Below are 60,948 nucleotides of genomic sequence, written 5' to 3' on the forward strand. Positions count from 1 at the left end.
CTCATGTGTAACCATACCCAATCACCGGGCTCAAAAACCTGCTTGTGACGACTCTTGTTAGCTTGCTTTATGTATTGCTCGGTCCTTCTTTCTATGTTGAGTCGTGCCCTCTCATGGATTTTCTTCACAAATTCTACTTTCTTTTTGCCATTTAAATTTAAATGCTCAGAAACAGGTAAAGGTGATAGATCTTGTTTATACCGAATGACATATGGAAATGTTTCAATGTACTCAACCCATCATGCATGTCTCCTATTGAGCTTGTGTTGCCCCTTTAAATGTTTAAGGGATTCATGATCTGTGTGAATCACAAATTCTTTGGGCCACCAATAGTGTTGCCATGTTTCTAAAGCTTGCACAAAGACATACAACTCTTTATCATAGGTGGGGTAATTAAGTGTAGCCCCACCTAGCTTTTCACTAAAGTATGCAAGGGATCTCCCTTCCTGCATAAGAACAGCGTCAATACCTATACCAGAAGCATCACATTCAATTTCAAATGTGTTAGAAAAATTAGGTAAAGCGAGTACTGGGGCGTGAGTAAGCTTGTGTTTAAGCACTTGAAATGCTTCCTCTTGTGCTTCACCTCATTGAAAAGCAACATTCTTTTTTATAACTTCTATTAGCGGTGCTGCGATGGTGCTGAAATCCTTCACAAACCTCCGGTAAAAACTAGCAAGGCCATGAAAACTTCGAACATGAGCTATATAGTTGAGGGGGTTGGCCACTCTTGGATGGGTTTGATCTTTTCTTTATCAACCTCAATACCTGTAGCACTCACAACAAATCCTAGGAAAACAATCTTATCGGTGCAAAAAGTGCATTTACTAAGGCTAGCATATAGTTTATGTTTTCGAAGAACATCCAAAACTGATTGCAAATGTGAAGCATGATCATTCAACTCTTACTATAAATTAGAATATCATCAAAATACATAATAACATATTTTTCCAATGAAAGCACACAAAACATGATCCATTAATCGCATGAAAGTGCTAGGTGCATTAGTTAGTCCAAAGGCATGACTAACCATTCATACAATCCATGTTTAGTTTTAAATACAGTTTTCCACTCATCTCCTTCTTTCATACGTATTTGATGATACCCACTCTTAAGATCAATCTTAGAAAACACACAAGAACCATGCAACTCATCTAACATATCATCTAAACGAGGAATGGGATGTCGAAATTTTACCGTTATGTTGTTGATGGCTCAACAGTCAACACACATCCTCCATGTTCCATCATTCTTAGGAACGAGAATTACTAAAATAGCACAAGGGCTCATGCTTTCTCTCACATGCCCTTTGGTCATCAATCCTTCAACTTAGCATTGTATTTCTTTGGTTTCATCAGGATTAGTTCTATATGCTTGGCAGTTTGGGATTGAAGCACCTAGAATAAAAATCAATTTGATGTTTTATTCCTCGAATAGGTGGCACACCATTTGGTACCTCCTCGGGAAACACATCCTCAAATTCCTGCAAAATAGAAACAACAACACTAGGGAGCGAAGAATCAACTTGGTTAGTGTTTAAGAGAGCCTCCTTGTAAACGAACAAAAGCATTGGTTGTTTTGTACACCAAGCTCGCGTAATCTCACTTTTTTTTTTGCATACAAATTATTTTGTTTTCTCTTTATTTTTTCCTCATTGATAGAACTCTTCTCTTTCTTTTCTCTCTCTCTTGCTTCGATTGTTTTCTCTTTTTGGCTCTCTCTTTTCTCATTCTTTTGCTCACTCAAGTTCTTTTTATCACTCAATTTCTTTTTATTACTCAAATTTTTTAATCTCACTTGGTCTTCCGAGACTTGTTTTGGTGCTAAAGGAGCATGAGTGACTATTAGCTGACGGAACATGAATGAGTACTTGTTGGTGAACCCGTCATGTTGGACTCGCTGATCAAATTGCCAAGGCCTTCCTAGAAGAAGGTGTGTTGCTATATTTTATAAACGTTACGCAAGTATACGCAATCAAGTAGTAAATCTCACACAGGTGAGGTCGATCCCACAGGGAATTGGATTAAATACCACTAAATTATACTTATGATTCTATTCGGCAAATCAAAAGCAATTATGATTTAAAAACAGTAAAATATGAAAGAAATTCAGAAAACTTAATAACACAATTGAAAGTTGAGCAAGATGAGATAATAGGGAGGAGAATCCTGTTGTTGTTTACCCAAATCGTTAATGCTTAATTACTATCCTATTCTTGGAGTGAATGACAGATTATGAAATAACCTAGCTCCTTTCAGATCTTCTAGATTCTAAATCACATGTTATCTAATTAATTCCTTAATTAAACTAACATGAAATCAGCATTAAGTAATAATCTACTCGTCACATAAGTCATGCAAATACTTTCGTTTCACATAGAACATCGATTATCTTAATTTTAGCATTCTCAATTCTCACTTTTCAGATTTCGAATTGAGATCATAAAGCATGCACAAGGTGATCAATCTTAAACATGAAATTAAGAACAAATTAAGATAATTTCACAAACAAGAATGAAGGAATGGCAATTAAACATTAACTAGGCAAAACATTAAACAACAATCATCATCCTCCCTAAATGGGAAATTTAGTTCAGAAACAAATCCATAACCATTCCTATAGCAATATTCAACATAAAGAAATTAAAGAGGAATAAAGAAAAGAACTGTTGGTGGATGGATTCTGGATCTTCACTTCAATCTCTGTGCTCTTCCTGCCGCTCTCTGCTGTGTTTTAGGGTTCCAAATCGCTCTCCCAGACTTCCAATCGCAGTTTTCTATTTATCACTAAAATTTAGGGTTCGATGGACGAAAATGCCCCTGGTCCGTACGGGATCTCGCCGCGGCTAAGCTTCCTCTCGCAGCGGCGAGATAATTGCAAAATAGGGGTCTCTCTGTAACTCTTAAATGGCCGCGGCGAGACTCTTCATCGCCGCGGCGACTGTGCCTTTGAAACCCTTCGAGATCTAGCCGCGGCCAAGTTGTGTTTAGCCGCGGCCAGATGTGCACAATTACTCAGAAATTGTGTTTTCTTCGGCTCAGCACGTCTTTTAACGAATTTCTGCACCCGAGACCTCTTTTATTCCAAAGAACCTGAAAACATAGAAAACAAGCGTAATTCCGTCCCAACACAGCTAAAAACGCACATAAATTAGATCCAAAACATAGGCTAAAATTAGCCTAACAAACTCCCCCAAACTGACTCTTTACTCGTCCCCGAGTAAACTAAGACTAAACTAAAAACAAACTGACAATGATAGCTAAACTTTCCGACAATTTAACTGTTACCACCACCTGCACAACTTCAATCCATCAATAACCAGAATTTCAACTTGCCAACTCTAAGAACTAAGTTGAATGTGCAATTTACAAGTAAGTAATTCATACAAACATAAAACATCGCAATTGCCATCAATATCACAACTGTTCTAAACTTTCCAACATCCCACTAACACATGATCAATAAGTTTGAATGACATACCTCTCTCCACTAATGTTGACAAATTTCTATTTGGAATCAATAGGTCTTTTTCGGTTAACATCGCATGGCTTAGGTACATGGGTAGGTGAGAAGTCATTTAGGCTATACTATACCATAAGCACTATTAACCAAGCAAGCCTAGACATTTATTTTGCTTTCTTTCCATATATCCCAAAAACAGAAATAAGAGATTGCAATTTTTCTTATGTGTGTACCTCATAATTTTCTTAACTTTTTTTTTCTTCAAGAAGACATTTTTTTGCATTTTTTTTTTCTTTCTTCTTTTTTTTTCATAGGCACAACACACAATATTATTCTTTTTTTTTTTCTCAACCTCTCACCCCTACACTTTATTTTTCCACTTACAGCACTTATCCCCCCCCAAACTTGCTTCAAAGCTCATGGCATAATAAGGTATGTTCAGGGTGAAAAGAGTTTAAGATAACGAATTTAGCTCAGTTAAGTGGTGAAAAATTTTTAAAACAGACTAAGGCTCAACTTTGGGTATACTATGGTAAAAATTTCTAGGTAGGCTTGGAAGGCTCAATCGATCCAAAGAAAATTTGCCTAAATCATTTTCCAAACAAAAATCATCAAGGATTTCGCTTCAAGAGAGTATGTCAAACAAATTCTATTTCATGTCAAGTCAATCATTCCACAATCCAAATAGAACACAAGTGATATGCGTCAAAAACAAATGTTTTACATCTACATGAACAACCTTCTAATACACATCCACCTTAATTCAAACAGTTACAAGTCAAGCACACAGTTAAGATTCCAATCCATTGTACAAGTAAACAACAGTAGTTCAATCAATCTTCCAGCTCAGATATCAACACATGACACTAACAATAACAAAGACTAACTAAAAAAACGAAAAAAAACTGAACAAAAAACTAAAAATTTTAAATTTCTCCCCCAAACTAAAGATGCACATTGTCCCCAATGTGTTAAAATAAAATTGTGGTTGAGAGAAACTTACCTGAGCCCCATCAGAAGGGATCAAGTCCACCCTTTGCATCCAAAAGAGCCCTCGTACTAAATGAAGAAAATTTACCACCAATAGTGTTGATTTCAGAGTTTTGCACAAGAGTAGGCTCACCTTCAGAACTACCACACATCAATCTTTTCCAACGACGCTGAATCGTTCGAAGTCGCTCTTTAGGATTTGCTTTCTTCTTATCAGTTTTAACAAAAGAACCATTCACCACCTCAATCTTGCAACAGGTAGAAATGTCAGTTGGGGCAAAAACATTAAAATTGACCTCTTCATCTTGCACTCGCAACTTTAACTCCCCCTTTTGAACATCTATTAATGCTCGCCCCGTGGCTAAGAATGGTCTTCCCAAAATAATGGGAATAGTTGAATCTTCCTCCATATCAAGAATTAGGAAATCAGCAGGGAAGATAAACTTACCAACCTTCACCAGTACATCTTCAATTATTCCACGAGGATGAGTCAGAGAACGATCCGCTAGTTGTAAAGTCACTGTTGTGGGCTTTGCTTTTCCCAATCCTAGCCTTTTGAAGACAGACAAAGGCATTAGATTAATGCTTGCTCCCAGATCACATAGAGCTTTAGTTTCCACCGAACCCCCTATAGAGCATGGAATATTGAAACTACCTGGATCTTTAAGCTTGGGCGGTAGTTTCTTTTGCAAAATTGCACTGCACTCCTCAGTGAGTGCCACTGTCTCGAATTCTTCCAACTTCCTTTTCTTAGCCAAAATTTCTCTCATGAACTTCAGGTAAGTTGGCATTTGCTCCAAGGCCTCCGCAAAAGGAATGTTGATATGTAGTCTTTTAAAGACCTTTAGAAATTTTGAGAACTGCTTGTCTAGATTGGTCTTTCGGAGTCTCTGAGGATAAGGTATCTTCACATGATGATCGATGCGGCGGTGGAGACTGTTGTTGTGGTGCAGGACTATCAGTAGCCTTCTTTTCTATTGATGTTGGAGTTGGTGCTGATTGATCTTTAACTTCTTCATTCAATGGTTGTACCACATCAGGCCCATCATAATTCTTTCCACTCCTCAAGGAAATTGATTTACATTGCTCTTTTCCTTTTGCCTCACTAGTGCTAGGTGAATTTCCTTGAGCTTGTTTTGCCACTTGAGTAGCTAATTGTTCCATTTGAGTTTCTAGAGTTTTAATAGAGGCTCTAGTTTCCATCACGAATTAGAGCAATAAATCAGCTTGGATATTGGAGCCTCCACTAGGACTTTGTTGTTGGTTTTGTTGGGGCTGATTTCTCTGCTGGTAGAACCCCTGTTGGTTGTGCCCATAATTATTATTTTGGGAGTAGTTCCCAATGGCTTTTGCTTGATCCATTGGCAAATTATCCACATCTGCCTGACACTCTGAAAAGTGATGGTTGCCTCCACATATCTCACAAATAACTTGGGCTTGTTTAGCTTGCCCTGCAATCAGCTTTGTCAAGGCCTCAACTTGAGCTGTCAACTTTGTGATGGCATCAACCTCTTGCACACCAGCTACTTTTTAGTTTGACTTCTTTCAGTTGGCCACTGCTGATTATTTAGAGCCATCTCCTCCAATAGATCGTAAGCCTCATTAGCACTCTTTCTCATAAAAGCTCCACCAGCTGCTGCATCTATCAGAGTTCTAGTGTTACCAACCAACCCGTTGTAGAAATTGTGAACCAGCATCCACTTCTCTATGCCATGATGAGGGCATTTTCTGATTAGATCTTTAAACCTCTCCCAAGCCTCATGGAGAGATTCATTATCTTGCTGACAGAAGTTGTTAATTTCACCTCGCAACTTGGCTGACTTTGCTGGAGGAAAGAACTTTGACAAAAATTTCGTGGCTAAGTCATTCCAAGTGGCAATAGAGTTGGGTGGCAGGGAATTCAACCAGCTCTTGGCTCGTTCTCTGAGTGAGAATGGAAACAGTCTCAGACGAATGGCATCATCACTAACTCCATTGACTTTAAAAGTCTCACACAGTTCCATGAAGTTCGAGAGATGCAGATTAGGATCTTCTGAAGGGAGTCCACCAAACTGGACTGAAGACTGCACCATCTGGAGTATGGCAGGTTTGATCTCAAAGTTATTCGCATCCACTGCCGGTGGCCTGATACATGACTGCACTCCAGTAAGAGTAGGGAGAATGTAATCTCTCAAGCTACGGCCATTAGCTTGATCTTCCACGGCGCCTCCATTATTACCGTTATTACCCCCATTGTTTCCAGCATTATTGTTCACATTGGCAGCCATGATCTCTGATGTTTCAGCAGTTGCTGAAACTCTTTCTTGCCTCTTGTTCTTTCGGTTCCTCCTGCAAGTTTTCTCGATTTCAGGATCAACTGGTAATATGACTGCTTGTCCTTGACGGCGCATGCACTTAGGATTCCTGAAATAAATCAAGAAAATATTGCAAGAAAAAGGTTAGAAAAATCAGCAAGAGAAAATATACCAAAGTAGAAGTTAGTATAATTTTATGTAATATTAATCTTTAACAATTCCCCGGCAACGGCGCCAAAAAACTTGTTGCTATATTTTATAAACGCTACGCAAGTATACGCAATCAAGTAGTAAATCTCACACAGGTGAGGTCGATCCCACAGGGAATTGGATTAAATACCACTAAATTATACTTATGATTCTATTCGGCAAATCAAAAGCAATTATGATTTAAAAACAGTAAAATATGAAAGAAATTCAGAAAACTTAATAACACAATTGAAAGTTGAGCAAGATGAGATAATAGGGAGGAGAATCCTGTTGTTGTTTACCCAAATCGTTAATGCTTAATTACTATCCTATTCTTGGAGTGAATGACAGATTATGAAATAACCTAGCTCCTTTCAGATCTTCTAGATTCTAAATCACATGTTATCTAATTAATTCCTTAATTAAACTAACATGAAATCAGCATTAAGTAATAATCTACTCGTCACATAAGTCATGCAAATACTTTCGTTTCACATAGAACATCGATTATCTTAATTTTAGCATTCTCAATTCTCACTTTTCAGATTTCGAATTGAGATCATAGAGCATGCACAAGGTGATCAATCTTAAACATGAAATTAAGAACAAATTAAGATAATTTCACAAACAAGAATGAAGGAATGGCAATTAAACATTAACTAGGCAAAACATTAAACAACAATCATCATCCTCCCTAAATGGGAAATTTAGTTCAGAAACAAATCCATAACCATTCCTATAGCAATATTCAACATAAAGAAATTAAAGAGGAATAAAGAAAAGAACTGTTGGTGGATGGATTCTGGATCTTCACTTCAATCTCTGTGCTCTTCCTGACGCTCTCTGCTGTGTTTTAGGGTTCCAAATCGCTCTCCCAGACTTCCAATCGCAGTTTTCTATTTATCACTAAAATTTAGGGTTCGATGGACGAAAATGCCCCTGGTCCGTACGGGATCTCGCCGCGGCTAAGCTTCCTCTCGCAGCGGCGAGATAATTGCAAAATAGGGGTCTCTCTGTAACTCTTAAATGGCCGCGGCGAGACTCTTCATCGTCGCGGCGACTGTGCCTTTGAAACCCTTCGAGATCTAGCCGCGGCCAAGTTGTGTTTAGCCGCGGCCAGATGTGCACAATTACTCAGAAATTGTGTTTTCTTCGGCTCAGCACGTCTTTTAACGAATTTCTGCACCCGAGACCTCTTTTATTCCAAAGAACCTGAAAACATAGAAAACAAGCGTAATTCCGTCCCAACACAGCTAAAAACGCATATAAATTAGATCCAAAACATAGGCTAAAATTAGCCTAACAAGGTGTCCAGCTTGAATTGGGACCACATAACACAATACCTCATCCTCATATTTGCCAATTCAGAAAGATACCAAAACTTGTTTGGTAACTCTCACTTCACCACTATCATTCAACCACTGCAACTTGTAAGAACATGGATGTTTAAGCGTTGGAAGTCCAAGCTTCTCAACCATGGATGAACTAGCAACATTAGTACAGCTACCCCCATCAATGATCACACTACATACCTTGTTTTTCACATGACAACGAGTATGAAAAATGTTCTCACGCTGTACCTCTTCTTCCTCTTCTTTTGCTTGCGAGTTTAATGCTCGTCTGGTGACTAGTGCAAGCATGTCACCGTATTCTGGCCCATACTCTTCATCTTCTATAGAAGCATCTTCCAATGGTGGCATATCATCAAGCTCTTCTTCATCTTCAGAATCTACTTCACTATTTTCCCGAATCACCATAATTCTCTTATTTGGACATTGGCTAGCTATGTGTCCTCGCCCTTGACATTTGAAAAACTTTATCTCACTAGAACGAGATGAAAGAGAGGTTGCTTTTCCTTGAGGGGTTGTAGTTGCGGTGGCTAGTTTGGGTGCAGAGGATGAACTAGGTTGATCCTCTTTCTTTGGGAAGTTTGACCTCCAAGGTGTTGTATTTGGATTGTGTGGACTCGGCCTTGGCTTTGAGCTCGAACTATCCTTCTTGAGTTGTCTTTCAACTTTGATTACCATGTGCACCAAATCTTCCAATTCCACATAATGGTGTAGTTCCACGATATTAGCAATCTCTCGATTCAATTCATTCAAAAACCTTGCCATTGTTGCCTCCCGATCGTCTTTCACATTGGCTCTAATCATAGCCATCTCCATCTTCTTGTAATACTCATCAACACTCTTGTAGCCTTGACGAAGACCTTGCAACTTGAGGTACAAGTCTCGATAATAGTGAGATGGTACAAAATGCCGCCTCATTACCCTCTTCATAGCCTCCCAAGAGTCAATATCTCGTTCTCCATTCCTCCACCTGTTAATGAACATCTGATCCCACCAAACAATAGCATAGTCAGTAAATTCAATGGCAGCAAGTTTTACATTTTTCATTTCAGAATAGTTGTGACAATCAAACACCAATTCTATGTTCTTCTCCCACTCCAAGTATGCTTCAGGATCACTCTTCCCTTGAAAAGAGGGAATTTTTATCTTTATATTTCCCAAATAATTATCTACCTGGTTCCTAGCTTCTCTATCCCGACCATACCTCCTATGGTTACCTGCTGGTATCCCATCAAACTCTTCATCAGAAATTATCCCATCCCCATCTAATTCATTATCATCCCTTTGGTGAACCCTATTCCTCTGTTGCCTCCGCTGGGTTCCCTCTTCTACTCTATTTAACCTTGCATGTATTTGTTCACACTCCTCTCGCATCATCCTCCTCATCTCCCCCATCAAAGCTTGAAGTTGTAAATTTGGAACCGTAGGTGGTGTAGTCTCATTACCAGTATTTTCTTCTAGAGCTTTTGACATGATTGAATTCTACAAGAATAAGTTAGAACAGATAAAGAGAGACCTCACCACACTCCCTCACGTGTTTCACTCAAAAAAAAAAAAACAATTTCACTCAATTCACTCGTGTTTTCACTCAATTCTTTAAGTTCTTTAAAAACTAATCAAACAGTTCAAGAGAGGATTCAAGCAGCAATTCCAACCAAACAAACCAAACAAACACCGATAAAAACTGAAAAAATGAATGATAATTTTTGGAATACTTGTGTGGGGTTTTGGCAAACAAGCCCCTAGACTATGGAGACTAAGAAAATACCAAAAAAAAAATGAGGAGAGGTTTCCAGATTCTATTTTTTTTTTTTGCTCAGTTTCCTTTTCTTTTCTTTTTTTTTTTTAAAAAAAGAAAAATTTGAAGTTTTTTTACTTGCTAATGACACAAAAAAAAAGGAAACCAAGTACATAAGCTTTATGAAACAATTTTGGGAAACCAATGAGAAACAAAAAATAAAGAAACAGATTTATGACACAAATAGGAAAACTAGAATTCAGCAATAACAAATTGGAGTTTATTTTTTAAAATTTCGAATTTCAATAACAAAAAGGGAAACTAATTGACAGAAAATTTTAGAGACAAGAAATCAGCCAAAAAATTTAGAGTTTTGAATTTTTTTATTTTTTTTAAGAAGAAAAGAAAAGCAAAGACACGATGTTTGACACAAGAAAATTATCAGAATGTGGTTCTAACAGTTTTTGAATTTCACAAAGAAAAATAGAAGAGATGAGACACGAATTGACACGAAAATACAACACAAGTTAAACAAAATTATAGCACATGAATTGAAAAGAAAAACACAAAAGGTAGATAGGCCAAACCCGATGATCCTAAGCTCTGATACCAAATGATACGAACCACACTAACAGTTGTGATGAAACCCGATACCAATTATGGCAGCCTCTAAGAATTCTCGAAATTTGGATGTGGAACCGCGACCCAATGCTTAGTTAAGCATGAACCTTGCCATGAAGGAAGACGCCACAAACGGTGGTGGAAATCCATTTGATAAGTCAGGTTGAACGCCACAAGGAATACTCCTTGATAAGTTCGAATAGTTCTCTCAAGAACTCAAGAAGAAAACCTTTCAAAATTTTATTCCAAAATATTCTGATTTTTCAAAGTGTTTACAAGGCTTTATATAGCCAACTTACAACCAAGAAAAAAGGAAACTAAAAGAAAGACAATTTTCCAAATAAAATAAAGACAAAATAAAGGATACAAATTAAAAAGGAAAGCTGCCAAATGTCTTGAAAAACGTGATAAGCTCAATTTGGGTCTAAATTGAGTCTACTTTGATGAGAAGCACAAATCTTTGTTCTCCTTCAGTGTTGACTGCGGTCTCCTCTTGTTTTAAAACTCTGTTGACTAAGTTGTTGAGTTCTTCTTTGAATCTCTTGGCTCGCACCCTCGTCACCGGGCCAATTGGAACTTTACTTGTATCTTTAGCCTTAGTGTTCTCATCAGATACCAACTATCAAACCTATGGGTAATTAAATCAACGCTATTCTAAATGAAGAAATTATATTGGCTATCTTTAAATTGAACTAAGGTTGTACGCTCGGTCCTAAGGACGGTAGGAGACCATCCATAAACACAAGAATTATTACCTCGGGGAGCCCCATCTTTAACCTCGGTGGCTTCCCGAGTGGTTATATTTTTAAAGTAATGGATAAGAGCAACATAGTTGCGGTCTTCTTCATCCTCGTGCACTGGAACTTTTTGCCAAGTAGGGTACTTGGGGGACTTATAGTCATTTGTACATTAGTCCTTGTTAAGAAGAGCGCATGACTTTTAATTATCTGCGTGTAATAAAAAGTCAGCAACTCGCAAACCATATGAAAGGTTAGTCAGAATCTCGTGTCTATTTTGGATTTCAAGTGTTGGAATATGTCTCCTTGCAACAGCTAAAAATATAAAAGAAAAACCAGATTTAGTAAAGTATTAAAATCATAAAAAAGACAACTCTAAATCAAGATTCTGGGAATGATTAATACTTACGTAAATTCTAAATATGGTCGGTGTTAATTGGGTGGAATCTAGTTGTCTAAAAAGAAGTCTTCCTTAAATTAATTTTTGTTGAGAAGCCTCTCTCTGATCGTACGATAATTGATTTGAGTCCCCATGTAGTAAAAGCCTTATGCTCCTTGCTTTCTCGCAAGACAGGCTTTGACGGAGTAAAAGTATAAAATTTCAAGGGGTGTTGGACACTCCAACTTCAAGATATGGTAGAGCGACTTCAAGCAGGCAAGAATCCTATAAGAGTTTGGGGCGAGTTGAAAGGGTGAAATCCCAAGGTAGTTGCAGAATTTTTTGAAATAATCCCTAAAGGGGAGTACAGCTCCTGAAGCCCCTATCTTTGAGGACTCGCTTGTGCTATAACCTTCATCTTTTAAGACACGTTCAAGGGGGAAACAATTAAATTTTCCAGGTGCAACTGAGTAGATGCAACATCCTTTCTCGTTCCTAATGCTACAAGATCTTAGAACATCCCCAACATAAGGGACAATTGATCTGACCCTAGACTTGATCAGTTCTGCTTCAAATGTAGCAGTGACAGTAGGATTCAAGGGCATCTTGGATTTGCGAGCTTTAGGAGCCATAATTTCAAATTCCAAGGCACCTGGTGAAAAAACAACAGTGACTTTGGTAAAAATAATGGCCTTGCTAAGAAAATATCTACTAAGTTAGGTGACTCAGGCCGAGTTACTTCTCGTAGATAACGATGTCTAGCCTCAATGACTTCTTGTAAGAATCGCCTATAGTGGTTAGAAACCTCTTCCTGATTGGTCCTAATAAGATTTTTTCTAATTGTTTTGTCATTAATTTTGACTATGGACTAAGGTTTATGAGTTTAAGGTTTAAAAACTATGCTTGGAATTGAGGATAGTCTGTAACTAAAGGCTTTGGGACTGTAATTTTGAGTTGAATTGAGACATAATAATCACAAAATATAATGCCCAAATTCTTAGAAAAACAGAGCACAGATAAAATCTAGGACCTGCGAATCACGTAACCTTAAAATTTCTAGACCTAGATTACTTGAAAATATATATAAAACTCACTCAAACAACAAATGATACAAAATGAAAAGAAGCATATATAAAGAAATCAAAATGGATAAAATAAAAAGGTTAATAAAAAGAGAAATCACTTATTAGTTTGACGAAAGAATCTGGATCTCGAAGAGCTTCTTAGTGCAAGGGCTTGGATCTTGGCAATTTTGGGATTGAGATATGAAATCGATCGAAGTTTGAAGAAAATAAGTGAGGGACAGTGAGGGCATGCAATTTCAGAAAGAAGATGACTGAGGTTTTTTGGAGCTCTAAAAGCTTCGTGGGTGATACTGACAAAATTGAAGGAATCTTGAATTTCATACCCAAAAGGTGACTACTGTTCGATCACAATGTTGACAGATCGAACGGATGGGAACTATTGGAAAGAGAAAAATCAGAATAATTAATGTTTAAATGGTATATCTCAAAGTTTTGAACTGCCAAAAGAAAACATGCAATTTTTAAATAAGAAAAGTACGATCGTACCCACAAGGCAATTAAAAAGTCCTTTATATTTTAAAAACCACTTTTTAGGGGACAATTGTTATACCCATATTTCGAGCAGTAATATAGTGCTAACACATGTAATATAGCTGGAATACGAACCAGCTTAAATTATGTAAAAAACCGTGTTTTTGCAAATGTCAGTTGTATATAAGAAAATATAAAAACTGTAAGCGTTTGCGACGGCGAAAGTAATTACGCATACACAAAACCGAACGGGCGAGAATATAAAATATAAGCAGAAAAATAAATAACTTGACACAAGAGATTTATACGTGGTATCAGTGTTCTCACGAACACTCCTAGTCCACGGGGCCACGCCCAGAGAATGAAATCAATTAATAAAGTATCAAAATTACAAAGACAATTGACTTAAACAAGTTTAGACTCCCTCTAAAGTATTGCCGCAATCCTTTGTAATCCACTTTATGAATCTGACTTCTTGAAACACCTTCAAGCCCGAACTCCCTTCGTCTTTGAAGTGTGAGTGCTTACTTCCTCCCGAAGTAAGGCTTTAGCAAGTCTTCTCCCGAAGACCAAGTGCTTACTTCCTCCCGAAGTAAGGCTTTATCAAGTCTTCTCCCGAAGACCAATCTCTTGTTCAGTCAAGTAGTTCTTCACAACCTCTAGGATAGAGTAAGAACATAAATAGAACAACTAGAACCTAGATGAACAACTAGGCTCTCACAAAACAAAGAAAGACTCTCTTCTCTCAAAAGATAAATGTAGAAAATGAATAATGGAAGAGGTAATCCGAATGGTTGCTCTCTAGGCTCTATTTATAGATCATAGAAACCAAAGAGGCAACCACAAGATCGAATTAGCAGCTGTACAAAGACTTTCCAAAAACAAACACGATCTGCTACATCAGATTCGGTTGCTGACGAAGCAGATACGCCTGAAACGGAAACTTACTAAAATCGGGTCCGATCTTCTTTCAAAGCTTGATTCCTGCCAAAAACAGATTAGATATTCTGATTGTATCAAGATACAATCGAAATTAATAAGGAAAAGGCAATAATCAAAGTTTCCCTTAAAAGGACAACTTTCCAAAAGAGAATTCCTTCTCTTTTGAGAAGTTTTCAACAAAGGAAAGTTCAGCTGAAAGTGCAACTTTCCAAACAAGGAAAATGGCAACTAAAAACCGAATAAAATAGGTAAGATTTCGAAAATGAATGCATAGCAATCTTACCATAAAAAGGAAAAATTATTTTGTCACCTAACTTGCCAAAAAAGGACTTTACAATCTCCCCCTTTGGCACTTTAGATGAACAAAATAATTTTTACCATAAAGTACCTGCAATGCAAAGTTAGCAAGAGCAAACAATACTACTCCCCCTGAGTAACACAATCGAATATCACAATAAAAACAAAGAACATGCTAACTTTAAACATTAAGTTCACAAGTACTAACAAACCACAACTCCCCCTGAAAAAAAGGGTCCAGAGTTGGGCAACAAAAACCAAAAAATAAATATCTCTCCCCCTTTTTGTTTATCGGAGTGCCAAAGTAAACAAAGAAAAAAATAGACCAAAGTTTAAGTAAACAGAGACAAACTATAACACTTTAATTTTTGTAGAGTTTAATCAAGGTGGACAGTTTCCTGGACATGTCATGCTGGACATCAGCCATTGCTTCAAGACGAGTGTACACTTTCTGAAGTTCAGACTTGACTTCCAGGAGCTCTGCAGCAGCAGAGCCTGAACTTGCACCAGCAGAAGCGAAGAAGAAGCACCAGCCTTTGGCCGTTTTTGGAACACACCATCAAAATATTCAGAAGGTTGGAATGTAGGGCCAGTGATGGGAGGCTCAAGAGTTTCATGTGCTTGGGCCACATTCTTCTGAGAGGATAAAACCTTAAAGATGAGATTTGGAAATACAAGTTTGAAGGTTGGCTTTTTACCTCTTCGAAAGGAGACAATCTGGTTGAGAATATGAGAGGCTAGATTAATGGAAGTTCCAGAGGTGATGCGGTATAGGAGTGTAGCCACTTCTTGAGACACCACGGTCTTGTTCGAATTTGGAACCCAATTGCTTAGTGCAAACCGCATAAGGGAAGCATGAGCAAAAGTGAGGTGAGTAATTCGAAGACTCTCCCCTGGTTTCAATTCTGAACGAGCACCAGTGAGTTCAGAGTGCATCAAGTCACGATCCATGGACATCACAGCATTGGATACATTCTCAGGCAATTGCAGAGCCTGAGCAATGTCCTTTTCAGAAAATGAGAACCAGTGACCCCTAACATACACTCTTCTATACAGTCTAGAGTTCTCATCAAGGAAATCATCAGTAAGATTAGCATAAAACTCTTTAATAATGTTAGCAATGAATCCAATAAAACCAGTAAGAGTGTGTTCCCATTGATGAAATTGAATGAACTTTACAATACCATAAACACGATGGGCATGCAAATCATAATTCCTCTCACTTTCAAACTTACGAGTTGCATAAAGATTCCAGTCACGCTCATTGTCTCGATAGTAAAAAGTTGGTGCCAGAGATAGAGGAAGGGATATTACCGGATGGAGGATCTTCCATGGGCCGCTTGCCTTTGGCAGCAGCAGAGGCCTTTGCTGCAGAAGCAGTTTTTGAACGAGGAGGCTCTGGCTCGAGTTCTCGTGTCTTCATCGTCCTTCTCGCATGCAGAGATACTGATTTGTCTGAAGAGACTTCCATTGGATCCTCTTCTTCTGAACTGGAACTCGAGGAAGTCGAGGGAGAATTAGTCTTGAGTTTCTTCTTGGCTGGAGGAGGAGCGCCTCTTCTCTCGAGATTGAGAGGCTTGAAGTTCTTTCTCGCCCGAGGCTTGCCGGGCTCGAGTTCGAGAGGAAGGGCTCGTTGGAGTGGTGCCGGCCATTGATGCGAGCGGGGAGGAGGAACAGCCAAAGGAGGAGGAGATTCCTTCGAGGATTCAGAAGAGGAAGTCCAGGTGCGATAGGGCCTTACCGATTTGCGAGCTACTTGCTTGGGTGGACGTTTTGGCTTCACGGCTTGAGATTCACGCTGGGGAAGCGATGAATCTCCAGGCTTTGCAACAGCAGGAGGAGGAACTGAGGCAGCAGGGGGAGCACTAGAAGGAGTTGGAACGGTTTCTTCTAATTTTTTAGAGTGCCCTAGATTCTTGGTTCTCACCATTTTGAAACTGAAAGAGAAGATGAATAGTGTCTGACAGAGAAACAAGAAAGGGGGTTTGGGTAGGTGGTGAGATAAGTGACAAAATTTGGTTTATATAACCTTGGAATCAAAACAAGAAAGAGGAAACCAATTTTGAAAATTCAAATGGTAACCGCCAGCCCATGAACCAAAAGAGGAAACCGCCCACTTCTCAACTCCTTTCCCCTTTTTAAAAAAATAAAAGGAAACTAGAAAAACCAATAAATTTTTCCAAAAATAAATCAATCTTTCAAGAATAAAGGCACATTACCATATAAAGATTAATCTTTACTTGGAAAAATATCATAATAAATCAAAGAGAGAATGAATGTTGATACTTACCATTTATGCACAAGATTTTCTTAACCCATGAAGCAAGTCACACGCCTCCCTCCTTTTTTTTTTTTTTATTTAAAATAAAACCGAAAAATAAAGTATAATGTGTACAATAAATATATGTGATTCGAACCAAGCAAAGGAAATCAAATATTATTGACAATTGACAAAATGAATTACATGTTATGCTTTTAAGGAAAATAACTAATTAGTATCTCATGAAATAATCATACTTAATTGATGTTGTGGAAAATGATATGCATGTTACTGAAAATTGTGAACCAGGATTATCAATATAATTTTAATAGAGGAGACTTACAGATTTGAACACACTTGTCAGACATAGGTGTGTGCAGTGAAAATAGGATCATTGTCCTTGGCAAGATTTTTCATTTTCGCCTTTTTCAATTTGATCCCGCAACTGGATGCTTTCACACCATACTGAAGGTAGCCCTTTTCTATGGTAGTGCATCCTCATCATAGTTGCTAATTACAATGTTCCAGCTTACTCATCAGATGGCTTTCACACTTCAGTATGGGTAGCTCTATTCCAGCAAGGGGCCTGACAAGCATGAAACAAAAATTGCTCAACTCTGTATAAGAACATTATTTAATCCCAGACACAAATAAAGAGTAACATGAATCTTTTAACACAACATCACAAAGTATGATCAGACTGAGATCCTAACTAATTATATTCCAAAAGCATAAACATGATTTGTCAAAAACAATGATAGAAGATTAAGAGCTAGAGAAGAATCACACAACATTATTGTACACGAATGATGCACAGATAAAATTAAACAATGCAAACTCCCAAAGACTTTCTGAGGGAGTCAAAGCGACTTGCATCTAGGGCCTTTGTGAAAATATCAGCTAATTGTTTTTCAGTATCAACATATTCTAATTGCAATGATTTATTTTCAACAAGTTCCCTAATAAAGTGGTGTCTTATATCAATGTGCTTTGTTCTAGAGTGTTGAACAGGATTTTTGGAAATATTTATGGCACTAGTATTGTCACAAAAAATAGTCAAAACACCCAAATCAAATCCATAATCAATCAACATTTGTTTCAACCACAATAGTTGAGTGCAACAACTGCCAGCAGCTATGTACTCAGCTTCGGCAGTGGATAAGGAGATGGAATTCTGTTTCTTGCTATGCCAAGATACTAGATTATTCCCAAGAAAGAAGCACCCTCCACTTGTGCTCTTTCGATCATCGGCATTTCTGCCCAATACGCATCACTGAAACAAGCAAGATTTGAATTGGTATCTTTCGAGTACCAAATTCCATAATCAGGAGTGCTATTAACATATCTAATAATCCTTTTTACAGCTGATACATGAGATTCCATAGGATTACTTTGATATCTAGCACACACTCCCACACTGTAACATATATCAGGACGACTAGCAGTTAAATACAAGAGACTTCCAATCATGCTACGATAGAGTGTAGTGTCTACCTTTACTCCATTCTCATCTTTTGTTAATTTTAGAGTGGTGCTCATAGGAGTACTTACCTGCTTAGCCGATTCAAGGCCAAATTTCTTGACAAGGTTCTTAGCATACTTGCTTTGAGATACAAATGTACCTCCTTCCATTTGTCTCACTTGAAGACCCAGAAAGAAATTAAGCTCACCAACCATGCTCATTTCAAATTCACTTTTTATTTGATCAACAAATACCTGCACTTCATGGTTAGATGTAGAACCAAAAACTATATCATCAACATAAATTTGAGCAATGATAAAATCAGATTTTATATGTTTGATGAAAAGAGTTTTATCCACACTACCTCTGTGATAGCCATGAGAAGGTAAAAATTGAGTCAACCTTTCATACCAAGCTCGAGGAGCTTGTTTCACACCATACAAAGCTTTTTCAAGTTTGTATACATGGTCTGGAAATTGAGGATCTTCGAATCCTTTTGGTTGCTCAACATAAACTTCCTCATTCAAAATACCATTTAGGAAGGCAGATTTCACATCCATTTGAAACAATTTAATATTGAGAATACAAGCAATACATAAAAGTAAACGTATTGATTCTAATCGTGCAACAGGAGCAAAAGTTTCATCAAAATCAATACCTTCTACCTGAGTGTACCCTTGTGCCACCAAACGAGCCTTGTTTCTTACAATTGTACCGAACTCATCACTTTTATTTTTAAACAACCACTTTGTTCCAATAACATTTATACCTTTTGGTCTTCGGACCAAAATCCATACCTTGTTGCGAACAAATTGGTTGAGTTCCTCTTGCATTGCATTGAGCCATTCCTCAAAGGTCATGGCTTCCTTCACATTTTTCGGTTCATATTGAGAAACAAAGCAAAGAAAGCTGATTAAATTAATATACCTTCTGCGAGTTACCATGCTTTCTTCAGGATTTCCAAGGATGAGATCTTTTGGATGATTCAGTTTGACTCTCGGTGCTTGGTTCTTTCGAATAGAGTCCGTGATGATGTTTGGATGAGTCAAGATAGACGGTTCGGTTCTCCGGTTTCGGTTGCGGCGACGAGATTCGTCATTTGCGGCATCGGCAATGGGTTCTCGCCGCATCGGGATCCGTCGTTACGGCTTTTGGAGGAGTATCCATGAGACTATCTATCTTGGCTTCGTGGAAAATTACGAAAAATCTCTAAAATCATCAACAACCACATTAGCCGATTCCAAAACAAGCTTTGAGTCCTCATGTTATAAATACGATAAGCTCTACTGTTTAAGGAATATCCAATAAATACACCAACATCACTTTTAGCATCAAATTTACCAATATGCTCACGATCTCTATAGACATAACACACACATCCAAAAACATGAAAATGACTTACATTGGGGCGCTTACCTTTCCAGATTTCATAAGATGTTTTTGAGGTACCTGGACGAATAAACACTCTGTTAATTATGTAGCAAAAATTTGTGTTAATAGCTTCAGCCCATAATCGCTTTGTCAACTTCTTGCTATTTAACATCACTCTTGCCATTTCCTGCAAAGTTCGATTCTTCCTCTCAACAACTCCATTTTGTTGAGGAGTCTTGGGAGCTGAAAATTCATGAGTTATACCTGTAGACTTGCAAAAATCATCATACACAGAATTTTCAAACTCCTTACCATGATCACTACGAATTCGAACAATTTTCCCAATATTACAACCTTTCTCAACTCTTAATCTCAGACAAAGAGTTTTAAAGGCATCAAAAGTGTCAGATTTTTCTCTTAAGAAATCTACCCAAGTAAAACGAGAGAAATCATCAACACACACAAAGATATATCGTTTACCATTCAAACTTTCAACTTGGATTGGACCCATAAGATCCATGTGAAGCAATTCCAATACCTTTGAGGTATTGATATCGTACACGTGCTTGTGAGTGATTTTTAATTGCTTCCCAAGTTGACACGGTTCACACTTACCTTCACTTTCCTTACCAAGCTTTGGAAGACCTCGAACAATACCCGCATTTGACGCTTTTTTCGGGTTTTTAAAATTAATATGCCCAAGCTTGGCATGCCACAGATCCGTGGTGTTGTTGATAGCCGAGTGACAAGTAAACACGGGGGTTAGAGTGTAACAGCTTATCATTGGATCGAAATCCTTGCAAGATACATTCATTGTCATCATTCATAACATAACAATGATCACTATCAAAAGAAACAAGAAAACCCTTGATCACGGATTTGGTGATGCTAAGTAAATTAGCCCTCGATCCTTCAACTAACATCACATTTTTCGATCTAGGTAACCCTTCAAAATTTAGAGTTCCCATACCAACAACTTTTCCCGATAAGCCATTACCAAATGTGACTTCTCCACATTGCATAGGCCGTATGTTAGTCAAAAAATCCTTGTCACTCCGTCATATGTCTAGAGCAACCACCGTCAAAATACCACATTTGAGATGCAAATAGCTTTATCGGAAAAACCACTAGACACTTCTTTTTCACCCATATTTGTTTCAAACCTTTATGTTTCTTTTGAGATTTTTTCAAATTATCAAAATAATTTGTTTTAAACGAGTTGTTCAATGTGAAACATTTAGGTACGATATGTCCTTTTCTACCACAAAAATGACAAATGGGAACAAATCTTTTTACCCGAGATCTTACCCTTTTCGAAAATCCCGGAGATTTTGCGGCATCGAAGTCGTTCTTGCCGCCACAGGCCGTGAAACCGATACGGCGAGTTTGTAGCCTCGTGGTGATTCGTTGGAACACTAGATTTTACAAACTTCGTGACTGGAACTTTCCATTCCATTAGAACCAAGGCCTCGCAAAACCTCTCGACTCGCATTCGAGCTTTTTCAAAAATAGAAGATCCAGGATTAAGCATTTGAACATTTTTCTTAAAGTTTTCAAGTTCCTTCTTCAATAGAGAGATTTTTTCATCTTTATCACAAACACTTGTCTCATATTCTTTTATTTTCAACTCACACATTTCAATCGATGAGACAATTTTTTATTCAATTTATTCAACTCTCTATTTTCGAAGCAACTCGAATCCATTTTTCATACATGACTTTGTATGATTCAAAGAGATTCTTCACGATTTCGGACTCATCCGAATCGATTCCTCTTGTTTGGTGGTATTATTCGGACATACCAATCTATCTTTCACCGTGAATCACACAACACATTAGTCATAACAGAGGTTAGGGCAACATTTTCAGTAATATCTTCATCACTTTCGGTTTCATCATCACTCCAAGAGACATTGAAACTTTTCTTATTCTTTTTCAAAGTGTTTGCACACTCAGATTGAATATGCCCAAAACCTTCACATTCCCTGCACTGAATTCCCTTTTTGTTAGAGACAGATGGTTTAATGAAAGTATTACCTTTTGAACCTTTCGAAATATTCTTTTTATTTCCCATCTTTTTCATATATTTCTGAAAATTCTTAGTTAAAAAAGCAATCTCATCATCACATTCACTATCAGAATTTTCATTATCAGCAACTTTCAAAGCAATACTTTTACCTTTATCAGCAATGGATTTGGGTTTGTCCTTTTGTTTAATCTGTTGATTTAATTCAAAAGTACGTAAGGAACCCATCAATTCTTCCACTTTCATAGTGCTAAAATCTTTAGCTTCCTCCATTGCCAAAAGTTTCGTATCAAACCTTTCTGAAAGAACTCTAACAATTTTTCTCACAAGAACAGAGTCATCAAGCTTTTCTCCAAGAGCAAAATATTCATTAGCAATGTCAGATAATTTTTCATAGAATTCAGTTAAAGTTTCATTATCAGACATTCTAAGCTCATCAAATTTAGTTTGAAGCATGATAAATCTAGATCTTTTCACATCGAAGTTCCTTCAAACCGAGTTTGAAGAATCTCCCAAGCTTCCTTAGCGAAACACAAGATGATATAAGTTTAATGTAACCCTCACCTACACCATTAAAGATCGCATGCAAGGCTTTGCTATTGTAGGCAGATAGTTTATCATCTCCAATAGACCATTCCAGTTCAGATTTTATAATAGTATTACCTGAAGAATCTGTCTCAACTGGAGGAGACCAACCTGATAGAACCATTCTCCACGCCTTCTCATCTTGAGATTTTATGAAGGCTCTCATTCTAACTTTCCAGTAAGGATAGTTAGAGTCATTAAGCAATGGTGGTCTAGAAATAGAACTTCCTTCTGCAAAAAATGACATTCTAACAAAAACGTTATAGGACCACACTAAGAGTTTAGTGTCCCGCTCTGATACCAATTAAAAAACCGTGTTTTTGCAAATGTCAGTTGTATATAAGAAAATATAAAAACTGTAAGCGTTTGCAGCAACAGAAAGTAATTCGCTACAAAGAACCGAACAGCGAATATAAAATATTTGCAGAAAAATAAATAACTTGACACAAGAGATTTATACGTGGTATCAGTGTTCTCACGAACACTCCTAGTCCACAGGGCCACGCCCAGAGAATGAAATCAATTAATAAAGTATCAAAATTACAAAGACAATTGACTTAAACAAGTTTAGACTCCCTCTAAAGTATTGCCGCAATCCTTTGTAATCCACTTTATGAATCTGACTTCTTGAAACACCTTCAAGCCCGAACTCCCTTCGTCTTTGAAGTGTGAGTGCTTACTTCCTCCCGAAGTAAGGCTTTAGCAAGTCTTCTCCCGAAGACCAAGTGCTTACTTCCTCCCGAAGTAAGGCTTTATCAAGTCTTCTCCCGAAGACCAATCTCTTGTTCAGTCAAGTAGTTCTTCACAACCTCTAGGATAGAGTAAGAACAAAAATAGAACAACTAGAACCTAGATGAACAACTAGGCTCTCACAAAACAAAGAAAGACTCTCTTCTCTCAAAAGATAAATGTAGAAAATGAATAATGGAAGAGGTAATCCGAATGGTTGCTCTCTAGGCTCTATTTATAGATCATAGAAATCAAAGAGGCAACCACAAGATCGAATTAGCAGCTGTACAAAGACTTTCCAAAAACAAACACGATCTGCTACATCAGATTCGGTTGCTGACGAAGCAGATCTGCCCAGAAACGGGAAACTTACTAAAATCGGGTCCGATCTTCTTTCAAAGCTTGATTCCTGCCAAAAACAGATTAGATATTCTGATTGTATCAAGATACAATCGAAATTAATAAGGAAAAGGCAATAATCAAAGTTTCCCTTAAAAGGACAACTTTCCAAAAGAGAATTCCTTCTCTTTTGAGAAGTTTTCAACAAAGGAAAGTTCAGCTGAAAGTGCAACTTTCCAAACAAGGAAAATGGCAACTAAAAACCGAATAAAATAGGTAAGATTTCGAAAATGAATGCATAGCAATCTTACCATAAAAAGGAAAAATTATTTTGTCACCTAACTTGCCAAAAAAGGACTTTACATTATGCATCAATAAATACATTCAGATGACTCATCTCGAGAAATACAACTATTATAAATACGCAAACTCATCATCCTATAGATAATAACAAGACACGAGTAATAAATACCTATTGATGAGCCAGCGAGACGAATAAAGAAAGTCCATCTCAGGATAAATATAATACATTACAGAATTGTTTGGAAAGCGTAGATAATGAGTTTGCAACTCATTGACGTCCCACATACACGTGAATATATTGAAAGATCAAAGACAACAACTTCAGCATGATTCATCTCGCTTCTGTCACGCTGTAATAAGTGTCTCATGTATACCTTACTCAACATTAATAGAAGAACGCAAGAAATATTACAACATATACTTAGACGTTGGCTCACAATGAAGTGTCTAGAAAAGTATTGTTGAATTGCAAGAAGTATGAAGCGTAGTGATCAGCATAACAGTCTATAAATAATGGCAAAGAACAATTATTTATAATTATTCCATGTGATGTAAATATGAAACATGATGAGGAATGTCTACGTTTCACAAACGGATACAAGTGATAAGATCCCAATGAAATAACTGTCATCCTAGACTTTTATAAATATGAATAGAACTTAAAAAACAAATAACATCCATTTTGGGAAAAGAAAGAGAACTATATCTATTATGCATTATGTAAAATAATTTATTGTATTTTACATATAATTTATCAACTCAGATAAGAAAGACTCCTGAATTATAAAAATTTAACTTTTGAAATCATATTAAAACTTTCTTGTTATTTATTATTATTATAATTATTAATTTACTTAATTAATTTTAGAAATTATTTATTGTTAAAAGATTTATTTATTAGTTAACGAAAATCTATCTTAATACTCCTAAATAAGATTATATTTTTCTATAAAACAATAGAGTTATATGTTTGAACCAAGTACCAACAATTTATTAAGTAGCCAGTAACCACAAGGTCCACAACACATGTTTTGTGTTGTTTTTTGAAATAATTGTTTTTTCCTGGTCAATGAAAACCGAAGTGTCAGATTACATATATGTGAATGTGATAATTTTTGGACTGTTTAGGGGTATAAGTCTATTATATATATAATATAGGCTAATTAAAATAATTTTTCTCCAAGTTTGACATGTACTAAGTCATGTCCTTAAAAAATTTTAGCTGTTAAAAATTTTCCCTGAACTATTGAGATTGTTAGATTTAAGGACTTTTGTTTAATTTCATTTAATTTTACTGTTTCAGTGATTGTTTATATACTAAATCATGCTCCCCAAACTTTAATATCTACCAAATTATGGCCGAAAAAATTTTGATATGTACTAAATCATGCCCCCTGACTTTCATCCATGTGAGAATTTTTTTACTAAAATTAGATAAAAGTCCTTAAATTTAACAATCTTAATAGTTCAAGGAGAATTTTTAACGGCAAAAAATGTTTAGAGGACATGATTTGGTACATGTCAAAATTCGGAAAGAAAAAATCCTAATTAGCCTATGATATATATGTGGGGAGATTGTGAAACTATCAAAATTTACTTAAAATAATCACCCATATATATTAAAGAGTATTATTATTGGACAGTAGTGTCCAACATCTTCTATAAGAAGCGTTCTACAATTATTTCGCAATATTTTTAAAAAATTATTTTTTTAAGTTATATAGAATCTAGTATTTAATTACACTAATAACAGTATAACACCGAGAATAGTACGAAACACTAATAATATCTTATAGCAATACTCTATATTAAATGAAGTTTTATAATATGGTAAGAAAGAGGAAAAACAAAAATGTTCAACTGTACTTGTAATCATTAAATTAATTCAAATAAAATTTCATGCCGAGACTAATTAATATTCAAACATATATTAATTATTGTTTGATTTCATTAATTGATATTTATAATGAATATTTATACATCAAAATTTAAATTTAAAAAACATCACAATTTTTTTCCAACCCTAGTGGTTGAGCTGGCCCCATTGGATCAGATTGGGTACACAATATAATATGAATGGTATGTACATGGGCCATGCCATAGGCATGTTAAGATATCGAATACCATACATACAAGTGTGGTATAATATAAACCTTATTTGTAGTGTTTTGGTAAGGGTTTTTAAATTTTATTTTTTGGTAAATTAATCCTTAAATTATATAAATTTTAGCAAGTTGGCTCCCAATTTTTTTTTTTTTGATAAATTAGTCTCAAAACTTTATTTTTTAGTATGCATTGACTCATGTATTGACTCGATTGTAAAATTCTCCAAATCACAATAGGTGTTAGTATTTTTGAGGGGCACCTTATAAAATGATAAATAGGTGTTTGTATTTTCTTAAAGTACCTTAAAATATCAAATAATTTATCGTTATGCATAATTTACACTACTACAATTTAGACTTTTAGTGACATTATTTAGTGACACGCACAAAAGTGCGCGTCACTAAAGAGTTAGGAGTAATTTTTAGTGACATGCACAATTAGACTCTAAATATTTGGGGTTAGTCTCATGTATTGTGCGTCACTAAAAGTATGGAGTGTCACTAAAAAGTAAAATCCAAAATTATTTGATTTTTGTTAATTTAAAAAATATTGGTCTATAGTGACACGCCAGGCGTGACTGGGTATATATGTCCCGACTCACTTAGCGTGTCACTATATCATAATCTTAATTTTTTATAATAAAAAGTACAATTATTTTTTTTTGAAAAAAAAATACAACTATTATCAATAAATAAATAAAAAATAATTTATAAATAATAAAAAGAAAGTTTATTTCTTAAAAAAAAACAGTAAAATAAAAAATAAAATAGGAATACTGCCTCTCTCTCTCTTGAATAAAAGAAAACCCTACTATTGTGCCGCCTCACTCTCTCTCTCAGTCGAAGTCTCTCTCTCTTTCTCTAAATCGAAGCCTCTGCCTCTCCCTTCTTTCTCTCAATCGGAGCTACTGCTCCTCTTCTCCGACGACCAACAACACCCTTTCCCTCTTTCTCTCAATCGAAGCTAGCCCCAATCTCTCCTCTCAGTTCGACGTCTTTCTGCCGTAACAAAGCCGCAATCTTTCCTCTTCTCGGCGCGCAAAGCACCACATTGTTTCCTTCCCGTGGAGCTTCGCTCGTGCTAGATGGCCATGCTCGGTGATTTGGGGCGGGTGGACCGAGGCGATTTGGCTTCTCGGCGTCGAACTTTGGTTTGATTCATCTACTCATCTACCACCATCTTGGTTCACTGAAGAAGACCTCTCAGTCTATGCCTCCCTGTATGAAAAATCAAGATTTTGTTATGCTTTGCAGATTCCATATAGGTAAGAAAATTCTTCATTACATATTATTTTTCATAACAAAATATGTATTGTATTGTTTATTTTTGCCTTGTTTATTTTCTCGGTCTCCTATTTTTTGTCTTTAGTTCAATCTAGACAATGTATTGTATTGTTTGGTAAGTGGGAAAATAAATTGTCTATAAATATTAAACCTTTCTATTTTGCAGATTCCCTGTATGATTATTTGATTTTTTTTGTTTGTCTCTCTGTTTCTCTCCCTCTCTTTGCTGTGTAGGTGGACTGAGGCAATTTGGGGTTTTTCGCCAAGGATGGTGGTTTGGGTTAATGGCCGACGGTGGTGGTGATTTATGGCTGATTTGGTTTTAGTTTTTTTTAGGTTTTTTTTGTTCTAAACATGTTTTGATTTATTTTGGATTTGTATTGCCTCTGATTTTTTTTTTTGGATTAAAATTAATGTTAACTTCCTCTTATCTGAGGTTAAGGGGAAAGATCTCGCCGAGCTATTTGCATCCGGAAGGGAGAAGCTAGCATCAGTCCCATCCGGCGGTAATGGTGCAGTTGCTTACTCTGCACCCACAGGTGGAGTCGCTGCTGCTGCAGAGTCAAAGAAGGAAGAAAAGGTTGGAGAGAAAGAAGAATCAGATGATGATATGGGTTTCAATCTTTTCGACTAAAAGCTTTGATACGGAGATTTTGAGGTTTTTGCTATTTGAATGTTGTTTTTATGTTCTATTTTTATTTAGATATTTAGAGAAGGAAGCAAAATTTGAGACTGTATTTTATATTTATTTAGATATTTAGAGAAGGAAGAAAAATTTGAGACACTTTTACTGTATAAACTTTTACTCTACCTTGTTTAGTACATTGCAATTGTGCCACAAAAAATTAATGTCATATACTTAATGTACATTGTATTTTATAATATGGTTTAATAGTTTAAATATTCTGCTAATTACTATTTAAAAACTAACGTATTATTAATTTATTATATAAAACTAATATATTATTAATTTATATAAAAATTAGAATTATATAAAAAAAGTTAATATATTATCAATTTACTAATACAAAATTAAAATAAAATTAAATAGTATATATATGTATATTGGTTTATTAATAACTTTATAGCTAAAATTAAAATATATTAATTTATAGTTGATAAATATATAATTAATTAAATTGTATCATTAATATAATTATTTTTATAAATTTATAATGTATAATCTGAATTTTAAAAAAATCATATCATTTTTTTTATATAAAAAAAGCATATTAACATTAATAAAAAATTAAAAAAAAAAAGAAAAAAAAAGATATAGTGACACTTCATGTGTGTGACTATTACCTTTTTAGTCTGACAAAACCTGACTCTATACGCCTATAGTGACGCGCAGAAAGTGAATGTAAAAAGGTTCAGTGACACGTATGAAGTGTCACTAAAAACTATCTTTCCAGTCACCCTCATTAGTGACGCGCGTTGAAGTGTCACTAAACATTTTTAGAGTTACTCAATGTGTGTCACTAAAACCCATTTTTCTAGTAGTGTTAATATAAGATTATTTATATTTATATTTTGATTTGATAAATAATATTAAAATGCTTAATAATAACATAGGATGAATCTACAGTATACTCTTTGAAAAGATATTTCGTTAAATTTCTTATCTATTTTGATATCTAATATCGTTTACATTGAGGTTTTCTTTTCTGATATTATAGTTTTATTGTCTAGTTCTCCTAGGGTATCTCTGCATGCTCTTAGGATAGACAATGAACTATTATAGATGGAAGAAAATCTTCTTCTAATTGCGTAACTTTGTTATCTTTGTTATTTTAACCTGTATCGGTTTCCCTTCAAAAAAAAAAAAAAAACTATAAATTTTAAAAAGTTTCGAATAATTTATAATACTGAATAATCAGGGAAATTCTATAATACACCCCTTTAAAAGGGATACACCGATATATCTCTATCTGTTTTAATATCCGAAATAATTTTTTAGTCAAATTTTTTCTCATAGTCATGTAAATTATAATTATTTAAGACATCCTGCAAAATTTTAAAGAATTTGAAAAAATTTAACAAGTCGAAAATTACGTTCAAACAGTGTGTTGCATACGTGACTATTTTATTTTATACTCGTGCAAAATAGACTGTTTGAACATTAATTTTTATACTGTAAATTATTCTGAATTTCTCAAATAGGATATCTTAAATAACTTTAACGTACATAAATAATGAACTAAATTTTTTTTCTAAATGCCAAAAAAAATTAAAAGTGCATCAATATATCTCTTTTAAGATAGTGCATTATACAATTACTCAATATTTTATTGAAAGCGACTTTTTTTTATACTCGTAATAAATTATTACAAATCGTTCATATAACTATAACATATGCCATGTTGAAAAAAACATTAAAGTAAAAAAACTTTTCAAGGTGTTGAAACAAATAAAAAATCTAGTGCACTACAATAATTTGGAATAACATATATACACTAATAAATTACAAACTAATCACATACTACACTTAATTAATAAAGTACGAGCCTTATAAATACAAACACACATATATCTTCATATATTAAAAGTGCCTATCTAACGGTATTTCTTGGTTTAACAGAATATACTTAAAAATAAAAGAATATTCTGTTAAATTTAACGATTAGGTTTGATCTCCCGTTAAACCCAAAAAATTAAACAATCTTTTAAATAAACAATCTTTTAAATATTAATAATCTCTTTTTAAATTAAAAAAATCATCTTAGCCACATATCTCTCTAACAAACCTATCTTGGGAGAATATTAATAATTTTTTTATTTATTTTTTAAAAAAGAAAAATATAGATAAAATATCTAGAAAAGATAATATAAAAGAAGATTGATTGTGTTGGCTTAGAGATTTTTGGGCTTGGGCTTAAAAAAATAATAAAAAGAAAAGATGAAATGGGCTGTAATTAGTATTTACCTTATATGTTTGTGCTTATTTTTAGTTTTATTTTTAATTTTACCACCAAGAGGAGAAGGTTGAAAAATATTAGAATATGAAAATATTATTGGTGCTTATTAGTAATTTGCAAAGAATGTGAAAGTCTATAAATATATAGTTGTGTAGCTATTATTAGATATGAAATGAGATAATAAAACTTTTTTCAATTAGAAGATTAATGTACATTTTTTAATTAATAACATACATTATTATAACACAACTATGTTTTACTTACTAAATATACTGACACATATTTTATTTTTATAAAACAAATCGTTCAAATAATTATACTATTTTAATTATTAAAATAAAAAACTAAAATATTAAATAAAACTAACACTACGGCCAAGACGTAACAATTACCTAAAGATATATATATATATTTATATATTTATATTTATATATAGTCTCATTTCGCATGCATTGAAGTTGAAGTTGATTGATTTACAGAGCCAAAGCAATTTGGCCGCCATTAATGGAGGAGAACAACAATAATCAGCCATTACTCTCCTCCAGAGAAGATAACCAAAACAACCACTTAGAGACTCTTCTCTCCACAACCTCAAATCACTCCTTCACCGCCGATGCCGACGACATCCAGCCCATTAATACCGTCAGAGACTTTTATAAAGAATTCAAAGTCGAATCCAAGAAGCTCTGGTTCTTAGCCGGTCCAGCAATCTTCACCTCCATATGCCAATACTCCCTCGGCGCCATCACACAAGTCTTCGCCGGCCATGTCAGCACTATTGCTCTCGCCGCCGTCTCCGTCGAGAACTCCGTCATCGCCGGATTCTCCTTCGGAATTATGGTATAATACATCCAAAATTACTACATATTTATATATATATGGAAAATGATGATTTTAATTTTGGGTTTTGAATTTGAATGAAGCTTGGAATGGGGAGTGCTTTGGAAACTCTATGTGGACAAGCATTTGGGGCTGGTCAGCATGATATGTTGGGTATATATATGCAAAGATCTTGGGTAATCCTGAACTCAACAGGGGTAATCCTCTGTTTTCTGTACATATTCGCTTCGAAGCTCTTGAAACTGATTGGTCAGACGACGGAGATTTCAGAGGCTGCGGGGTTGTTTGCCGTTTGGATGATTCCTCAGTTATTTGCTTATGCAATGAATTTTCCAATAGCTAAGTTCTTACAGGCTCAGAGTAAGATGATGGTGATGGCTATTATATCAGCTGTTGCTCTGGTTTTTCACACTTTTTTTAGCTGGCTATTGATTTTGAAGCTTGATTGGGGCATGGCCGGCGCCGCCGTGGTACTCAACGTGTCGTGGTGGTTCATAGTGGTGGCTCAGCTTGCTTATATTTTTAGTGGGACTTGTGGTCGAGCTTGGTCTGGGTTTTCTTCCAAGGCTTTTCAGAATCTTTGGGGCTTTGTTAGGCTATCTCTTGCCTCTGCTGTTATGCTCTGGTAAGTTTTTTTTTAAGGATAAGTTGGATTTTTGCTCTATAAATTTTAACACTAAATCATGTTTTTTTTTAAAAAAAGTTTTTAATCAGTTAGATTTAACAACTTCTATCAAATTTCATTATCATACTTTTTAATTTTTAATATCTACTAAATCATGTTTTTTAATTTTAATATGTGCTAAATTATGCCATTAAATTTTTATTCACATTAAACTTTTTTTAATAAAATTATACTAAATGTTTTAAATTTAACAATTTGAATAATTCAAAAAAAAATTTAAAGTACTTTTCAGTTAAGAGGCATTTTTTGTTATATGTCAAATTTTAAGATTAAAAATTCAAATTAGCCCTTTTTTATAATAATAATAATAATAATAATGATAATAATAATTATTATTATTATTATTTTAAAAAAATTGACCTCTAAATGTGTAGCAATCACTAAAATTGACCGAGATAAGGTGAGACTAATGCAAAATTATTTCGTCTGTTTGTGTAAGAAAGAAACTCAACTATTTTCATAAGAAAATTCAACTATTTTCTTAGAAAAAACTGCTTGCACAAACAAACTAACATAACTCGGTAGAAGAAGGGAAACAAAAATAATAATAATTAAGCCCAATAAATTTGAGATCCTACCTTTGTGCCTCAAATAATGACCATATGGAGTATTTTTCTTATTTTTTTTTTTTTTTGTATGGTTGTTAAAAAATCAAATACCAAAATATATATTTACAAATCTGTAAGCATCATCCATATATTATTTGTCTTTTTTAAAGGAGAGACATACGACTTAGTATTAATTTTCTTTAAGGAAATCAACTACACATGATTTAAAATGTGCTTTCGACCTCGAGATGATGATAAGATTTGTTAAGATATAAATAAAAAAGAATAGGTAAAAAAATTATTAGTGTCTAATAGCTTCTTCAATATCATATTATTAAAGTATGTAATTTTATGTAACTTAATAAAATAATTTTTAAATAATATTTCTAATTAAAATAATTTCATATAACTTATAAAAAATGTTAAGCACTATAAATAACAATGCTCAAATAAAAACACAAGAGTATTAAAAGTCATTTTCTAATATATTAATTATTAATTTTTACTTTTTGCTGAATTCTTTTGTTCTCCTACCCTTTATGGTTTATTGGGGTGGAGTAAAATAATTAGAAATTTGTTGAATAAAGGGAGGAACCAAAAAACATGGTAGGTTAGGTCGGTATCCAACTATACCATCTAATTGAGTTTTTTTTTTTTTTTAAAAAAAAAAAATTATAAAAGTAACCATCAAATTGAGTTAGTCAAATATGTATTATTATGATTATTTGGTACAAATTTTATTGCTCCAAAATATATAATTATACAAACTTCATGCAAAACTAAATGATTCGTTAATACTTATTTAATATTTATATAAAGAACAATCATTATTTAAGAGTCTGCCAAAACATTCATAAATAGTGTATACTACAAATTTGTTAAATATTATATAAATATATAATAGGAAATTTACCTTCTAAATGTTCCTTTTGTATAAGTCTTTATCTGTTTCAGTATTTTTTTTTTTAAAAAAAAAAATTAGTTCAATTTTGTTATGATATCTGTTATTCTTATTTAAGATTATTTGTATATTTTTAAAAAAATTTAAATAAAAAAAAAATAAAAAATAATCTCACATACAATAAAATAGATAAATTATTATTTTCAATGTAAATTACTCGAATTTTTTTAAAAATTACAAGTAATTATAAATAATTATAAATCTTAAAAAAAATTGAAAAAAAAAAATGATTCTTCCGTTGACTTGCTCTTATAGAAAATTGTTAAATAAAGCATATCAGCATAAATACAAAATAATGTGATACAGTATATCTGAATTAATATAATACCTAGATATATTAAATATATATATAATACCTAGATGTTGGACTGATTATTCATCTAGGTGTTATGAAAGAGAATATTTATGGAAATATCTAATCAAACCCCGTTAAAATTAATAATATTATATTTTTAGCTAAATTCATATGAGAACCTTATATATTATTTTAAAAAAAATTTAAAACTAAATAATTACCATTGTTTTAAAATATAATAATTATTTGTAATAAATTATTTATGTAAATATATTAATTAAAATGCATTTGTTTACATATATTATATCAAAATAATATTATAAAATTTAATAAGTTATTTAAATTTAACTATATAATCTCTTGGTTAATTAAATGCTAGTCCATAATATTATATATAATGAAAGAGAATATTTCCATCCACTAACATTATTCTCACTGAAAAATTCCTACTCTAATAAGATTTCAAGGCATCAAAATATAAACCTCGATCGTAAGAATGGAAATTAGAACAATAAAGATATAAAAAATATTGATTTATTATATTTGGTACAAATAATTATTTTGTGATATTTTTGTATTAACTTTTATTATTATGTTCTAATACATAATTATAAATCTTGATGCAAATATAAAATTTAATAATAAAATAATAATAATTATGAAATTTATTTAATAATAAAATATTAAAAATAGTATAATAGTAAATATAAAATTATAGCTTTTATTGTGATTCAAATGTAGATTACTTTTTTTTATGTGAGATATTTGTATAATAATTTGGCACACTATTAGAGTAGATATATTTTTAACAAATTGAACTATATTTTATATTTATATCACTTATTTACATTTGCATTAAAGATGTTGTTAAGATGATAATTTGTACTTCTTACTGAATTTTGCATCACTTTTTTTTCTTTTTATTTTTATGATTCATCATTTTTTGGATTTACTAACACTACAAGAAATGTAACTTTTGCCAGCACATTTTTGTGTTGGCAAAAGTTGGTATTGCGCTGGTAAAATAGAATTTACCTATGATGTGTTGGCAAAAGGGATTGGCAAATCAATGTTGGTATAAAAATTTTTGCTAGCATAAAATGAAAAGCGCTGGCAAAAAAGATTTTTCCCAGCGCGTAAATGTGCTGGTAAAAGTTAGATTTTAGCCACTGCAAATGTATGTTGGTAAAACTTTGATCTCTTTACCAGCGCAGTTTGCGAAATGTGCTGGTCTGTGCTGGTAAAAGTGACATTTCTTGTAGTGTAATATTAAAAAAAAAATATTTTTACCATACTCAATTTCAAGTCTTAATAAGTTACTTTTTTAACAAAAATACAAATATGAAAAACTCATTTGTTATAAAATAGAGTGTGCAATTATATAATTATAACATGTCAAAAAACAGGATCAAACATTAATTATTAATTACTTATTTCATTTAATACTTTCGTATATACAATATTGGTCGAATCTCTAAACAGTACACTATCTCAAAATAAATAAATAAATAAATAAATCTCTAAACAGTCACTTATTTCATCTTTGATCGAGTATTAAATTATACAAGACAGAGATCGATCTGTAGACTTATTAAATTTTCTTTGGTCCATATATGGTGACCGATTGTCTTTCTGTCCATACGTCTATATATTCATATCTACTAATAATTAAATTTCTCTTGCATGTAGACCATGTAGTATAATTAATTATTAACACATATTAATTGATTGACATTTATTTATTATATTATTATATATAATTTTTATTAAATCTTGGGCAGTTTGGAAGTTTGGTACTTCATGGCACTTATTCTCTTCGCTGGATATCTTAAGAATGCAAAAATTTCCGTCGATGCCCTTTCCATTTGGTAAGTAAATAAATAAAAATATTAGTTATATGAATATCGCTATTGGTGTAATTAAATATCGGATTATATATAATTTAATATAATAATTTTTATAGATTATATCGCTAATCACTCGTAAGACGACACGTTTAGAAGAATATTAGGCACTATTGATGCCCAATAACGATGCTTATTAAAAAAAATGCTAAAAGACACCACTAGTGCCTAAAATCTTCCCCACTTAATTAAGATTATTTAAGAGTATACGCCATCATAAAAAGTGTTAAGAGTATATATATTAAATTTATAAATCTATCTATAATTGATAAAGGAACTAACTATACTAAAATAATTTGCAGCATGAACATATTGGGGTGGACAGTGATGGTAGCTTTGGGCATAAATGCAGCAATAAGGTATTATGATCATTGATCATGAGTAGTACTAGTACTGTAGTAGTACTACACAAATGACAAAATTGCAATGATGTATGCAATTAATTGATGATGTTAAATATTTATCTTATTGAAAAGTGCTCTCGTTAACTTTCTATTATAATTTTTTAGTCAATTTCTATGCTCGAAAATATATATTGAAATATTTATTTTGAATTTTTTTTTACGGGGATGTTCGTTATGCTCTCAACACCATCCTTATAAATTTTTTAAAAATTTCGAATAGTTTACAGTGCCGAAAATACATTAAGTTTACTGAACGCGCGTTGTAAACTGGAATATCAAGAACTCTGTTTTCGACACTGTAAACTATTCGGATTTTTTTAAAAATTTACGGGGATGATACTGTAACTATAACTATTGCCGCTATGAAAAAAAATCTTTCGGCATGTGGTTTCGGACGTAAAAGTTGACTAAAAGATTGTAATAGGAGGTTGTAATTAGCGCTCCTCTCATCTTATTTTATGGCTTTCCTTCTTTCCTACTTATAATTTCTCATTTTGTGTTTCTTATTTTGACCATATTAATTTATCCAGTGTGAGAGTATCAAACGAGTTAGGGGCAGCCCACCCAAGAACAGCAAAATTCTCACTAGTGGTGGCAGTGATAAGCTCCTTCATCATTGGTTTGGTTTTGTCAATTATATTGATCGCCTCACGCAATGAATATCCAACCTTATTTTCAGACGACTCAGATGTTGAAACTCTTGTCAAAAAGCTTACTCCTGTCCTTGCCACTTGCATCCTCATCAATAATATTCAACCTGTTTTATCTGGTAATTAAATTATGTACATATTACTTTTCGCATTATTTTTTAATTTTTTTTTTTAAAATATACTATTTGGGTTTTCTAAAATAATTTCTCCAGTTATTTTTATGTGAAATTCCGTAAAAATACAAAAAAAAAAAAATACTATTTTAAGGTGTAAAAATAAAAAGACCCATTACTTTTCTCTATTTTCCCTTTTTATATAATTATACTAAATATTTAATTAATTTAGGAAAATTAACCTTATATATAATTTTTTAATTTTTATTTTAAAATTATAGTTTAGATTGCTCTAATGGCTTCTATTTTTGAGTTGCTATGTAGATTTTAATTACGATTTAAGTTGTTTGGTTAATAGCTTTGAAAGTTTTTATGGGTAAAAATAAAAAAATTCATTAATTTATTATTGTGTCAAAATCAATATTCAAAACACCAATTATACAATTTTTTTTTGAAAAAAAAAAAACATTTAATGAGATCATTCCTTTAATTATATCATATAATAAAATTTAGATTATTATGTTTTCACCTGCTCACAGCATAAAAGTCATACCAGTAAAGGAGAAAACAAAGTGACACTACTCAAGCTCTCTCTATATAAAATACAATAATATTAGACTAATAAATATAGAGAGTTTATTTATTTAATTAGTTGTATCTATTTATTGGTTAAATTATTTATTAATATTAGTAGGTGCTAATTAATAATAAATATTAATAATTAAATTGGATCAGGGGTTGCAATTGGAGCTGGATGGCAAGCTGCAGTGGCATATGTGAACATTGTTTGTTATTATGTATTTGGAGTCCCACTTGGTCTTCTAATGGGCTATAAGCTCGACATGGGTGTTACGGTTAGTAATAATTGATAAATTCATTTAACCACTAATTATATTTAGGGATTTTTACACTAAATACTGAAATTTTGTACTTTTTTCAATTTTATTGTGGGTCAGATTTTTTTTTTTTTTTTCAAAAATACTGTGTACTGTATTAAGTTTTCAGTTGTTCCACTGTTATTTTTTAATTATTCCATTGATATTTTAATTGTTCTGTTTTGTTGTTTTACAGTTGTTTTATAAAAAGATAGTATTTTTGTAAAAAAATTTGTGTGACAATAAAATTATAAATTTTTATCCAAAATTTAATACTTTTGTGAAAATCCCTTATATTTATGCCAGTTTTTTCTAACAATAATATTTCTGAAATTTTTTAGGGGATTTGGTGTGGGATGCTCTCAGGGACAGTGGTACAGACGTGCGTTCTTTTCTTCATGGTGTACAAAACCAATTGGAACAAAGAGGTATTATTATTAATATTAGTTATATATATACATATTAGTAGTTTAATAGTTTTGGTAAATTAACCTAATTATTTATAATTGTTATGAGAGTTTAATTGTAAGTAAAATGCAGGCATCAGTAGCTGAAGACAGAATAAGAAAATGGGGAGGGCCAGATTCCAAAGAAGACAATGATGTGTAAATGCAATTATGAAAGAAACCATTTTTTTTTTTGTCATAGTTCTTTGATATTGGGCACCCTACAACATTACACTCGCGTTGTTTGTGGGTGATTACTAGTTTTTTATATTATTTATTAAATTAAAATTTGTAGGACCCAATATTAATTGTACCAATAAGTATGACATCTCTTATAGTACTTGTCACTCTAAATATCTTTTAGCATTTTTCTTAATATTTTTTTCTTCTAGGATTACATTTTCTCAATATTTTTTGACATTAATTATTACCCTATAACTAAAAGGGGTGTTTTCTAGCTATTTGAGATGAGACTTTTCTCCAAGAAAATTTCAATTAATGCCAAAAGTAATATTTATCATGTCTTTTGTCTTTTTTTTTGTTTATGAAATTGAAATTTCCATTGTTAATCTTGATATATAGGGTAAATACCATTTTGGACCCTGTGTTTTGCAAAAGTTACAGATTGGACCCTGTGTTTTGTTAAATGACAAAATAGACCCTGTATTTTCTAAAATAGTAAAAATAGGACCCTGATCTTAATTTTTGACAACTTTTTTTTTTAATATAACCAACTTGAAGACAATACTTAATACGAACAGATACAAAAAATGTAAACAGTTTTGTCATAGCAGTTTTAGATCGGATTATAATTAAACTTTATTTTGACAAAAAATCAATTCAGAGTCCTATTTGTATTATTTTAGAAAATACAAGGTCCATTTTGTCATTTAACAAAACACAGGGTCCAATTGGTAACTTTTGTAAAACAGAGGGTCCAAAATAGTATTTACCCATAAATATATGGGTCCATAACTTTCATTGTTAATCTACAACAAAATATTATCTCAATTAGTGTAAGGATCATAGATTTATATAATAAAGCTTTCAATAAGTAGTTCTAAAATTTATCGAATAAATTCTCTATTTTATTAATTCCTCTAGACTCTACTATAGATTTAAAATTGTACTCTTGAATATATAAAACGCTCTACACCAAGTATAAATACACTATAAATTATTCATTGTTTCAATCCAAATAATCATCAACGATCTTCTATTAATAATTTACATCGAGTAGGAGAAAATTTACCGTTCTACCCTTCACTGTATTTTATCTTTAAAATACTTAACTAATTAATTGTAAATGATATTTCAATACACTAATATAATTACTGAAATGAGTATTTCACCATTTAAACTAATTTAGCCAAGCTCTAAGAAAACTATCGTTTCACTTCTATGTTTATAGAAGCTATAAGTTTCATATCTATGATTAGTGCTCCCACTCAATTGCACTACCATACTCTCCAGATGTAAGTGTTAGTTCAATCCAATTGGTTGCCTTTAATGAACAAGTCAAAGAACACATGTAATACAGTACTTAAACCAAAACCTAACCATCTCAAGATTGAGATCATTGATCTAAGATCAACTAAGTGATATTTACTTAGAAAGATATTATGACAAGTTTATGATATTTTTTCCACTGTGTATATCTACATCTAATACAAGCTAACTTTGCTAATGTCTTGGAAAAGACATTTCACTATACAAGTGTAAGCAAACCAAATTGTTGATTATCATATCAGTGTAAATCCAGTACACTGTAAAATCATGGGACTAATTAGTTTAATCACATAATCTTGATTATTTTCTACTATGTAGACAACACAAGAATCATGAATAGCAATCTGAAATAAAACATATAATCATGAAGGATTTAATAGAATTTATATATCAAACATATAATCATGAATTAAAAATGTGAAACAAACATTATACTAAATAAGTAATAAAATAATCCTCACTTTTTAATTGTTAATGAAATTCAAGATTACATTGAAATAAGATTTTAATTAGGGCACAAAATCCATCATATGTTTATATGGGGATAAGTGTATAGATTAATATTATATATTTGAAATAAATAAAATATATTAAAATTTGAAAAAAGTGAGATATTTGCAATATATTTTGAAGAAATTGATGTATGGTGTAATATAAAAAAATTGAGTTAAAATATATAAAAAAAAAAAAAGATTTTAGTAATGTATTTTAAAGTTAGAGTAAAGAAGATGTGAGTGCTATACTTTTACTTCTTTCTTTAATTTATTTATTTTTAAATATTATTTAATACACCCAACATAAATTTTTTTTTTTTAAAAAAAAAAAACCTTCAAGGAACAAGAGATTTCGCACCAGGCTTTGACGTCCTCTTTATCTCGCTGCTCACCAAATCGCACCGAATTTCTCTACAAATTGTTCGTCACTCACTTTTGCTTTTTGCTCCGCCAACTCTTTGAAGAACCATCACCTCAATCGAGTTTCAGTTGTTATATTAAAGTATGCTTTTAACGGGTAACCCGTGAATTGAATTTATATATATATTAGTAAATTTTATGCTAGTTTTTTTTCTATGTTATTTGAAAGTGATACAATTAAAAATAAAAGAAAAAATATTATTAGTTATTAGGTGAGATTATTATTATGTGTATCTAAATATTATAGTTTATAATATTGTCAATTAAAAGTGAATATCGAATGCAATATATTAGTGTTTAAGAAAGCTTGATGATTTAAATATGCTATTAAGTTAATCCAAAACTAAATTAAAAATTGAGGTTCCAATACTTAGAAACATTACTTGGGTGTAAGATAAAAAAAAAATTAAAAATCAATCTCTAAGTTGTTGATAATTGAAGATAGCATTAGTCTAAAAATTGTAGATAAGAAAACTAATGAATATAGTAGTGTCCGCATATATACAATAGTGTAATTTTTGTATTTTGCACTTTTCATTCTAGCCGGGTTTGCATATATCTGGATTGTCTATTTTTTTGTTGATAAATTGAATATAGTAATGTCGACAAAAAAGTGAAAATCATGTTAAACAAAAAGTGATAGTATTCTATAACAAAATACTATTAAATTATTTGAATTTAAATTATTTTAAAATACTATATTTTATTAAAATAAAGCTCTATACGATTAAAATTTCATATTTATCTTTATTCAAAAAGAAAAAAAAAATGAAAAGTTTCTTATTATCTCTACTGCCTTTCTAGATGAGAATAATGGTCTCTTCTTCCTTCCATATTCTTCTTTATTTTTTGTATATTGTGTTTGCAGCATATATGTAAATTATTACGTAACTTTAATTTAAAAGACTTTGCTCTTGGAAACTAATACATATGCCGAGTACTTACAATCATTTGTTAGCTGTAAACTTTGTTGGATTTTTTTCGCCATTGATGTTTGGTTTTGTGAACTTTGGTTTTGTGAACTTTGATAAAAGTCACGCTTCTTTTTTTTATTATTATTATTACTTATATATTTTGTTATTAAGTTGTGAAGAAGAAAAAAGAGAAGTACGAATTGGAATATTATGTGTGATCCCATAGGAATGTCCAAATTGTAATAGGAAAAGGAATACAATAAATAATTAAAGAAAATCCAATCGTAGATGTACAACCGCAAAAACCCAATCGTTTTTTTTTTTTTGGATTTAATGGGATTTATTTTATTATATATAAATAAAAAGTGATCCATGAATTTCTCATAAACTATTTTATTTTTAATAATAAACTATTTTATTTTTAATATAAATAAAAAGTCACCCATGAATTTCTCATAAACTAAGAATTCTATTATATAGATAGACTTTATATAGAATAGATATGTATATTGTTAATTTATATTTTCGTTAACAATATATATGAAATCTTGTAAAAATAAAAGTTAAATATTTATACTTAATTAATATATAGAAAAAAAAATTATTATTTTAATTTTCAATACAAATATAGTTAACTCACTTTAAAATTATATATGACATAAAAAAATATCATAAAATAATTTAAAAACATATGCTATAAAAATAGTCAAACCTAAAAGTACCATATTTTTATATCAAAGTTTTAAAAACCCATATTAAGTTTAATTTCTTCAAAATAATAATAACATTGAAATTATTTCTTAGTTCATCTAAATCATTAATCTTATTCTCTTCTATATACCAAAATAGGGTCCAAGATGATTTTCTACCTACCATTTTGATTTTCCTATTAGTGGGAAACAATTTAAACTATGGTCATTATTTTTTTTTTTATATAAGATACATGTATCCTCATAATAACTATCTATTCTCTCTTCTAGTCCTTCTTATCCTCCTCTCAAATATAATCAATAATTAATAATTACATTTCCATATATTTATTTTTATCTATTATTTTTATTCAAAAAAAAAAAAAAACATGGTCCAATATAATAATAATAATAATTGATATATCCCAACTCTATATATATAGTGTGAACAATGTACTACCAGATTCATTAGCATTTCTCTCAAAAATCTAATCTTTGAAACAACACCGACCATATCGAGTTGAAACAGAGCAGCCATTAATGGAGAAAGAGAACAAGCAGCCATTACTCTCACCATACGGAGAAGATGAACTAACCCACCAAAACAAACACCTCCTCAGCCGCCCTTTCACCGCCGGCGCCAGACTCCTCTTCACCGAGTTCAAAACTGAGTTTAATAAGCTATGGTACCTCGCTGCACCAGCCATCTTCACAGCCATATGCCAATACTCGCTCGGCGCCATCACCCAAGTCTTCGCAGGCCACGTCAGCACTCTCGCCCTCGCCGCCGTCTCTGTCGAAAACTCCGTCATCTCCGGCTTCTCCTTCGGCATTATGGTAAACCCAAAAATAAAAAACGTTTCTTTTTTCTTGTTGAACGATTCTTAACAGTTTTGTTGAATTTGATTTTAATGAAGCTTGGTATGGGAAGTGCTCTAGAGACCCTTTGTGGGCAAGCATATGGGGCTGGTCAATACGACATGTTGGGGATATATATGCAAAGATCTTGGCTCATTCTCAATGGAACAGCTGTTATACTCTGTTTTTTCTACATATTTGCAGAGCAATTACTCAAACTGATTGGTCAGACTCCGGAGATATCTGAATCAGCTGGGCTATTCTCCGTTTGGATGATTCCTCAGTTATTCGCTTACGCATTGAATTTCCCCATAGCTAAGTTCTTACAAGCTCAGAGTAAGATTATGGTTATGGCGGTTATATCAGCCGTGGCTCTGGTTTTTCACGTTTTTTTCAGCTGGCTCGTGATGCTTAAGCTCGGCTGGGGCATGGCCGGCGCCGCCGTGGTACTCAACTTGTCGTGGTGGTTCATTGTGGTGGCTCAGCTGGCTTATATATTTAGTGGGTCTTGTGGTCGAGCTTGGTCTGGATTTTCATGGAAGGCTTTTCAAAATCTTTGGGGCTTTGTTAAACTGTCATTCGCTTCGGCCATCATGCTTTGGTAACTAATTATTATCTTTTTCTTTGTTCTTTTTCAGTTATTATTACATTCTTATTTTGAAAAAAGAAAAATATAAAATTAGAATTTGTAACGTTAATTAATTTACCAAATTAAAAGAGAAAAATGGTATACAAGGTAATTGTAATTTGTAACTGTTGGTAGTATTTTAAGGAAGATAGACACAAATTATTAAGACACTGTAGTGGTCAAAATGTACCAACGGATACATATACATATATATTGTGATTACATTAACGTAATTATCATGCTTAACAACACCCTTTATAATACAAACACACCTAAGCATTTCTGTCCTTATTAGGTGGTCATTATAATGTAGACACTTTTTATATATTGGCTATATATCAAACCTTAAATTATAGAGACAATAAAGGAGGTTAATCTTTGGTCAACATGTTTCAATTTATTTATTACATGTCTTTTAAACCATGCATATCAATCAACAACAAGCTTTAATATTGATTATACCAAATCTCATCAGATGATTAGCATCCCAACATTATTATCAGACTTCTATTATGTTTGTAAATAAAAGTTTTTCTTTTTTACAAATATATGTTAAATTAAAATGTGTGAAATTTTAAAAAAAATATGTATATAAAATTTGATAATTATATTATACTTGGTTGTATAGTGGAAACGTAACATTTCTTTATATTATTGAAAATAGTTATGATGGTTAGTAGCCAATGAAGTGTTTTTATATTTAATTAACCATTTTTTATAATATTTGTTAAAATAAAATAAGTAATTCTATATTAAATTAGACCAATAATAATTAATCCAATTAACATAATTTTGGATGCAGTTTGGAAATATGGTATTTTATGGCACTTGTTCTATTTGCGGGATATCTTAAGAATGCAGAGGTTTCGGTGGATGTACTGTCCATATGGTAAGCTTATTATAATTTATTATATATTTATATAATATTTATATCATTTATTATTATTATTATTATTATCATACTTAAGCCCCGCTAATTCCTCATCTAATAGTATAAATAATTAATTAATTTTAGCTAACAATAATTAATCTAACTTGCCGATCCAAAAATTATACTTCTAATTATACAAGGCAATGTTAAAAGGTATCATTTAAATGTATTGTATTATTATTGATATAATTAAGTATTGAGTTCACATAATTTAATTTAATTACTATTATAAAATATTATTAATTATTTATAAAATATTAGTGTTAAACATCACTAATGTCTAATATAACAATGAATGCTTTATACGAAAACACATAGTTTTGTGGATACTACTACATTTAAATTGTAGATTAAGTCGTAACTCATTACATGATGTAAATTTTTTTTGTTAAAATATGAAATTATGATGTAAATTCCTCTTAGAATATTCACATAATTACTTAATATATCCTCTTGCATGTTTCTTGCTTGTGCCATAATAATTAAAAAAAAAAGGTTAATTATAATTTTTGTCCCCTGAACTTTGACATGTACTAAATCATGCCCCCTGAACTTTTAAGGTCGTTAAAAATGCCCCCTGAACTTTTAAGGTCGTTAAAAATGCCCCCTGAACAATTGAGTTATTGGATTTAAGGAATTTTGTCTAATTTCATTCAATTTTACTACTTCAGTGATTGTTTATATACTAAATCATGCTCCCCAGACTTTGATATCTACCAAATCATGCCCCTCGAACTTTGACATGTACTAAATCATGGCACCTGGACTTTCATCCATGTTAGACTTTTTTACTAAAATTGGAAAAAAAACCCTTAAATCCAACAATCTAAATAGTTCAGGGGGCATTTTTAAAAATCTTAAAAGTTTAGGAGACATAATTTGGTACATGTCAATTAAAATTTAGGGGACAAAAATCCTAATTAGCCTAAAAAAATGATCTCAAAATAAAATGTGTAGTGGAGATCTCTTACAAATCACATAAATGGAAGCTGATTCTCAAGATGATCATGACTTTGACTTTAATATGTTAAGCTTCAACTACTATTGTATTAATTCTTTTTTAATTGTAAATACTTTAGATTCAATTAATAATTAACAAACCATGTGAATCGGGCTTTTAACTAAATATAATATCTTATTCATGATATACTCTATTAAGTTTTTTTTTTTTTGATAACAGATATACTCTATTAAGTTATTGTTTCATAAACACGAACATGATCATGATTCATATGTACGTTAGCTAGGCACAATTGACTATTAATTATTTTATTTATAAACATATCTATACTACAAAAAGAGGGTCTTCTTACAAAACCAAAATTATGAACATTGAGTGGTCATTGCTATAATTTAGTGATTTGGCATTATTATTATTATTATTATTATTATTATTATTTTTGTCTCTTGAATTTTGACATGTAACAATTTATCTTTCTGAACTTTTTAGGTCGTTAAAAATACCCTGAACTATTGAGATTGTTGAATTTAAGAATATTTGTCTAATTTCATTCAATTTTACTGATTGTTTATGTACGAAATCATGATCTCCTGATTTTGATATCTATTAAATTATATCCCTCAAACTTTGACATGTACTAAATTATGACCCATGAACTTTCTCCATATTAGACTATTTTACTAAAATTAAAAAAAAAAATCTTTAAATCTAACAATCTTAATAGTTCAGAGAGTACTTTTAAAAACCTTAAGAATTCAGAAGCATGATTTGATATATATCAAAATTTAGATGATAAAAATCGTCATATTTTTATTAGAAATTATTGTAGCTAGTACTTATTATTAATTTAAAACATATTTGCAGTGCCAACATATTGGGATGGGCAATGATGGTGGCTATTGGGATGAATGCAGCAATAAGGTAATATATTATATAGTAACTCCTTAAAAAATTAAAATATTAATTAATTGTTAAGATCATATTACAATTTGTTCTTATGATATTATATTTTTGTAGTGTAAGAGTATCGAACGAGCTAGGGGCAGACCACCCAAGAACAGCAAAAGTATCGTTAATAGTGGCAGTAATAACTTCATTCTTAATCGGTGTCGTTTTGTCTCTAATCTTGGTCATCACTCGCAATCAATACCCATCGTTATTTTCAGACGACACAAGTGTCAGAATTCTTGTTACTAACCTCACTCCACTTCTTGCCACCTGTATCGTCATCAATAACATCCAACCAGTTTTATCTGGTAATAATAACTATTTTTTAAAAAAATATTATGAATATTAAAAAATATATATATCTTTATTTGTTTTAAAAATTAATGCAGGGGTTGCCATTGGTGCTGGATGGCAAGCTTTCGTGGCATACGTAAACGTTGCTTGTTATTATTTGTTCGGAGTACCATTGGGCCTGTCATTGGGCTACAAGCTCAACATGGGTGTTAGTGTAAGTAAAGGCCCAATAATGTCATATATATAAAACTATAAATAACAAAAATGGTATTTTGTTTTTGTTATTTTTTCTAAATTATTTCTGGAAATATTATCAGGGTATTTGGTATGGGATGTTGGCAGGGACTGTGTTACAAACTTCGATTCTTTTTCTGATGGTTTACACAACCAATTGGAGCAAAGAGGTAACTAATTATTGGTGTGGCATAAATCAAAATTTATTTTTATATATTTTCATTTGATATTGTGTTTGATCTGAGTACGTGGCATGTGATGCAGGCCTCTTTAGCTGAAGACAGGATAAGAAAATGGGGAGGGGATTCCAATGAAGATATAGAAAAATTAGTGAAATAATTATGAGTGTATTTGATATGTTTGTTGGTATATATAACTATATATTAAGATGTCCAACATTTTGGAGAAAAATAATAATAAAAGAAATTCTTTCATAATGTTTGATTTAGGAAAAAAAAAACAATTAGCTATTACATGGAAGAATGGATTTTATGTACGTATAGTATGTAATCAAATTAAATTTTTTATTTTTTTTTTTTAAAAAAAATATAATTTACAATTAATATTAAATATAGATTACATACAGTAATATATGCTGTGGGATCATGCCATCATATATAATGTTGTTTAAAGTTATTAAATGGCTTAAATGATTAAATATAACTACTTACAAGAAAAATGGATGTACTTTCCATTAAGAAAGTTCATTGTCTATTGTACAAACATGTTAAATGAATTCATAGGTGGAAAAATCTATATGCAATTTAAATGTGACATAATAATTATTCTATTAAAACAATAAAAAAAACAATATGGATTAATAAAATAAAATAATTAATTAATTAAAACTTTATGTACAGTTTATACGAAAATTTAGCGTAATTTAAATTTAATATTAATTCTTACATATTTTAAATTAATTTAAATAGGTATAGAGAGATTATATTAAAAAAAATAAAGAGAAACACAAACCAAATCAAGAGCAAGCTCACCAACATACATAAAGTCATAAACAAACTTTAAAGAAAAAAGGGAAATTTTCATGGGCCACCTTATTTTGGCAATTATTTTCAAAAATAACGTTGTTTTTGTTATGTTAAGTTTTTGTATATATAATTGCCGTTTTTTGGTAATTTTCTATTTTTAGGATTAACAGTTGTGTTTATGTTTGCAGGTAATCATGGAGGAGATGATGACGTGTCACGTCATTTTGTGTGTGATACATTATTAACGTTATTTTTGTAAAAACTTACTTAATATAGTATATTCTTAAAAAAATCCCAAGAAAAAACCACATAAATAAAGCCCATAAACACTAAATGGATGGTCATGGTCGTCTTTTAAAAAGCTGTCTCTAAACTAAATTCGATGAGACAACTTTAAAAATTCCAACTAAGCAACCATGTTTTTAAACTGAATTCTGAATCCATTGATTAGACCACTCAAAGATAAATGTGGACAACAATTGATTGGAATATTATAATTACATGAAGAGGATGTTTATTATAAGTGGTGCCTAATACCAAATCAATTTAGTGCATTTTTTATATTATTTATCAAATAAAAATGTGTGAAATATTTTATGTTAAATTACACAAATAACAAGTCTAATTGATATGATATGTTAGTTATTAGGCTTTACATATTAACTTTTGTTAATTCTGTTAAATTAGCTAAACAAGTGATTAATCAAGTTGTTCATTTTTTTAATTAACAATGTTTAAGCTAAACTTTGTATAAATATTTTGTAATTCAGTTGCTTAATAAAAAATACAAAATTTAATCTTTCACATCGTTCTTTACAATCTAAACATGGTATCAAAAGTTTTATTATTTTCTTAAACTATGACAAACAATTTATAGATCAGCAATGGCAGATTGTTGCCTTCCTCGTTACTAGGTCAATCTCAAAACACAAATCATCTTCCTAAAACAAATCTTGCTTCATTTTCTCATGCTCTCTTTGTTCATTTTGAAGAAACAAATTACCTTCCGTGGAAACAACAAGTTCTTGCTTCCATCAAGGGCAACCATCTACAACAATTTCTCCATCTAACACTTACACCAAATAAACAAATGGTTGGGTTCTGGACCAACTCTTCCCTCCTCTCCACCCAATTACTGATCTTGTGCTGGTCCCCTGGCTTCAGCAACCCTAGACACAATTCGTACAGCTCCAACAATCCACCTGGTTTCCTTTCCTTCCCTTCCAATCCTTCTCGTGGTCCCTCTCAGTCTTGGGGTCAGTTTGGGAATTTCAAAGGTGGTCCTTCTCGTGGTAGGGGAATCTTTTCTGTTTGGGGTCAGAAATCACAGTATCAATTGTGCCATACAGTCCACCAATGCTTCTACAGATTTGAGAAAAATTTCACTGACCCTGATTCCTTTTAAAACTTAAATAGTTCTGCAAATGTAGTTGAGATGCAAGCATGCTTTGCCCAAGCTAATATCTTGACTCAAGTGCTACAAATCACTTGACTATGCATGACAAAAAGATTTATTTATTCAAATCAAGTCGGAGCTCCGATCTGATGTATCAATTCTAACTTGAAAGACTCGAATCACTTTCAGATCTGATCTGCCCCTCCCTGCTTAATTTTTTTTTTCTAGATCAGATTTGGTTTCAATATATTAAAAAAAATTAAGTCAAAAAGTCTATTTTGCTGGAAGTTGAATTGAAAATTCGAAATCGTGTTGAATCCCTAAACTGGAACTGGAAACCCAATCAATCATCCCTTCAAGATTATAACTTTCCACACAAAATAGGAAACAATGGCGATGGAGCAAGAAATCATTGGCGGATATGAGAATGAGAGTCTGGATATGCTTCCTTCGGCTTTATTGGCCACCATCTTCACCAAGCTTGATTTCTCTTCCATTTGCTTCTATGCCTCCACTTGCAAGACCTTCAATAAATGTGTTTGTCACATCCTTTCTTTCATACCCACTTTTCACCTTCTAGTATGTTTTTCTCGATCTCAAATACTTATGTTTATCCTCTTAATTCGTCCAAAATCATTACGAATTTCATTTCTCAAATATTGAACAAAAATTGTCCAAAAATTTCTTTTGTCTTTTTGCTTTAGGATGTTGCACCTTCACTTGATTTGTTGAGACCTCCTTTCCTACCAAACATAGTATAAGTGGCTCTTAAAAGGATACTTAGGTATCTAGCTGGAACTCTTGATTATGGTTTTCATATTAAGAAAGCTTCAAACATGAATTTAGAAGCATGTTGTGAAATGAATTTAGAAACATGTTGTGAAATGAATTGGCCTATTAACCATGATGATAGGCGCTCAACAACTGGCTATTATATCTTTTAGGTTGAAAATTTTATTGGCTGGCAATAAAAAAAGCAAAAAACTATCTCCCGTTCCTCAACAGAAGCTGAGTTTTGTAGTCATTCTTTTGTGGTCTCTGAGATAAGCTGAATCAAGTCTTTATTCTCTAAGTCTTAACTGCCTCTTGCTACTCCACCTCTCATTTGGTGTGATAATCTAAGCATCATCATGTTTGCTGGCAATCTACTTTGTTTGAGATAAAATAATTCAGAAGAAGATTTATGTGCAACATGTTGTTGCTGAAAATTATTAATACTACGCAAGTATACGCAATCAAGTAGTAAAACTCACACAGGTGAGGTCGATCCCACAGGGAATTGGATTAAATACCACTAAACTATACTCTCTATTTGGCAGATCAAAAGTAATTATGATTTAAAAACAGTAAAGTATGAAAGTAATTCAGAAAACTTAATAACACAATTGAAAGTTGAGCAAGATGAGATAATAGGGAGGAGAATCTTGTTGTTGTTTACCCAAATCGTTAATGCTTAATTACTATCCTATTCTTGAAGTGAATGACAGATTATGAAATAACCTAGCTCCTTTCGGATCTTCTAGATTCTAAATCACATGTTATCTAATTAATTCCTTAATTAAACTAACATGAAATCAGCATTAAGTAATAATCTACTCGTCACATAAGTCATGTGAATACTTTCGTTTCACATAGAACATCGATTATCTTAATTTTAGCATTCTCAATTCTCACTTTTCAGATTTTGAATTGAGATCATAGAACATGCACAAGGTGATCAATCTTAAACATGAAATTAAACACAAATTAAGATAATTTCACAAACAAGAATGGAGGAATGGCAATTAAACATTAACTAGGCAAAACATTAAACAACAATCATCATCCTCCCTAAATGGGAAATTTAGTTCAGAAACAAATCCATAACCATTCCTATAGCAATATTCAACATAAAGAAATTAAAGAGGAATAAAGAAAAGAACTGTTGGTGGATGAATTCTGGATCTTCACTTCAATCTCTGTGCTCTTCCTGCCTCTTTCTGCTGTGTTTTAGGGTTCCAAATCGCCTCCCAGACTTCCAATCGCAGTTTTCTATTTATAACTGAAATTTAGGGTTCGATGGACGAAAATGCCCCTGGTCCGTACGGGATCTCGCCGCGGCCAAGCTTCCTCTCGCCGCGACGAGATAATAGCAAATTAGGGTGCTCTCTGTATCTCTTAAATGGCCGCGGCGAGACTCTTCATCGCCGCGGCGACTGTGGCCTTGTAAAACTTCGAGATCTAGCCGCGGCCAAGTTGTGTTTAGCCGCGGCCAGATATGCACAATTACTCAAAAATTGTGTTTTCTTCGGCTCAGCACGTCTTTTAACGAATTTCTGCACCCGAAACCTCTTTTATTCCAAAGAACCTGAAAAACATAGAAAACAAGCGTAATTCCGTCCCAACACAGCTAAAAACGCACATAAATTGGATCCAAAACATAGGCTAAAAATAGCCTAACAAACTCCCCCAAACTGACTCTTTACTCGTCCCCGAGTAAACTAAGACTAAACTAAAAACAAACTGACAATGATAGCTAAACTTTCCAACAATTTAATTGTTACCACCACCTGCACAACTTCAATCCATCAATAACCAGAATTTCAACTTGCCAACTCTAAGAACTAAGTTGAATGTGCAATTTACAAGTAAGTAATTCATACAAACATAAAGCATCGCAATTGCCATCAATATCACAACTGTTCTAAACTTTCCAACATCCCACTAACACATGATCAATAAGTTTGAATGACATACCTCTCTCCACTAATGTTGACAAATTTCTATTTGGAATCAATAGGTCTTTTTCGGTTAACATCACATGGCTTAGGTACATGGGTAGGTGAGAAGTCATTTAGGCTATACTATACCATAAGCACTATTAACCAAGCAAGCCTAGACATTTATTTTGCTTTCTTTCCATATATCCCAAAAACAGAAATAAGAGATTGCAATTTTTCTTATGTGTGTACCTCATAATTTTCTTAACTTTTTTTTTTCTTCAAGAAGACACATTTTTTCCTTTTTTTTTTTCTCTTTTCATAGGCACAACACACAATATTATTCTTTTTTTTTTCAATCTCTCATTCCTACACTCTATTTTTCCACTTACAGCAGTTATCCCCCCAAACTTGCTTCAAGGCTCATGGCATAATAAGTTACGTTCAGGGTGAAAAGAATTTAAGATACGAATTCAGCTCAGTTAAGTGGTGAAAAAATTTTTAAAACAGGCTAAGGCTCAACTTTGGGTATACTATGGTAAAAATTTATAGGTAGGCTTGAAAGGCTCAATCGTTCCAAAGAAAACTTGCCTAAATCACTTTCCAAACACAAAATATCAAGGATTTCGCTTCAAGAGAGTATGTCATACAAATTCTATTCCATGTTCAATCAATCATTCCACAAACCAAATAGAACAGAGGTGATATGTGAGAATAGCAAATGTTTTAAATCTACATGAATCACTTCCTAGCACACATCCAATTTAATTCAAACAGTTGCAAGTCAAGCACACAGTTATGTTTTAATCCATTGCACAAGTGAATAACAACAATTCAATCCATCTTTCAATTTAGCTATCACGCAAGACTAAAAAAAAAAAAAAAACTAAAACAAACTAAACTAGAAGAAATAAACGCGAAAAAATAAATTAAGTTTCCCCCCCCCCCAAACTAAAATGCACATTGTCCCCAATGTGTGAAAATAAACCAGGGTGAGAGAAACTTACCTGAGCCCCTTAGAAGGGGTTTGGCGGCGGTGGCTGGTCATAAGGGTTGAAACGGGGTGGCATGGCAAAATAGTTCGGTTCGTCCACACCGATATTCATCCTTGTGACAAGTGTATTCAATTGAGCCACCTGCTGCTCATCGAAGATACTCCTCTGGGCCATGTAATTTTGCATATGCATGTTTTGCTGAATCAGATAATTCAGCTGATCGTGAGTGTACTGCATGGCAGGGTCAAGAGGCCCGACAAGACGTGGTGGTTCGATGTCCTCACGTTCCTCTTCTTCTCTTGCCGGAGGACCTCTTTGAACTGGCGGTTGACCATGAGGATGAGGAGGTTTGAAGCGGAGAACAGTCGCCAAGTTAATAGGGCGCTGTGGCGGTGCCTTTGTATCATATGAGTACTGCGGTACCCCATGTTTCTCACACAGATCAGTGATTATTCCAGCCAACCCAAGTCCTCCACCGGAAGATCCCTCAACCATAATGTCAAAGGTCACTCGAACAATATCCCCCACATTCAAATTATACCCTTTCATAATGCCGTAAACCCATTTAATTCTGTCTATTTGAGCATCAGAAAAATGCTTGTTGGGGAGCATCCTTGCACTAACAAAGTAAAGCCAAGCCTTGGCCACTGGGTTGAGTTCACATCGGTACAATTGGTATGGTTCTCCATTAAGCTCATGGAACCTAAGGCCAGGATACCCTAGAGTCTCAGCAATATCCACATAATTCAAACTTCTCTCTCGAAATTGTCGTTTCAAGGGTTGTTCCTCCACAGTGAAAGTTGGGAGGTCATAAAGGGCATGAATATCGGCTGTGGTAGCAGGCACTCTAACCCCCCTAACTCTGACTTTGCCATCTTCTCTTTCAGGCCAGTTGGCTAAAAATTCCAAAGCTAGAGTTTGGTTACCACGCTCAGTGACATCTACGAACTTAGTCCACTGCCTATGTAGGATTTGATCCCTAATAGATGCAAAAGCAGGGGGAATGTTGACAGTTTGGCTTAGGTTCACAATGTCTATCCCTCTATCCTCAATGAATGCCCTATCTTTCAATTTCAAAAACCGCTCTTGAGCATCCATGTTGGTAAACCTAACTCTATCAAGATTAGAGCAACCTCTAGGTGGGTTGGATGATGAAGCTCCCTCCTCATTAACTCTTGACTTCTTTGGACCCATCTCACCAAAAAATTATATCCTAACTCCCAAGATTTTTCAAAATTTCGACAGCACTTCCCCTTAAAAATTGACTTCCCGGGATTTAAATCCCTTTCAATTTAACCCAATTCTATTCACACAATCAATTTCAACAATGTATATAGCAAAAATCCCAAATATCCACCAAATAATCCAAAACTATCCAACAAATTCACAAATTCTTCAATAAAAATTGGAGTGGAAGTCTTAGAATCAATACCTCAATGACAATTCTTCCTTTAATCATCCTCCATTGTTGACATCTTGAAGCTTTTGAGAAAGAAAAGGATGAATAAGGTTTTTTATATTTTGGGTGAGGTTTTAGGGATTTGGGGTTTATTTTGAGTGGAAATTAGTGTTTAATGAGAGAAATAAGGGTTTAGGATGATTATTGATGAAAGTTTATGGTTAGAATTGGTGGAAAGGAGTTTTGAATGGGATTAGATGAAGAAAAAATGGTGAAAAGTGGTGTTTTCGGCGTGGAGAAGAGAGGGTTTGAATGGGGTGTGAGTTTTGAAATGTTAGGGATTTGGGGTTTTTTTATACAAAATCTGACCATTCTCGCCGCGGCCACACGTATCCTCGCCGCGGCGAGATTTCGTGAAATTAGCCCCCTCTCTGTAAGGCTTATCTGGCCGCGGCGGTGTATACCCTCGCCGCGGCTAGAAATCGTGAAAAATAGCCCCTTTCTGTAAGGCCAATCTGGCCGCGGCCATACATCCCATGGCCGCGGCCACTGAGAAATTTTTTTTTTTTTTTTTTTTTTTCAGTAACGAAAAAGAATGAACAACAAGAAAAATAACAGTAAACTTAAAAAGAGTTCAACTAAATCAAAAGAACACTTGGGTTGCCTCCCAATTAGCGCTAACTTTATCGTCGCTCAGCTAGACGTTGATCGAGATCTTCAAAGTGGCGCCAGAATCATGGCGGACTTGGTTTGATCAAATTGACCTCCCAAGTAGAGCTTTAATCGCTGTCCATTCACTTTGAAAGTATTAGGACTTTCACCTTTTAGTTCCACTGCTCCGTAGGGAAACACTTTGATCACCGTAAATGGCCCTGACCACCTTGATTTTAATTTACCAGGAAACAACTTTAGTCTTGAGTTGAAGAGTAGAACTTGTTGACCAGGTTGAAACTCCTTTCTGACTAGATTTCGGTCATGCCATCTCTTAGTTCTTTCCTTGTAAATCTTGGCGTTTTCATAAGCTTCATTTCGAAATTCTTCCAACTCATCCAACTGTAGTAGTCTTTTACGCCTGAGCTTTTAAGTCCATGTTTAGAGTTCTCATTGCCCAATAAGCTTTGTGTTCTAACTCCACCGGTAAATGACACGCCTTTCCAAACACCAACCGATATGGTGACATCCCTATTGGCGTTTTGAACGCTGTTCTGTAGGCCCATAATGCGTCATCCAACTTTCTTGACCAATCTTTCCTTGATCTCTGCACCGTTTTCTCCAGAATCATCTTTATTTCCCGGTTAGAAATCTCAGCTTGGCCATTGCTTTGCGGATGATAGGGGAGGGCAGTTCGATGACGAACACCATACTTTGAAAGGAGTGCTTCAAACTGTTTGTTGCAGAAATGACTCCCTTCATCGCTTATGATCGCTCGGGGAGTACCAAACCGTGTGAATATATTCTTCGAAGGAGCGAAGAAGCTGTTTTTCCATCATTAGGCGGGTGTTGCTGCAGCTTCTACCCATTTTGATACGTAATCCACAGCTAGTAAAATGTGTAGATTGCTAAACGATGAAGGAAAAGGACCCATAAAGTCTATCCCCCATACATCAAACAACTCTACTTCCAAGATTCTCGTCAAAGGCATTTCGTTTCTCCTTGAGATGTTTCCTGTACGCTGACAACGATCACATGCCTTCACAAAAGTACTAGCATCTTTGAAAAGCGTTGGCCAAAAGAACCCGCTTTGCAACACTTTGGCAAATTTGTTCTAGTTCCACTGAAGTGTCCCCCACATGGTAAAGCATGACAGTGATTAAGAATAGAGTACATCTCCTCTTCAGGCACACACCTTCTTATTATCTGATCTGCACAGTGCTTGTAGAGGATTGGCTCCTCCCAGTAGTAATGTTTTACTTCGGAAAAGAATTTCTTTAATTGTTGGCGAGATAGCTCAGGAGGAGTGATATTAGCAGCTAAGTAGTTAACATAATCAGCATACCATGGTACCATAAGACTTTCCCTCACACTAAAGAGTTGTTCATCGGGAAATTGTTCATTTATTTGTACCTCTTTCGTATTCTGACTTTCTTCCAGTTCTAGTCTTGACAAGTGATCTGCCACCAAGTTCTCAGTACCCTTCTTGTCTTTTATGTCTAGATCAAATTCTTGCAAAAGAAGAACCCATCGAATCAGTCGTGGTTTGGCATCCTTCTTAGTCATCAAGTATTTGATTGCTGAATGATCTGTATACACTATCACTTTATTGCCAATCAAGTAGGGTCGAAATTTGTCACATGAAAACACTATAGCCAGCATCTCTTTTTCTGTAGTAGCGTAGTTTAGTTGGGCATCATTCAAGGTTTTGCTTGCATAGTAAATGGTTCTGAATACCTTGTCAACCCGTTGTCCCAAAACTGCTCCAATAGCATAATCACTTGCATCGCACATGATTTCAAAAGGTAATTCCCAATTTGGTGTAGTCACGATCGGTGCTGAGATTAACTTCTCCTTGAGAATTTGGAATGCTTCAAGACAATCTTTCCCAAATTCAAAAGGTACTCCACTAGCAAGAAGATTGGATAGCGGTTTGGCCACCTTGGAGAAATCTTTGATAAATCTTCTATAAAACCCGGCATGACCCAAGAAGCTTCGAACTCCCTTAACTGAAACTGGAGGAGGCAAGTTCTCAATTGTAGATACTTTGGCTCTTGTCAACCTCAATACCTTCTTTTGAGATTTTATGTCCCAAAGCACTATTCCTTACGTAACCATGAAATGGCACTTTTCCCAGTTCAGCACCAAATTAGAGTCTTCACATCTTGCTAAAACCAATTCCAAGTTGCTCAGACATTGGTCAAACGATGAGCCAAACACTGAAAAATCATCCATGAACACCTCGATGCACTTTTCTATTAAATGCGAAAATATAGCCATCATACACCTCTGAAATGTTGCTGGAGCATTGCACAGCCCAAATGGCATTCGTCGAAAAGCAAAAGTACCATATGGACATGTGAATGTTGTTTTCTCTTGATCCTCCGGTGCTATAGCTATTTGGTGATACCCTGAGTACCCATCAAGGAAACAATAGTACTCTTGTCCTGCCAACTTGTCTAACATCTGATCAATGAATGGGAGTGGAAAGTGATCTTTTCTTGTGGCCTTGTTGAGTTTTCGGTAGTCAATGCAAATTCTCCATCCCGTGACAGTTCTGGTTGGGATGAGTTCATTCTTCTCATTCTTTACCACCGTCATCCCTCCTTTCTTTGGAACAACTTGGACTGGGCTCACCCATTTACTGTCTGAAATAGGATACGCTACCCCGGCATCTAACCACTTCAAGACTTCTTTTCTGACAACCTCCTTCATTGGTGGATTTAATCTACGTTGTGCATCAATGGTTGGCTTCACTCCTTCCTCCATTAAGATTCTATGCATTACAGTTGAAGGGCTGATCCCTTTAATATCTGCTAAAGTCCATCCAATGGCTTTTGTATGCTTCCTTAGAACTCGTAATAGCTTATCTGTCTCTACAGAAGATAGGGAAGAAGCCACAATAACAGGAAGTGTCTTATTTTCTCCCAAATATTCATACCTGAGATGCTCTGGTAGGACTTTTAACTCTAGTTGAGGAGGCTTTTCAGTAGATGGGGTAGGCCTTGTTGGTATGACTCCTAACTCTTCATAATATTTTCTATTCAGCGGTCCATAAGAATCGAGCCACAAAGCATACTCATAAGCTTCCTTACCGTCTTGTTCCACCACCTCTTCTTGTACCAAAGTCAGATTAAGAGGATCTTGACATGCGTCTTTGTCTCCACCAATGGGTCCACCACATCAATTGCAAAACGATTGTCACTAGCCGTAGGATAGGTCATTGCTTTGAGCACATTAAATACAACTTCATCTCCTTGTACCCTTAGCTTTAACTCTCCTTTACGAACATCAATTAGTGCTTTCCCCGTTGCCAAGAAAGGTCTCCCAGGGATGATAGGAACATTACTATCTTCTTCCATATCCAGAACAATGAAATCGAGTGGAAAGATGAACTTGTCCACCTTTACTAACACATCCTCAATGACTCCTCTAGGGTGAGCTAGCGATCGATACGCAATTGAAGAGTTACGGTAGTTGGCTTTGCTTCACCTAGCCGCAATCTTTTAAACACTGACAAAGGCATTAAGTTTATACTGGCTCCCAAATCACATAGTGCATTTATTCCTTCAATTTTACCAATAGTACAAGGAATAGTGAAGCTCCTGGATCTACGAGTTTTGGAGGGAGTTTCTTACGTAGAATAGCGCTACACTCTTCGGTTAGAGCCACCGTCTCATAGTCTTCCATCTTCCTCTTCTTTGACAAAATTTCCTTCATAAACTTCACATAACTTGGCATACGCTCTAGAGCTTGACAAAAGGAATGTTAATGTGAAGTCTTTTGAAGACTTCTAGAAACTTGGTGAACTCGCTTGTCTAAGCTTGACTTTACGAGCCTGCGAGGATAGGGTATTTTTACATGATGATCAATACTAATCTGTGGAGACTGTGGTGGTGGTGCTGGGCTGTCAGTAGCCTTCTCTGCTGTTGGTGTTGGTGTTTGCACTGGTTGAGCATTTATTTCTTCGTCTTCCTCAATTGGTTGTGGTAACTTGGGCCCATCATACTTCTTACCGCTCCTCAGGGTAATTGCCTTGCAATTTTCTTTGGGATTGACTTCAGTTGTGCTAGGCAAATTCCCTTGAGGGCGGGTTGCTACCTGAGTTGCTAGCTGGCCCATACGAGTACGCAGTGTCTTTAATTGAAGATCTAGTTTCGGTCATAAATTGGAGCGATAAATGCGTACGCAAACTAGAGCTTCCACCAGAGGCTTGTTGCTGATTAAACTGTTGGTTCTGATTTCTTTGTTGATAGAACCCACTATTTCTTCGGTTGTTACCCTGGTTGAACCCATAATTGTTGTTGTTGTTGTTCTGTGAAAAATTCCCAATGGCTTTAGCTTCATCCATTGGCAAATCATCCACATCTGCTTGACACTCCGAAAAGTGATGACTTCCTCCACATAACTCACAAACAATTTGGGCTTGTTTAGCTTGCCCTGCAATGATTTTAGTCAATGCCTCAACTCGAGTCGTTAACTTTGTGATGGCATCAACTTCTAACACACCAGCTACCTTCTTAGATTGACTCCTTTCAGTTGGCCACTGCTGATTGTTTAGAGCCATCTCCTCCAATAGATCATACGCTTCATTAGCACTCTTTCTCATAAAAGCTTCGCCCGCTGCTGCATCTATTAAAGTTCTAGTATTACCAACCAGCCTGTTATAAAAGTTGTGAACCAGCATCCACTTCTCTATACCATGATGAGGACACCTCCTGATCAGATCTTTAAACCTCTCCCAAGCCTCATGGAGAGATTCATTATCTTGTTGGCAGAAATTATTGATTTCTCCTCTCAGCTTTGCAGACTTAGCTGGAGGAAAGAACTTTGACAAGAATTTTGTTGCCAGATCATTCCATGTAGCAATAGAATTAGGTGGCAAAGAATTCAACCAACTCTTGGCTCGTTCTCTGAGCGAGAATGGAAACAACCTCAGTCGAATGGCATCATCGCTAACTCCATTAACTTTAAAAGTTTCACAAAGTTCCATGAAGTTAGAGAGATGCAAATTAGGATCTTCAGAAGGGAGACCACCAAGGCGGGCGAAGACTGCACCATTTGAAGGACGGCAGGCTTAATCTCGAAATTGTTTGCATCCACTGCCGGTGGCCTGATACATGACTGCACTCCCGTCAGAGTAGGGAGAATGTAATCTCTCAAGCTACGGCCATTAGCTTGATCTTCCACGGCACCTCCATTATTACCGTTATTACCCCCATTGTTTCCAGCATTATTGTTCACATTCGCAGCCATGATCTCTGATGTTTCAGCAGTTGCTGAAACTCTTTCTTGCCTCTTGTTCTTTCGATTCCTCCTGCAAGTTTTCTCGATTTCAGGATCAAGCTCGGTAATATGACCGTTTGTCCTTGACGGCGCATGCACTTAGGATTCCTGAAATAAATCAAGAAAATATTGCAAGAAAAAGGTTAGAAAAATCAGCAAGAGAAAATATACCAAAGTAGAAGTTAGTATAATTTTATGTAATATTAATCTTTAACAATTCCCCGGCAACGGCGCCAAAAACTTGTTGCTGAAAATTATTAATACTACGCAAGTATACGCAATCAAGTAGTAAAACTCACACAGGTGAGGTCGATCCCACAGGGAATTGGATTAAATACCACTAAACTATACTCTCTATTTGGCAGATCAAAAGTAATTATGATTTAAAAACAGTAAAGTATGAAAGTAATTCAGAAAACTTAATAACACAATTGAAAGTTGAGCAAGATGAGATAATAGGGAGGAGAATCCTGTTGTTGTTTACCCAAATCGTTAATGCTTAATTACTATCCTATTCTTGAAGTGAATGACAGATTATGAAATAACCTAGCTCCTTTCGGATCTTCTAGATTCTAAATCACATGTTATCTAATTAATTCCTTAATTAAACTAACATGAAATCAGCATTAAGTAATAATCTACTCGTCACATAAGTCATGTGAATACTTTCGTTTCACATAGAACATCGATTATCTTAATTTTAGCATTCTCAATTCTCACTTTTCAGATTTTGAATTGAGATCATAGAACATGCACAAGGTGATCAATCTTAAACATGAAATTAAACACAAATTAAGATAATTTCACAAACAAGAATGGAGGAATGGCAATTAAACATTAACTAGGCAAAACATTAAACAACAATCATCATCCTCCCTAAATGGGAAATTTAGTTCAGAAACAAATCCATAACCATTCCTATAGCAATATTCAACATAAAGAAATTAAAGAGGAATAAAGAAAAGAACTGTTGGTGGATGAATTCTGGATCTTCACTTCA

The 60,948-nt window shown here is 33.6% G+C and overlaps 2 protein-coding genes, 1 long non-coding RNA gene and 2 other non-coding genes across 5 annotated transcripts; all 5 read left to right on the forward strand.

The window, feature by feature from the left end:
* Window positions 1–6,159: 6,159 nt before the first annotated feature.
* LOC133037540 (small nucleolar RNA R71) lies at window positions 6,160–6,266 on the forward strand. Its single transcript, XR_009687627.1, has one exon. It is a non-coding gene; the product is annotated as a small nucleolar RNA R71 (small nucleolar RNA).
* A 20,611-nt stretch (window positions 6,267–26,877) lies between these two features.
* LOC115725734 (uncharacterized) lies at window positions 26,878–27,816 on the forward strand. The gene is made up of 2 exons (XR_009687570.1): window positions 26,878–26,998; window positions 27,252–27,816. It is a non-coding gene; the product is annotated as an uncharacterized LOC115725734 (long non-coding RNA).
* A 2,530-nt stretch (window positions 27,817–30,346) lies between these two features.
* LOC115714995 (protein DETOXIFICATION 29) lies at window positions 30,347–38,176 on the forward strand. Its single transcript, XM_030643774.2, has 8 exons — window positions 30,347–30,775; window positions 30,859–31,400; window positions 35,046–35,132; window positions 35,471–35,527; window positions 36,103–36,341; window positions 37,071–37,189; window positions 37,552–37,638; window positions 37,751–38,176. The coding sequence occupies exons 1-8, from the start codon at window positions 30,440–30,442 to the stop codon at window positions 37,817–37,819; spliced, it is 1,536 nt and encodes a 511-aa protein (XP_030499634.2). The 5' UTR covers window positions 30,347–30,439; the 3' UTR covers window positions 37,820–38,176.
* Window positions 38,177–42,114: 3,938 nt separating this feature from the next.
* LOC115712321 (protein DETOXIFICATION 29) lies at window positions 42,115–47,032 on the forward strand. Its single transcript, XM_030640583.2, has 8 exons — window positions 42,115–42,519; window positions 42,600–43,141; window positions 43,971–44,057; window positions 45,925–45,981; window positions 46,078–46,316; window positions 46,398–46,516; window positions 46,620–46,706; window positions 46,801–47,032. Exons 1-8 carry the CDS (start codon window positions 42,223–42,225, stop codon window positions 46,873–46,875), a joined length of 1,503 nt encoding a protein of 500 aa, XP_030496443.2. The 5' UTR covers window positions 42,115–42,222; the 3' UTR covers window positions 46,876–47,032.
* Window positions 47,033–59,359: 12,327 nt separating this feature from the next.
* LOC133037523 (small nucleolar RNA R71) lies at window positions 59,360–59,466 on the forward strand. The gene has a single exon (XR_009687610.1). It is a non-coding gene; the product is annotated as a small nucleolar RNA R71 (small nucleolar RNA).
* Window positions 59,467–60,948: the final 1,482 nt, after the last annotated feature.

This window comes from Cannabis sativa, chromosome 4, assembly GCF_029168945.1.
Source record: "Cannabis sativa cultivar Pink pepper isolate KNU-18-1 chromosome 4, ASM2916894v1, whole genome shotgun sequence".
NCBI lineage: Eukaryota > Viridiplantae > Streptophyta > Magnoliopsida > Rosales > Cannabaceae > Cannabis > Cannabis sativa.

Bases quoted from the DNA above. Each gene is read 5' to 3' on its own strand.
- LOC115714995 (XM_030643774.2), top strand. From the start codon at position 30,440: ATGGAGGAGAACAACAATAATCAGCCATTACTCTCCTCCAGAGAAGAT. The intron at 31,401-35,045 runs GTAAGTTTTTTT...AATCTTGGGCAG, and splicing joins GCCTCTGCTGTTATGCTCTG to TTTGGAAGTTTGGTACTTCA. The intron at 35,528-36,102 runs GTATTATGATCA...TAATTTATCCAG, and splicing joins GGCATAAATGCAGCAATAAG to TGTGAGAGTATCAAACGAGT.
- LOC115712321 (XM_030640583.2), top strand. From the start codon at position 42,223: ATGGAGAAAGAGAACAAGCAGCCATTACTCTCACCATACGGAGAAGAT. The intron at 46,317-46,397 runs GTAATAATAACT...AAATTAATGCAG, and splicing joins CATCCAACCAGTTTTATCTG to GGGTTGCCATTGGTGCTGGA. The intron at 46,707-46,800 runs GTAACTAATTAT...CATGTGATGCAG, and splicing joins CAACCAATTGGAGCAAAGAG to GCCTCTTTAGCTGAAGACAG.